Raw genomic sequence first — 72,089 nt, forward strand, 5'->3', positions numbered from 1 at the left:
AGTCCATTAATAAGACAACCTCATAGGTACATGCGTGTGAACTGGGGAAGATAAAAATGGGCTGGGACCAAGAGACACGAAGGGAAGGGAGGGAATCCCCTTCGTGAGGAGCCTCAAAAAGTCGAAGGGAAGAGAAAGAGGAGCTGAAACAGCTCATAGAACTGTCCCTGGAGAAGAGAAAAACCTCGGCTCAGGATGGAGAGTGATCTTATTTCTAGCTGTGGCGCTGACTTTGGGCTGGGTTCCCGGGTCCCAGGCGGCGCCAGAAGAAACTGCTCCGCTGCTCTCCCAGCTCCATCCCCAGCTGGGAAGTGACCCAGCCTGAGGGATTACATTTCGGGCAGTATCAATAAAGCCAGCGGACTAAGACCTGGAAATGAGGCGAGGGTTGAGACATAGAACACTGCCCACCTTCACTATGTCCGCAGCACAGGGAGATCAGAACCAAAAGAATGATTGGCAACTCTTGGTTCTGAAGGGACTGGGGTGCCGCCATTTTTCTCCCCACAACCAACAAGGTGGGACCTCAGGCCCGCAGGACCACAGTGGAGGCTAAGACCTGCTTACACCAAACCATGCCCATCCCTGCTAAAGAGCTGCTTTTTATTTTTTACCTGAGCCCGGGGCAAGACCGAGATGGATGCACTGTCGTGATTAATTCTAGATCAATTCTTTCCATTCAGATATATTTTCCCTTGTCTCATNGATGTATATTCTACACCTCCACCGCTACCTTTGTATCTCTCTGGAGTAATCAGACTAGATAGTTTCTCTGAGTAATATTATCTTTGTTTCTTTCTCCCTGCCTCCTACCATATTCTCCTCTTTCTCTCTCTGAATTAACCTTCTTAGTCTCTCTGCCTGGTCATTGTCCAATTTCGCTTTCTCCCCACCCCTGTCATTTCTCTCTTTGTATATGCTCTTCCATCAGCACTGCCACCCTGCTCTTTATTTGTAGCTGGGAATTCTGGTTTTATACTTTTAGACTGTCTTTTGTCTTTTTAGACTGTCTTTTGTCTTTTTTTTTTTTCTTTTTCTTTTTCCCTTTTGGTTTTGCTTGCAGTCATAAAGCAGCTCTTAACAAACATAAAATAATTGAGATCATACCATGCATACACTCAGATCACAATGCTATGAAAGTTGAAATCAGTCACAGATAGAAGTCTGGGAAAACCCCAAAAACATGGAGGTTGAAGAACACCCTACTAAAGAATGAATGGCCAATCAGGCAATTAGAGATGAAATTTAAAAATATACGGAAACAAATGAAAATGAAAATACAACAATCCAAACTCTTGGAATGTGGCAAAGGCAGTCCTAAGAGGAAAGTACATTGCACTCAAAAAATTAGAAAAAAGCACAAATACAAAATCTAACAGCACACCTAAAGGAACCAGAAGCAGAACAACAAGAGCACCTCAAACCCAGTAGAAGAAGAGAAATAATAAAAATCAGGGCAGAAATAAACAATATAGAATAAAAAAAACAGTTGAATAGATCAATGAAACCAAGAATTCATTTTTTGAAAAAATAAACAAAATTGATAAACCCCTAACCAGGCTTCTCGAAAAGATAGAGCACCCAAATAGACAAAACCATGAATGAAAATGGATTTATTACAACCAATTCCTCAGAAATACAAGCAATTATCATGGAATACTATGAAAAATTATATGCCAACAAACTGGACAACTTAGAGGAAATGGGCAAATTCCTAAACACACACTCTCTACCAAAATTCACATGGGAAGAGATAGAAAATCTGAACAGACCCATAACAAGTGAAGAAATTGAATCAGTTATCAAAAATCTCCCAACAAGTAAGAGCCCTAGGCCAGATGGCTTCCCTGGGGAATTCTACCAGACATTTAAATCAGAGTTAATACCCATTCTTCTCAAGCTATTCCAAAAAAATAGAAATGGAAGTAAACTTCTGGACTCATTCTACGAAGCCAGCATCACTTTGATTCCCAAGCCAGACAGAGACTCAGCAAAAAAAAAAAAGAGAGAACTACAGTCCAATATTTTTGATGAATACAGATACAAAAATCCTCAACAAGATACTTACAAATCGAATGCAACAGCACGTAAAAAGAATTACCCGCCATGATCAAGTGAGATTCATTCCTGGGTTACAGGGCTGGTTCAATATTTGCAAATCAATCAATGCGATACATCATATTAACAAAAGAAAAGATAAAAACCATATGATCCTGTCGATAGATGCAGAAAAAGCATGTGACAAAATATAGCATCCCTTCTTAATAAAGACCCTCGAGAAAGTCAGGATAGAAGGAATTTATTTAAACATCATAAAAGCCATTTATGAGAAGCTCTCAGCTAATATCATCCTCAATGGGGAAAACTGAGAACGTTCTCCCTGAGATCAGGAGCACGACAGGGATGTCCACTCTCACCACTGTTGTTTAACATAGTGCTGGAAGTCCTAGCATCAGCCATCAGACAACAAGAGAAAATCAAAGGCATCAGAATTGGCAAACAATAAGTAAAACTTTCACTTTTTGCAGACAACATGATGTTCTACAAGGAAAACCCGACAGACTCTACCAGAAGCCTACTCGAACTGATCCACGAATTCAGCAGTCACAGGGTACAAAAATCAATGTACAGAAATCGGCTGCAATTTTATAGACCAATAATGAAACAACAGAAAAAGAAATCAAGAAACTGATCCCATTCACAATTGCACAANAATCACTCTCTCACACAATACACAAAAATAAATTCAAAATGGATAAAGGACTTGAATGTGAGACAGGAAACCATCAACANACTAGGTGTTGTGAGGAAACCAACTTGACAGTAAGCTATATTTTAAGAAAGTGTGTGTGGGGAGGGGGAAAAGAATTCAAAAGTCTGCTTAAGATAATCCATTTCAGATTGGTTATATGGAAACCAACTTGACAATAAACTATTTGTAAAAATAAATAAAAATTAAAAAAATTTAAAAAAGTGAACAAATCAGGAGGCTATAGATGCTGGGGAGGATCTGCAGAAATGGGCACCCTCCTATACTGTTGGTGAGAATGTAATCAGGGGTGCTGATGCATAAGGGCACATGTACCCCAATGTTCATAGCAGCACTTGCAACAATAGCCAAATCATGAAGAGCCTAAATGTCCATCAACTGATGAATGGATCAAGAAGATGTGGTTTATCTATACAATGGAACACTACATGGCAATGAGAAAGAATGGAATCTGGCCATTTGTAGCAACGTGGATGGAACTTGAGGGTGTTATGCTGAGCGAAATAATTCAGGCAAAGAAAGACAGATGCTATATGTTTTCACTTGTAGGTGGATCAGGAGAAACTTATCTGAGGACCATAGAGGAGGAGAAGGGGAAAAATAGTTGGGGAGAGGGAGGGAGGCAAACCATGAGAGACTCTTGAATACTGAGAACAAACCTAGGGCTGGTGGGAGTGGGGAGAGGATAAGGGGGGTGATGGGCATGGAGGGGGGCACTTGTGGGGATGAGCACTGGGTGTTATATGAAACCAACTTGACAATAAACTATGAAAGAAAAATATAAAATTCCATACAGAAATTTTAGTTAGGGAGTGTATATAATGAAGGAGTTGTAAAAATGATGCTCAGTGCTTTATTTCATTTCCAAAATAAACTTTAAAAAAGTTGTATATAGGTGAGCTCAATGAAAATGTTTCTTTTTTCAAGGTGGTTAATGTTTAAAGGATTGAGGTAGTTAAAAAGTTGTATCCAATACCACTGACTTTCTTGTGTAAATCCTAGACTGATCTGCATATCCTAGGACCACAGTAAGCTGAAACACAGATTCCCTGAACTCACCCAAGGCCAGATATCTCCGGAGCCTGGAGAGCCAACTCAGGAACAATAGCACAGTAAATCAAACATGGTCATCATACAGTTCTCCTCTCTGTCCTGTTTTATTTCCATCATGGTATAAATTACTGTTAAATTTTTTAATGTTTATTTAGTTTTGAGAGAATGAGAGACATAGTGTGAGCAGGGATGGGGCAGAGAGAGATGGAGACATAGAATCTGAGGCAGGCTCCAGGCTCTGAGCTGTCAGCACTGAGCCCAACCTGGGGCTTGAACCCATGAACCACAAGATCACTCCCGAGCTGAAGTTACATGCTTAACTGACTGAGCCACGCAGGCACCCTATAAATCACTATTTTAATTGATCTTGTTTGTTTGCGTGTTTCTTGTCTGTTTTCCTCCATCAGAATGTAAGCCCCTTGAGAACTGAGACTTATCTACCACACCTTTTCCTACAAGTGTGCTGGGCATAAAATAGATTCTCAATAAATACTTGCTTACTGAATACATTATCAAATGATTGAAAATTTGCTCTCCTATTTCCTTCTATTCTTAAACTATTTGAAAAATTATGAAATATTCTAAACACTCAGAAAAAGCCCACTACTCAGATTTAACACATTCTAAGATTTTTATTATATTGCTTCAAAGTTTCTTCTATTTCTTCAAAAAAAGGAAAAAGATAAAAATATACAGGTGATGGAGAAATAGCTAATTTGGGGAGTTTGTAAAAATGGACAGTCTTTGTCAATGTATAAAAGGAACGGTTCAAGTGCATTACTTACATAAACTGAAACTACAGATCCCAGGCTTCACTGCAGCGGTTAGGCACGTGGTCTATTCTTTTCTCTTCTGCCAACAGCCAATGAAAGGTAGAGTTTACAAAGGTCTAGGATGACATCTGTTGTATGGACTGTGGCCAGCCTTAAATCTAGTTATTGCTGTTTGGAACGTGCTCCTGAAAGCCAGATTTAAAAAGGCTTTTCCTGTTAATTCACAGCTTATTTTGTCTCTTGTTTCACAGGGAAGAAAAGCTGATTTAGTCATTGAAATGGATGCAATACTAAATTACAAGTCAGAAGATACTGAAGATTACTACATGTTACTGGGATGTGATGAACTGTCTTCGGTAAGACAGTAGATAATGCTGTTCTTTTTCACAACAGGTTTTCAAGTTTTTATTTAAGGTTTTAACTTTGAACTTTTAGTCACATTGCCTAAAAACCTAATCTTACATTGTTTTAAAGCATGTTTGGCTTAGGGAAAGAAAGTTAAGGATATAAATCCTGGGTCTTTACTGGAGTAGTGTTCTTTGTGATTTTATAGATGTTTCTGATTCAATATGTGTATTCTGACACATGGCCATAGACTCTATTTCAAATATACCAAAAATATATATTTGAAATTTTATTGTAATGCTGTTGGCAGTGTTTCACAGAACACATAAGCTATATCTTTATTATGGCAGTTTATACTATAATTGAGATTAAATATATTTAATGTTAATTAAGATTAAATGTATTTTCTAGTAATTAGTGATTTTAAAATGTTTTACTAAAATATGTACTTTTATATAAGCAGTTAAATTATATAAACCAAAAAACACCCTTTTATGTTAACATTTTAACTTAAAAATTACTTAAAAGGGTGGCTTTGAAACAAAACGTGTGATAACTCTATACTTGTTCACTTGATCTACAATGAAATAATGTTTTTAAAGCGCCACATAGACAATGATGAAGGTTGTAAACATTTTCAAAATTATGGAAAACTCATTTGTAATTCTACCTCCCAAGGATAACACTATTAATGTTTGGTATATTAAACTTCAGTCTTTTTCCTATATATATTTTTAGAGAGATATTTGGGAAGATTTTATATATTTACTCGTTGATTCCTGCTTTTTACCCACTAACATTATAACAAGGATTTATCCATACCATAAAACACTCTTCATACATATTTTAATATTGTATATTTCATTTTATTGTTGTATCACAATTGATTATTCTCTTATTGTTAAATACTTCATTCATTCCTAGTTTTCCAATATTTTAAATACTATGGAGATGAATATGAAGTATATTTCAATTATTGAATATATTATCTTATATTTTATATAATAGTTACTAAAATGTTTTATTTTATTACTAAAACATGGCTATTAATATTAAAATATTTTAAAGCAAAATATTTTTCTAATTATCTTTGTTTCATAAAGCTGGAGTTTAGTAATAAAATGTGCTTAATTTTGTTTGCAAAATAGAATGTGACCTTGGACACAAAGGATTAAAATCTCTATCATCAGACTGAGAAAGTCAGCTTAAGTATCTTGTAGTTAAACACACACACACACACACACACACACACACACCCTGGGTTATAAAACTCTTTTAGTTGCATATTTCCCTTTAGGATATGCTATTCTTATTTTGGTGGTGATTTACTTACAGCAATTGAGAAAGCTTATTACCATTTTTAACATCTGTATTATGAATTATGCTATTGCCAAATAATTTTTGAAGGAAAATTTTATTTTATTTTATTTTTAATGTTTCATTTATTTCTAGGAGAGAGAGAGACAGCGTGAGCAGGGGAGGGTCAGAGAGAGAGGAGTCACAGACTCTGAAACAGGCTCCAGGCTCTGAGCTGGCAGTCAGCACACAGCCCGACGCGGGGCTCGAACCCACGAACCGCGAGATCATGACCTAAGCAAAAGTCGGACGCCCAACCGACTAAGCCACCCAGGTGCCCCTGAAGGAAAATTTTAAAATCAAAGGAACATCATTTAGCTCAATAAGCTTCATGATTTGGATTTTACAAGACTATTGTCATGCTAAGTTATAAGGTAAAAGTTGTTCTATCCCCATAATAAATCTCCAGACCCAATTAGTCAGTCTTTTATAGTTATGTGATTATTTCCTCAGTCTATGAAGAAAGAGAAGGAGCATTAGTTTTGAATAGAGTAAAAAAAATCTTATTATTTATAATGTTTATAACAGTCTCCTTTCATTATAGTCAGCATTTTCATTACCAGTTATAGTCATACTTCTCTGTAGGTACTGTGGACAGGAGAATAAAAGCATTATCTTGCCATTCCTTCTGTCCATGCCATAGCATGTTTAAATTACAATCATTTATTTAAAATGAAATGATCTGTCACAATTTTGTCAATTTTTGTATGTATCTTTCCCATCTTTTCATATATATCTTTCCCATTTGAAACTATTTTAATTCCATTTTTTTGTGTATTTAGTGTGACATTTCATTTACTTGATTTGTATTGGATGGATTTATTTTACTTCAAATATTCCTTGACTTGATGCTTTAAAAGATTGACCAGAAATATTCATACTCAAAAGCATTTAGAGGTACCTAGCTGGCTTAGTTGGTAGAGCAGAAGACTTGTGGTTTCAGGACCATGAGTTCAAGCCCCACATTGGGCATTGACCCTACTTTAAAAAAAAAAAAAAGCAATTTAGCAGTTATAATTTCAAAGCAACTCAATGTGTTGATTCTATTGATAACAACTGAGTTGGGCCTCACACAAAATTCTTTTGCTTTAGTATATAGTTCTTACAATTCATTCATTCATTCATTCATTTTGAGAGAGAGAGAGAGAGCAGGGTAAAGCAGAGAGAGAGGGAGAGAATCTCAAACAGGCTCTGAAGTGTCAGCGCAAAGCCCAACCCGGGGCTTCATCTCACCTCAAGAATATGACCTGAACTGAAATTGAGAGAAGGCTGCTTAATCAACTGAGACACCCAGGTGCCCTAGTTCTTACAATTTAAAGCTTGTGTTGAAAATTAATTAAATGACACATATAAATGTCATTTAATTAAGGGAGAATTTCTGCTCTGTTGAGTAGAAAACAACATACCCTAATTTCAAGAATATATTTTTTAATTTTTTAATGTTTTATTTATTTCAGAGAGAGAGAGAGGGAGAGAGAGAGAGAGACAGCATGAGCAGGGGAGGGTCATAGAGAGAGGGAGACACAGAACCTGAAACAGGCTCCAGGCTCTGAGCTGGCTGTCTGCACAGAGCCCAATGCAGGGTTCGAACCCACGAACCGTGAGATCATGACCTAAGCCGAAGTCGGACGCTTAACCGACTGAGCCACCCAGGTGTCCCTCAAGAATATTTATTTAAAATTGATTCCAAGTTAATCAGCTTTTTCACCCTGCATCACATTTTACACAAAAGACGCATTATGAAATCTTCTAAAGTCCTTATGAATTCATCCTCCTTGATGTATACTTTACTTGATTTTTTGATATTTGGTCACCATTTCAGTAGTAATGATAAGAAGGTATCCTGATTTCAAGATTTCACAGTCTTGAAAATTGAGCATAAACTTGATAAATGGAGACATCTATTTTTTGTTTCTAGTTCTCTTTCTTATAGACTTCGGACCACCTGGGTTTAAATCTTACCATTTACTAGCTGTATGATCTTGGGGAAATAACTTAATTTTTTTCTATGCCTTTGTTTTCTAGAGGCCAACCCGGCGGTAATATGGGGGTAATAATTATAGTACCCACCTCATAGAGTTGTTGTGGGCATTACATGGGACATGCTAAATAAAGTGCCTAGAATAGTACCTGGCATGTAATAAGTTGCAGGTGTGGGTATGGGCATTGTTTTGGCCTCACAGTAATACTGGACACTTGGAACTTTGTAAATTTAGACAATTCTATAACTGACACTATTTTTTAAAGTATTAAAATTTTTTAATACTTATTTATTTTTCAAGGAGAGAGAGAAAGAGCGTGAACAGGAGAGGGGCAGAGAGAGAGAGGGAGACACAGAATCTGAAGCAAGCTCCAGGCTCTGAGCTATCAGCACAGAGCCCAATACAGGGTTCAAACTCATGAACTTCATGACCTGAGCCAAGGTCAGACGCTCAACTGACTGTGCCATCAGGCGCCCCTAACAATATTTTACTTTGAAGTGATTTTTTTTTTTCTTAAGTAAGTTCTATGCCCAATGTGGGGCTTGAGCTTATGACCCTGCGATCAAGAGTGGTATGTTCTACCGACTAAACCAGCCACTTGCCCCAAAATGATTTTTAATAGACTTTAAAAAATGTTTGTTTACTTTTGAGGTTGGGGGAAGGGTAAGAGAGAAGGGGGCACAGAGGATCTGAGGTGGGCTCTGCCTTAATAGCAGTGAGCCTGATGTGGGGCTAGAACTCAGGAACTGTGAGATCATGGTCTGAGCCAAAGTTGAACACTCAATCGACTGAGCCACTGAGGTGCCCCTTAACAGACTTTTAAAAAGCAGTTTTAGATACATAGCAGAATTGAGTGGAAGGTATAGAGCTTTTCCATATACTTCCTTCCCTTCACTAATGCATAGCTTCCCTGTTATCAACATCTCCACTAGAATGGTACATTTGTTACAACTGATGAACCTTTACTGATATATCATAATCACCCAAAGTCATAGTTTGTATTATAGTTCACTCTTGGGTTTGTACATTTTATAGATTTGGACAAATGTAAAATGACGTTTATCATACAGAGTAGTTTTACTGCTTTAAAAATCCTCTGTGCTCCACTTATTTGAATAATTTTTGACTTAAAGAAAAATTGCAAAAATAATACAGAGTTCCTGTATACACTTCATCCTGTTCCCCTTAATGTTAACATTGTATTTACAATTATTCGTAGTAAAATTTTACAAATCAGAAAATTAGCAGTGGCACAATAGTATTAACTCAACCAGGGGCCAGCAAACCACCGGATGGTGAACTGAGCTGAGATCAAGAGTCAGATGCTTAACCAACAGAGCCACCCAGGCATCCCTACAAGATGATTTTTTAAATGACTGAATAATATCTCAGCCTAAGCAATATTTCAGTTAACTTTAATATCTCATTACTGGACATATAAGGTTTTGTTTAAAATTTATAACATTTTATTTATTGAACCTTCTTATAACTAAATAATTTTCTCACCTCTGAATATCTCCTTAGACAAATTGCTATAATAGGAATTGTTACATCAAAGAGTAAAAAAAATTATATACTTTTCATATATATCTATATATACATATATATCTCCAATTCTATCACTCTTTCATATGTAGGTAGATAGATAGATAGATAGATAGATAGATAGATAGATAGATAGATAGATCTCTGTATATATCTCTTTCCAGGAAATTTGTATCCTCACCAAGAGAGTATGAGAATGTTCATTTCTTTGCACCCTCGGTGACACTGGTCATTATCATACCTTAGATGTTTTGATTTATTTGATTATGAGTAAAGTTGAACATTTGTTTGTATGTTTATTGGCTAGCAGAATAAGCAGTATTCCAGACCATTGAACACTGGCTCAGGAAAACAGGATTCAGTGGACCTTGACATGGAGGGCCTCATTTGTCCATGGACTACACTTGGCATGAACACATGGGGTGGGGATGCCAGGAGATAAATGGAATATTCCCAAGACAAACTAACCTGCTTTACCAGTTAGTTTACTCAGAACTAGCCTACCTAGGAGATTTGTGATAAATTTGTGACCCTAAAACTATAAAAAGTAATGAAAAACAGATACGGACTATTCTTAATTTAAAAACAATTTTTTAAATGTTTTATTTATTTCTGAGAGAGAGACAGCGTGAACAGGGGAGGGTTAGAGAGAGAGGGAGATACAGAATCTGAAACAGGCTCCAGGCTCTGAGCTGGCTGTCAGCACAGACTCCAACTTGGGGCTCAAACCCACGAACTGTGAGATCATGCCCTGAGTGAAGTCGGCTGCCCAACCGACTGAGCCACCCAGTCGCCTCTATTCTTAATTTTTTAAAATATGAAATTGGCAAAGTAAAGAAAGTGTAAAGAAGAAACTAACAATCACATATATTAGCATTATTGAGAATGAACCATTTTGGTACATTTGCTTCCATGGGCTTATGGCAGAATGTTTCTTAATGGGATAGGATTGAAAAAACAAAACAAAAAAAACCCTCTAAATTTTCTACCTTTGATAGATATGTATAATTCTACCCATTTATCTTATTAAAGTCCTCCAATACATACAAACATACATACATACATAAATATGTGTATAAGTGTGTAAAAAATGTATCTTGAAGGGTATAATCTGTTATCCTGGGAGGATGAGGGATAAAGGAACTTTTACTTTTTGTTCTGTATTGATAAAAATATTTTCAGAGAGATTATGAAATTCATATATAGCTTAATTAAAAAATGCTTACTACTACTACTACTACTAGAATCTTTAGAAATTTTAATATTTTAAAATTTAAAAACAAGTCTCAGTCTCAATTTTCTCTGTTAAATAAGTGGCTTTTGGTAACTGTGGTTAAAGGGAGCACCCAGGAAGAGGAAACACAATCACAATTCTGAACAGAAAGTCTATCTTTTCCTGTTATTCCACTGGATTCCCAGTAGATGATTAACAAAGAAAAGAATAGTTATCAGTCTGGGCATTTAATGCATATGCTTACCTAATACAGCCTGACTTTATTATTATTATTTTTTAAAGATTTTATTTTTAAGTAATCTCTGCAGCCAAGGTGGGACTTTAAACTCACAACTCTGAGATCAAGAGTTACATGTTCTTTCAACTGAACCAGCCAGGCTCCCCTATAGCATGGCTCTATAAAACGGAGGAAATTTTTTTCAAGAATTAAGGATGACATGGAGCTGATAAATTTATGTTTTTTCCATGAGTCTTATAACAATATTAAGCTGAGCTGCTTGAGAATTTGTTTCTCAAACAAGAGGTCATTTGCTTTTATTAATTAGTGGATAGTAAATATGCAACTTGGTAATAGTTCCCTAAGAATTCTGCCATTGGTTAAGATTATTGGATTTGAGGGGCACCTGGGTGGCTCAGTTGGCTGAGTGTCCAACTTTGGCTCGGGTCATGATCTCACAGCCTGTGAGTTCAAGCCCCACATCGGGTTGGCTGCTGTCAGTGCAGAGCCTGCTTCAGATCTTCTGTCCTCTTCTCTCTCTGTCCCTTCCTGACTCATCTTTTCTCTATCAAAAATAAATGAGTATTTTAAAAAAGATTATTGGATTCAAAGTCCAACTTCTTCATTAACAAAAATTTGACTGTTTTAGAAAGTAGCTAAATGATTTCAGACAATTTACCTAACCACTGACATTTAGTTTTAGCTTTTATTATTGAGTTCTTACTATAATTAGGCTTTGTGTTAAATGATCTATTTCTAACATTCATGTAATGCGAAGATAAGGAAACTAGGCACATGAAAGTTATATAACTTGCCTAAAGTCTCTGGCAGAACTAAGATTTAAAATGAAGCAAATGAGGGCACCTGGCTGGCTCAGTTAGTAGAGCATGTGACTTTTGATATCAGGGTCATGAGTTTGAGACCCACTTTGGGTGTGGAGCCTAGTTAAAATAAAAATTTAAAAAACAGTATAAAACAAACAAACAAAGTAAAACGAATGGTATTGCGGGCCACATAACCACTGTTGTCTCCTGCTGCCGTCATTGGAATTACAATTAACGAGGACAAGTCTTGATTATGCATGATAATAAGGTTTAGATGGCTGAGTGAAATCAAATCAAATCAAAATGCCTCTCAAACTTCCTGTTAGTTTGGGCTGAAGTTTCTCTTTTCCCAACCAAAGTCTCCAACCACACTGTTAATTGATAACAAAATTAACAGATTTGAATTATGTCCTTTTAATTGTGATATTCTTAATAAAAAAAGAGGGAAATTTATAATGGATTAATTTATAAACTAAACAGTCATCCTTGAATAATGAATGATGGCTAAGTATCTTTAGAAGAACTCAGATTAGTGAACACATCTTCTATGTATTCTTAAAATAAACCCATCTGACCATTTGTGACATTTAAACATATTGAGCTCACAGGTGTCTTGGACCATTATCTAAATGCAGTAGCAAGTTAAATTGTTACCGCTATTTGGACAACAGTTTTTATTGGACGCTTTCTGAATTTCATAATTCAGGCAATTATTTCTTAGAGTAAAACATTGAAATACAAATACAAGGATCACAATTAAAAGTTGGGTTGGTCATGGCTGTTTTGAAAAGGAATGATGCCCAACTTCTTCTTATATGCCATTTAAGTTGGAATCCTTATTTTTAACACCAGTGTTTGTTTTAGGTTGAACAAATCCTGGCAGAATTTAAAGCCAGAGCCTTGGAATGTCACCCCGACAAACATCCTGAAAACTCCAAAGCTGGTAAATATTTAATAATGCCTGTTTCCCATGAAAATGAATAGCATCTAAATCTAAAAAGCTATTGAATAGTAACCCAATTTTCTTTTGTATGTCAGGCTCAAACTTATTCTTTCATTCAATGACAAGGAATGTTTTTGCACTATTAGATGGTAGAAGGGGAAGGAATGGTGTAGGATCTTTTCTATAATAGTAGTCATTTCTCATCCATTTTTCTTTTGCTGTAACATGCTGCTTCCTGGTTTAAAATTTGTTCACTTTATGCTTTATGTCACCAGCATTTGAGTGTTAACATGACCTAAGTATGTTTGTAACCAGGTGATTGTCTTGATGAGAACTTGATGTTATTTTCTTCATTTTGGAGAACTGAATATGTCTCTATATAATATATGGTAATATATGCATACTTATTTTTTTTTCTTTACCATAAGTTAAATTCTTTTATCAAATGGAATTTGACATACATGCTTATGTGTATGTCAGTTTAAAATAATACAGACATGGGCACCTGGGTGGTTCAGTCAGTTAAGCACCCAACTCTTGGTTTAGACTCAGGTCAAGATCTTGCAGTTAGTGGGTTTGAGCCCTGCATCAGGCTCACTGCAGTCAGCCTGTCAGTGCAGAGCCTGCTTCAGATCCTCTGTCCCCTACTCTCTGCCCCTCCTCTGCTTGCGCTTTCCCAATAAATATTTAAAAAATACAAACTTATCATTTATCCTTCTTTAACCTGTCTCCCTCCTGCTCCTCTTTTATCTCTGTCCTTCCGTTTAAAGCCAAACTTCCTGAAAAAGAAGTCCACAATTGATATCTCTACTTTCCATCACCAGTTTTCAATTTATCCCAGGCTAACTTCCCTCTCACCTTTCCTAGAAATGGCTCTTGTAATAGTCATCAAAGACCTCTTGGCTGCCAAATCCAACACTTACTTTTTAGTTCTCATCTTCCCCTGAATTTGCATCAGAAATTGGCACTGTTGACCAGGCCTCCTTGAAACATTCTTTCTCTTAGGTACCAAGATACACACTCATGCTTTTCCTCCAACCTCTTGGGCTTCTTTTTCCTTCTTTTCTTTTCTTTCTTTCTTTCTTTCTTTCTTTCTTTCTTTCTTTCTTTCTTTCTTTCTTTCTTTCTTTCTTTCTTTCTTTCTTTCATGTTTATTTTTTTCTTAGAGAGAAAGGCAGAGTGTGAGCAGGAGAGGGCAGAGAGAGGGACAGAATCCGAAGCAGTTTCCAGGCTTTGAGGTGTCAGAACAGAGCTTGACATGGGGCTTGAACTCATGAGCTGTGAGATCATGACCTGAGAAGAAGTCCATTGCTTAGCCAACTGAGCCATCTAGGCACCCCTTGGGTGCCTTTTTATCTCTGTTGTGACTCCTTTTCTGCCCTAAATCTCCCTCCTAAACTCTCATTTTTGGGCTTACTCCTCACTTTCTCTCTGGAGTCTTTTTTTTTTTTTAAAGAATGTTATTTGTTTTTGAGAGAGAGAGAGAGAGAGAGAACTCAAGCAGGGGAGGGGCAGAGAGAGAGGGAGGCAGAATCTGAAGTAGACTCCAGGCTCTGAGCTGTCAGACAGAGCCCAAAGTGAAGCTTGAACTTGTGAACCATGAGACCACGACCTGAGCCAAAGTCACACACTTAACTGACTGAGCCACCCAGGCACCCCAATTTCTCTCTGGAGTCTTGTGCAAGTCTGTGGCTTCAGTCATCTGCTCTTTGTTGATGACTCCCAAATCTATCCTTAACTCAGTTCTCATTCCTATCTTTGGACTCTAGTTTTGACTGCTTCTTAGAAATCTCCATTTGGAGACATTTCAAAGTCACCCTGTCAGAAATTGCTTAACTGAGTGAGCCACCCAGGTGTCCCCACCCTGTCAGAAATTGAACTCATTGTTTTCCTCTTACCGTCTCTCAAATCTTGCTCATATCTCTATGTTTCCCCATCTTAATAAATGGCAGCATCATCCATTTAGTTGGTCAAGCAGAAAACTGTCTCCTTGCTCTCCCTTAAGTCTACATCTGGTCAATTACCAAATGTTGGTGATTTACTTTCCACATGTCTCTTCTGGAGGTCTTTTTCCCTACATCTTCAAAGCCCCTAGAGAAGATGAGTCACCATCATTTCATGCCTGGATCCCTACAGCACTCCTTTAATTGCTTCATACTGCAGAGAGTGGATTTCTTTTTAATTATGGAAAAAATAAAATATTTAATACGTACAAAAAGAGATGAGAATTCTATGTATGTACACCTAGCTTAAAACTTCAGCAATATAGGTGTGCCTGGGTGGTTCAGTCAGTGTAGCACCTGACTTTGTCTCAGGTCATGATCTCATAGTTTGTGGGTTCGAGCCCCAGGTTGGGTTCTGTGCTGACAGCTCAGAGCCTGGAGCCTGCTTCAGATTCTGTCTCCCTCTCTCTCTGCCCCTCCCCTGTTCATGCTCTGTCTCTCTCAAAAATGAAAATAAACATAAAAAAATGAAATAGAACTTAAGCAAAGTAGTTGAAGTCATTTGTGTATTTCTACCTTGGTTTTATCCTCAGGGTAGGTAGTATTATATTAAATTAGATGATTATGTTTACTATAGGTGAATACTATAGGTTTGTGTATAGTATGTATATGTATATGATTTTTCTATAAGGAAAATATTATGATTAAGACCTGTCTTAATCCACATTGCACAAATGGTAAAACCCAAACTCTTCATTAAAATTTTTTTCCTTTATCTTTTAAAAAAGTTTTTATTTATTTACTTTGAGAGAGAGAAAGTGTGAGAAGGGGAGGGGCAGAGAGAGATAGGAGAGAGTGAGAATCTAAAGCAGGGTCCGCACTGCTAGCGTGGAGCCTGATGTAGGGGCGTGAACTCACAGACCATGAGATCATGACCTGAGCCAAAGTTGGTCGCTTAACTGACTGGCTTCACTGACTGAGACATCCTGGAGCCCTGATTTTCTCCTTTCTTAAAGTTCTTTATTAATTTTCTCTAGAAATCATTGATCCTTTTGATTTGTATAAACAGGTCATTTTCTAATATATCAAGTCATTTTTTGTTATACTTTTTAAAAATTAAAAAAATATTTTATATTTATTAATTTTGAGAGAAAGAGAGCACACAAGAATGGGAGGGGGGCAGAGGGAGAGAGGCAATCCCAAATGGGCTCTACACTCAGCATGGAGCCCGATGCGACCCTGAGATCATGACCTGAGTCAAAATCCAGAGTCAGGTGTTCAACCAACTGAGCCGCCCAGGTGCCCCATTTTTTGTTATATGATTTTTACCCTTTTTATTAAGGCATGATCTGTTTAAGGCAATGTGAACAAACCATAAATATAAACTTGATAAATTTTTGTCTACATATTACCAGTTTAACCACTGCTCAGATGGATGTAGAATATTTCTGGCACCCCAGGATTCCCTTTTTACATCTTATTCAAAGTTAGTATCCTCTCCCATATTTGGATCTCTATTTCATTGATTAGTTTTGCCTAGTTTTGAATTTCATATAAATGGAATCATACTATATACTCTTTTGCTTTACATTATGTCTGTGATAGTTGCCCATTCTGTACACGCAGCAATAGTTCACTCTTTGTCGTTGCTAAGCCTTTAGCTACAAGCCCCTTCATGTTGTGCTTCTTGACTCCTTTGCTTCTCTCCATTTTCATTTTCTCCCCACCATTTTGCCAACAGCCCCATGTTTCAGCCACAGAGAACTACCTTGATTTCTCAATATGCCCTGTTTTCTACTCTTCAGGATTTTATGCCTGCTTCTTCCTCTGTCTGGCTCCCTCTGAGGTCTGCACACCTCTGTGCCTTGCTTTAATTGGCTAGGTCATGCTCCTATGTCAGGTTTTGGCTTAGTCATGATTTCCTCTGGGAAGTCATGTGTGCCCCAGCTACCCAGAGCATACTTTACGTCAGGCAGCAGACTGTATATCACACCATCTTCTTGTTGCCTATTTGCTTATTAGTCATACTGAAAGCTCAGTGAGGCAGGCCTCCTGCTATCTTGTTCACAGTAATATGCCCCACACCTCCTATAGCAACTACCTTGAAGGATACTTACTTTGTGCAAATCATTTATTGAATGACTGAATGAATAAATTTCATGAACATTTCTTTAGGAGATACATTAATTACCTCTTTGAACTGGAGTTACTATTAAGACAGATGTCCTAACCTAAAAGTATAAAAATCTGACAAACATTTAAAAACAACTACCACCCCAGGTTATTCTTTAACTGGGCTCTTTTCCAGTAAAGCATGGCTTTGAGTTGTTTCTCTGTCCCCAGCAAACAAATTCTATTTGGGATACATGATGAATCACTGTGTAATTATTGCCATTTCTGGTTACCATAGTGATGGGAATTTTCACGTATGGGCTACCTCAAGGCTTCTTTTTCAGAGAAACACTGAGCTGTAAATATTGTTTAAAATGAAAGGTACACAGACATCAATATCTTCCCCTGTCAGGCTTGTAGTTGATAGATGATTCAATCTTTGGGTAGAAATTGTTTTCAAATCTGTTTAAGCATTCATTTATTCAATTTAGATTAATATGACTTTCTGAAAATTTAAGTGGTTCTTTATACACTTGAAGAAAGATTAAGAGTACTGATAAAAGTATTGTAAAATGTTAAACAAAAATTCACCTAGATGTTGAATTTTAATTTGACAGAAATTCAGAATACATTAGGTGGATTTTGAAACGTTTCATTAAGGTGAAAGCTTATAGAGCAACTGCCTATAGAAGACATTATACTTGTATATACACCTTTTTGGTTCATTAAGTGTAGTCTCAATCGTTTCCATTACTAATTATTGATTTGTTAGCATGATGGAGTAGTAGATAGGGAGCATAATCTTGTCTGTCTGGATTGCTCCTAGTTCCTACTTATGAGCCAGTAGACCTTGGGCCATCTTTTTGAGCTACAGTGTTCTAGTAGGAAAAATGGGTACACTAATAACATATTGCTTCATGCATCGGATGCAGAGACTAACATTCCTGGGCATGCAGGAATAGCTCAGTGAATGTTGGCAATTATGACTCATTGGAGTTTCTTTTTTCTTTTCTTTTCTTTAATGCAGGATACCAAGATAAAAATTTAATAAAATGAGATAATTTTCTTTTTTTGTAAGTAAACATTACATCTTTCTCCTTTTCATTTTTTTTTAAATTCTAAATCGAAGGCTTTTGGGGTGCCTGGCTGGCTCAGTTGGTTGGCCATCCGACTTCGGCTGGGATCATCATCTCGCAGTCTGTGAGTTCAAGCCTCGTGTCTGAGCCACATGGGGCTCTGCACTGACAGCTCAGAGCCTGGAGACTGCTTCAGAATCTGAGTCTTCCTCTCTCTCTGACCCTCCCTCGCTCACACCCTGTCTCTCTCTCAAAAAGAAAATAAAAACATAAAAAAAATTAAAACGAAGGCTTTTAGGTTTTCAGAAATCCCTTCTCCTCTTCAGGTGTGGGTGATGCAGATAGGACCAGTTGTGCTGTAGAGACTGTGTCACTGAGCTCAAAAGCTCCTGGCTGGTGCTCACGCCAGTCCTGTGTGTACACGTGACAGTAATTGTTCCAGGCCAATGCTTTATTAATTTCTCTCTGACCCTGAAGAAGGGGATTTCAGACTGAATTAAAGATCTGTGAAATGATATTTTTGTTATTGATTTGTAGGCTTCAAAAACATTGGGGCATTTGAAGGAGAGTTCTTTGTCCTTGCTAACTGATATCTTCCCAAATCTCCATGCTTTCCTACTTTAAAAACTCTTTATTGCTTTTTTCTCTTTGAATAAAAATAGCATACAGTAATAAATAATGTTGAAAGTGAAAGTCCGCTCTTATCTCTCCCTGGCAGAGAAACATTATTAACAGTGGTATATTTTCCTACACATTTTTTTCAAGGTGTGTTCAAATATCATATTTTTATTATTATTTTTCAAGTAATTTTAAGTGGCCTACATTTAAAATGTGGCTATAATAATACAAATTCTATTGGGAAATATTAATTTATAAGGACTTCTGTAGTTTCAGAGCAGACCTAGGAGTTAAATCAGAATGTCTTTCAAAGGTCCCAAGCATCATTTGCTCACGTAAGCTTATAAAATGAGATCTCTCTTCCCAGAACTGGTAAATGTTTATCTTGTGTGATTAATTTGATTAGCTATATATGAAAGGACAAATATAAACCGAATCTCATTTTTATTAAGTGTGGTGGAGAGGATGGAACAAGGAAAGGCCACCTATCAGGAAAGATAAGGTCTCTTTAGCTTTCTGCTTATCAATTGTTGTCAAGGCATTGACATCAGAATAATCCCAAGCAGGCTTCTTTCATTCTGGAGACTCTGTAAAACAGGTTAACAGTAATGTGCAAAGAAACAGTGACTCATAGATAAATACATAAGTCTTTACAACCACTGCTGTGGTGGTAACTGGCAGGTGCATCTGTGGTGATAATTTCATGTGCTTTTTATTCCTGTTGGAAAAAGTGATATCTTATTTGTACAGTGGGACATTTAAATTGTCATCAGCAGCAGGAAGGATTACTCACTGGAGTGAGTTGCTATGGCAAGATGCTTTTTATTAGTTTGTTTATTTCCCTGTAATTTTCAATAACCCCATCTTTAGGGTCTTCCCTTTAATCCACCAGTTGCTCCTGCCTCTAGCAGTGATATTAAGTAGCAAATGATCTGTGAGGTATTGGGCTGTCCAGCTTTGGAGTAGGGTCTTGGAGGGGCCCTGCTGTGCCAAGAAGTATGTCTGGTTACTGGGGGAAAATATAAAGTGGTGGTGTTTGGAGGATGGGGGCTCAGGAATACCAATTCTTTACCACCTAGGGTATAGAAATATTTCAGTATTTTCAGTATCGTAAGTGTGGATCGTACATTTGCTTCAACACCTGTTTGAGAGACTCTTGACTAATTCCAGTGAGGTATTTTAAGCACTATCAGGGCAATTTAAATTAGTTTTCCCACTGATACTATTAAAATATTCCTAATTCACAAAGTGTTTGAAGGATATGTGTCATTTCTTTTGGTGGTTGGAACTCAGGGAATAGCACTATATAACATCTTTATATTCACAGTCAAAATAGGAAGCATTCATTCATTGATTCATTGAACAAATACTTTTTGAGCACCTGCTATACTGTTTTAATGCAACGGATATAGCAGAGAACAAAACAGATCAAGTCTCTGTTTTCACAGAGTTTGTATTCTGGTAGAGGAGATAGTTCATAAACAAATAAATACATAATGGCCAAGAGCAAGTAATATAAATAAAAGTAAGGTAGGTCAAGGGAGATAAAAGCGTGGGGCTAATGGACAGACATTTTATATAGCACAGTCAGGGAAGACCACCTCTATAAGACAGCATCTGCGATGACATCTGAAGGAAGTAAGCCATATGAGTGCCTGGGGTAAAAGTATTCTTTCTGGATAGATTGTAAGTACCAAAGTCCTGTTTGGCATACTCAAGGGGCATCAGGGAAGCTCCTATGGCTGTAGCAAGGGAGATGGGGAAAGTAGAAGAAAATGAGGTAAGAGAAGGAAGAGAAGATAGGGGGCAGGCAGAGCATGTTAGACCTACTAGACATGCCATTTATGGTAAGAATTTTTAGTGTTACTCTAAGAGAAATGAAAAGTTATTAAAAGTCATTTTGAGCAGAGGAGTGATATTGTATTACTTATTTTTAAAAAGATCTCTCTGACTGCTATGTAGAACACAGATTGAGGCAAAAGCAGGGAGATCGGTTGAGAAGCTGGTATAATACTCCAAGCAAGAGAAGATGGCAGCTTGAACAAGACCTTTGGTACTGCAAATGGCAGCAAGGGGTCAGATCTTGCATATGTTTTAAAAGTAGAACCAGTAAGATTTGCTAAGGGATTAGAAGTGAGATGTGAGAGAAAGAGAAAAGTCAAGGATGACTCCAAGTACACAGAAAACTAATGAAATATTTTCTGAATCCCAAAGAAGAACCAGTTTTCCTCTATTTTTTTAAATGCTTATTTAGAGAGAGCGAGAGGCCCTTGCCTCTATATTTCTATTACATGATATTGAAATGGTTTGTTTACATGTCTGATTCCTTACTAGACTCAGCTTCTGAAGGGCACATCTTGGTTCCTATTGATGAATGATGACTTTTATTATCCCTGGCGGTGGAGAAGAAAGTGGAGATTGGAGGGTAGCATCCATTGCAGGAAAACGGAAGGTGCAGGAAGAAGGTAGTCAAGTGGAGAGACCAGCTGGGGAATCTGGCAGGCTAGGGTTTGATTTTGCGTCTCCGTCACTTGATGCTTTGGGACTTGGGCAAGTTACATCAACTCCTTCAGCCTTAGATTCTTTAAAATGGGAATAATAACAACAACAATAATAATAATATCCACCTCATAAGGCTGTGAAAAAGAAAGAAACTCCATACTAATTAGCAATTACTTCCCATTTTCCCCTGCCCAGCCCCTGGTAACTATGAATCTATTTACTCTCTCTACAGATTCGTCTATTCTGGATATTTTATATCAATGGAATCATACAATATGTGGGCTTTTGTGGCTGGTTTCTTTCATTTAGCATAGTGTTTTCAAGACTCATCCATTTTGTAGCATGTTTTAGTACATCTTTTGTTTTGTGGCCAAGTGATAATTCCATTAAATGTATATACCACAGGGGCACCTGGGTGGCTCAGTGGGTTGAGTGTCTGACTCTTGATTTCAGCTCAGGTCATGATCCCAGTGTCATGGGATCAAGCCCTGCATCTCTTTCTCTCTCTCTCTGTCTCTCCCTTTGCCCTTCTCCCCTACTTGCACTCTCTCTAAAATACAAAATATATATATATACATTTGTTTATCCAACTACCAACTAATGGAAATTTGAGTTGTTTATACTTTATGGTTAGTATAAATAGTGTAATTATGGACATTCATATAAAAGTTTTTGTTTGAGCATATGTTTTCATTTTTCCTGGATGTATATTTAGAGTTGTAGTTTTTGGATCATATGGAAACTCTGTGTTTAACATTTTGAGGAACTAGTAAAATGTTATATGTTAAAGTTTTATTTTATTTATTTATTTTAAGAGAGAGAGTGAGAAAGAGAGCACAAATGGGGAAGGGGAAGAAAGAGAGAATTCCAAGCAGGCTCCATATTATCAGTACAGAGCCTGACATGGGACTCAAACCCACGAACCATGAGATCATAACCTGAGCCAAAATCAAGAGTCAGATGTTTAACCAACTGAGCCACCCAGGCAACCCTGGTAAACTGTTTTTCAAAACAGTATACTGTTTTACAATCCCACCTGCAATGCATGAGGCTCCAAATTTCTCCACATCCTCACTAACACTTTGTTATTATCTATCTTTTTGTTTTAGCCATTCTAGTGATTATGAAGTGGTATCTCACTGTGGTTTTTATTTGTATTTTCCCAATACTAGTGTTGAACATTTCCTCGTGTGTTTATTGCTCATTTGTATATCTTCTTTGGAAAAACGTCTATTCATACTCCTTTTTTAATAGGCTATTAGTCTTTTTATTGAGTTCTAAGAATTCTTTATAAATTTTAAATATACATTCCTCATTACATCTATGATTTGCAAATATTTTCTTCCATTCCATGGCTTGTCTTTTCACTTTCTTGACGATCTCTGAAGCACAAAATTTTCAGTTTTGATGAAGTACAATTTTCTGTTTCATTTTGTTTGTTACTTGTACTTGTGCTTTTGGTGTCATACTAAAGAGGTGTTGCCTAATTCAAGGTCACAAAGACTTACTCCTATATATTTTCTTAGAGTTTTATAGTTTCAGCTTGTACATTTAGATCTATGATCCATTTTATTGCTTCTTGGCATTTCTGATAAGATCAAGTGTAGGTCTAGGATCCGTTTTGAGATATTTGTATATGGTGTGAGGTAAGGATCCAATTTAATTCTATTATATGTGGATATCCAGTTGTCTCAGCACCATTTGTTGAAAAGACAATTTTTTCCGCAGTTGAATGGTCTTGCTGCTTTTGTAGAAAGCCAATTGACTGTAAATTTGAGTGTTTATTTCTGGACTCTCAATATCCCATTTATTTATGTTTAGTCTAATGCCAGTACTACACTGTTTTCATTATTGTAGCTGTGTAGAAAATTTTTAATTTTGTGAGTTCTTCCAAATTTGTTTTTATTTTTCAAGATTATTTTGATTATTCTGGTCCTTTGTATGTACATATGGATTTGTTAGGTTTAGCTTGTCAATTTTTGCAGGAAAAGGCAGCTGTGATTTTGATAGAGATTGCATTTAATCTATAGAGTAGTTTGGGGAGTATCACCATCTTAGCAATGTTAGGTCCTCTGATCCATGAATATTGATGTCTTTCTATTTATTTAGGTATATAATTTCTTTCAACAGTGTTTTATAGTTTTCAATATATAAATTTTGCACTTATTTTGTTAACATTTTTTCTAAGTATTTTATTCTTTTTGATGCGATTGTAAATGCATTTTATTTCAATTAAATGCCTTAATTCTTTTTTTAGATTGCTCATTGCTACTGTGTAGAAGCACAATTGATTTTTGTGTGTTGATCTTATATACTGTTCTATAGAAAGTTTTAACTTCAGGGGTACCCAGATGGCTTAGTCAGTTAAGCATCTGACTCTTGATTTCAGTTTGGGTCATGATCTCATGGTTTGTGAGTTCAACCTTACATCTCGCTCTGCGCTGTCAGATGCACTGGCAAATCTCACTGCTTGGGATTCTCTCTTTCTCCCCTTCCCTGACCCTCTCCCACTCACACACTCTCTCTCTCTCTCTCTTTCTCTCTCTCTCACACACACACAAAAAAGGTACTGCAATGGAAATAAACCAGTGCCATTAAGAAGAGAGAGAGGGAGGGAGAGACAGAGAGGAAGAGAGAGAGAGAGATTTTTTAACTTCATTGAAGAGCAGAAGAGACATTGCAAGTGTTTCCAATATGGGCATGAATGGTTTCTACTGTATGTCATTTGGTCAAATAGATCAGTGACAAAGCTACCCTTTATCAACCACCTACCATGTTATGTCTTGTGCTTAAAACCTTCCAATAGCTTCTCATTGCTCTTACAACAACAACAAAAAAACCAGACCAGAATCCTTAGGCCTCTAAGATCCTAGATGATCGCACCCTTATCTGCTCTACAGCCCCATTCTTCATTGTTTTCTCCCAGCCCTGTGTCCTCCAGCCACATTGGCATCCTCTACTTTCTCTACATCACCACGCTCTTTCCTGCCATAGAGTCTTCATTTACACTGTTCCTCTAGCCTGATCACTACCCTTCCTCAAAACTACCATTAGAAAAGGTAGTTTTCTACCCAGTAAATAAAATTGTAATTTTAAAAATGTTTATGGAGCACCTGGGTGGCTCAGTCAGTTAAGAGTCCTACTTTGGCTCAGATCATGATCTCATGGTTCGTGGGTTTGAGCCCGACGTCAGGCTCTGTGCTGACAGATGACTCAGAGCCTGGAGCCTGTTTCAGATTCTGTATCTCCCTCTCTCTCTGACCCTCCTCTGATCATGCTCTCTCTCTCTCTTTTTCTCTCAGAAATAAGTAAAACATTAAAAAAAAATTTTTTTAATGTTTATAAATGTCAGTCCTACTAAATAGTTCATGTGTTCTGTTCACACCTGTGTCATCAGCACCTGGAAGAGCATCCAGCACATCACTGGTGCTCCGTAAAAGGAGAGGCTAAATTGTGAGCCAGGCACTTTACATACAGGATCTCACTTGTCCTTATGATTCACTTCACTAGAGGAAACTAAAGCTTGGAAAGGTGAATTGGCTCAAGGTCACACAGTGGGAAAAAATCAGAGACATATTCCAGTGAGATCAGTTTGCCTGGGAGTTTAAAATAACTCTTCCAAGGAAGAAGTGCTCATCTTTTGATTTGTTTTCCAGTGGAGACTTTTCAGAAACTTCAGAAGGCAAAGGAAATTCTGACTAATACAGAGAGTCGTGCACGTTATGACCACTGGCGAAGGAGCCAGATGTCAATGCCATTCCACCAGTGGGAAGCTTTGAGCGATTCGGTGAAAACGGTAGGTTTCTCTCTGGGATGATGTGAATTTATGAAGCTCAGGCTTCCCATGGATTAGACTCACATAAGGACTTAAAAAGTCAATAAGCAATAGGAGGGAGACCAAGAAGCTGGTAGAAGCTGTATATAACTGAGTGTCCACAAAATCCTGTGAAGGGAAACTCAATGGATCAGTGCCAGAAGAGCTCATGACTACAACTCTCAGTCTCTTTGGCTGTTTGATTCAATATATATAGTACTCATTATCATTTACTGTTTTACACATTCTGATAACAGTGTGCAAGTTGCTCATATAATACTGCTGAATTTGAACCAATGTAAATTCATCTCCTTCATCTTTTTAGTTCATATCAGCCTGTTCTTTTCTCAAGGTTTATAAATTCCATAAAACACAGAGTTCGATTAATTAAAGAAAACTGTAAATTATTTTAAGTTTATTCTTGCTATAGATTCTTGGGAAAGAGTCATTGGATAGATGCAGAGAGACTTCTAAAGCCATAGTGTTATCTTTCTTCATGGTATTAAAAAAAAAAAACTAAATATAGGGGCCCCAGGGTACCTCAGTCAGTTTGGTGTCTGAGTCTTGATTTTGGGTCAGGTCATGATCCTGGGGTCGTGGGATCCAGCCCTGCATCAGGCTCTGAGTTGAGGGTAGAGCCTGCTTAAGGTTCTCTCTCTCTTTCTCTCTCTCCTTCTGCCCCTCCCCTGCTCATATAAGTGCACACTCATTCTCTCTCTCAAAAAAACAAAAAAACCTAAGCATAAAAAAACATAAATATAATTACTGTGTTATATACTTATTTTATTCTTACATTGGCCTTTATATATTATAGAGAAAATATGATTTAAAATTTTTTCTACATTCTCAAGTATGATATATTATCCAGCTGTTTTAAATAGGGACACTCTTTTATGACATGAAACTTAAAATATACAAGTTACTTTATTTTATATATAGATATTTTTATTTAGATTCAAGTTAGTTAACATATAGTATAGTATTGGTTTCAGAAGTAAGAACCAAGTGATTCATCACTTACATATAACATCCAGTGCTCATCCCAACAAGTGTCTTCCTTAATGCCCATCACTCATTTAGCACATCTCCCCACTCACTTTCCTTCCAGCAACCCTCAGTGTCTTCTCTGTATTTAAGAATCTCTTAGGCTTTGCCTCTTTCTCTGTTTTTATCTTATTTTTCCTTCCCTTCCCCCATGTTCTTCTGTTTTGTTTATTAAATTTCACATATGGGTAAAGTCATATGATATTTGTCTTTCTCTGAGTTATTTCATTTAGCATAATTTTCTCTAGTTTCATCCATGTTGTTGCAAATGGTAAGATTTCATTCTTTTTGACTGCCAAATAATATTCCGTGTGTGTGTGTGTGTGTGTGTGTGTATACACAAATTAATTAATAGGCATGTTTTTAGGGACACTTGCTTGAATGAGTCTATAAAGGTATTCACATCTCTTAAATTACACCCCTTCAGGTTTACATTTAGATTTCCTCCTTAACAGTTTTTATTTTAAGAAGACAAGCAAGTTGTTTTTTCACTGATAAAAGACCTGTAATAGTGAGGGAGAGTCTTTGAAAGAATGGGGAGAAAAATGCAAAACTCTCAAAGTGCANNNNAACAGTGAAGGAGAGTCTTTGACACAATGGGGAGAACAATGCAAAACTCTCAAAGTGCATATAGTTGAAAACTACGCTGCATAAAATGTAAGCCATTTTCTTCATTTCATATTGGAATAAGTTATATATTCATGTGATTTGTTTTAAGTGGGTTAGTTACTTATGAAGGATTAACATTATGATTATTTAATATATACACAAAATAACTAGATTCTTTAAAAAAATAGTAACTACTTCACATACTCAAAAATGAGATTTTTTCTTTTCCATTGTGTATATCCAAAATTCCTTCTTGACGCTGACTAAATAAACACAGTTCTACCATCTTCACATAACCATATTTCCATTCTCCTGAGTGTGACAGATTGTAAATGCAACTGAGTTAGTGACCCTTGCTTTGTTATCGATTATGATTTATAATTTGTTTTTTTGTTTTTTGATGATCTACTGAACTCTGTTACTTAATTTTAATCACTAATATCAAATTAGCTGTGGATTTTTCAAAAACTCTTCTCTAAATTTCTCCTCTAATTTATATTGCCTATGCCTTTCCTTTAAATGCTAATTTTCTGTCTCCAAAGGTCATTTCTGCCTTGAATTTAGGTTAACTATGGACTGTTTGAGGTCTTACAACATAATATGATATTTTATTATTTTTTAAAATTTTAAAATATTTATTACTTTTGAGAGACAGAGTATATGTGTACGTATGGTAGAGAGACAAGGAGGGAGAGAATCGTAAGCAGGATCCACACTGTCTACACAGAACCTGATGTAGGACTTGATTCCACGACTGTGAGATCATGACTTGAGCCAAAATCAAGAGTCAGATGGTTAACTGACTGAGACATCCAAAGGCCCCACAATAATAATATTTTAGATATTACTGGCTGCATCATTTGTCCTGTTAGCAAAATTGAAACAGTATGCTGGGCCAGCATTTAGCTTGAGATTTTTTTATTAATGGAACAAAAATGATAAGATATATATTTTTCTGCTTTAAGTCAACAGCAATATTTTTTCATGTACATTGTTCTTTGGGCTAAACCTTGTTGTTTTGACTTGCTTTTGTTTCTCTTCCTCAGTGAATCCTCTATATCAAGTTTCATGGGTTTTATAACTCATTTAATAGACTTTCTATTTCCTCTCATTCTTTTCTGTTCTAATCCTTACAGTCTTTACTGCATGTGAAAGCCCCATCTGTCTATAGCATTTTAGTTATTGCTTTCTACGTTTATGCATTTCATTTGCTCATCCTTTCATATGCACCACATAGAAGAATTAATAAAATTATCATGCTAATAGTTCACCTTCTAAATAGAGCAGTGTCTCTCCTTTTGCAGATAAACATCACCATTGGGGTATTTGGGTTAGGTATGTTACATATGCCATCAGACAATAAACTGATTATAACTAAGGACTTAAATTTTAGGTGACATTTATCTAAAACACATCTGCATGTTTGCTGGCCTATACATTTATAGATTGTTAAATCTCATAAAACCCCTACTTTTACATCACCAACTCTGTGTTTCTGCTTTTTATTTAAACGATATAATCCCTCTGGAAGGGAAATAATTGGTAGGAGTAATATTAGTCTCAATACCTTCAAGGGAGGACAATCCTAATGCACTCTGGCAGTATCACATACAGATTCATATCATGGAATCTCCTTTAGGAGAATTCTTCAAATGAGCCCTAACTTCAGAGGCGACACATTTCTATGATTCAAGACTTATAAAACTGTAACTGATATCCGCCCCCCCCCCAAAGACCTAGTCCCTGTCACCTTATAAGCTATTTATTTCCTTTTTCCTTTTTTTTTTAAATATTTTTATTTATTTCTANTTTATTCAGGTCAATAAATATATTGGAAATTTAAGTTTAGATATGTGATGTTGGTTTTATTATTTTATTATTTTTTTAAGTTTATTTTTGAGAGAGACAGAGACAGTGTAAGTGGGGGAGGAGTGGAGAGAAAGGGAGAGGGAGAATCCCAAGCAGGCTCTGCAGAGCCTGATGTTGGGCTTGAACCCACAAACTGTGATATCATGACCTGAGCCAAAACCAAGAGTCAGATGCTTAACCTACTGAGCCACCCAGGCACCAGAGGTGATATTGGTTTTAAATAAAGGGATATGGAGAGAGGTCTTCAGTTTCCCCAGACTTTGGGTCTTGGGGTAATCTGAAAACAGAGATCTTTCCAGCTCGAAAGATCTTAGGGAAATTCACTGCTTTCATGCTAAATGGTTTTACCCCAAGGAATCCAGAGTATGAATGGATCTCCCTCTATTTCTGAAATATATGTCATGTCAGAATGGCTTTCGAGTGGCTATGGGAAAATAGTTTCAGTAAAGCTACAATCAAAATAAAGTGTTGAGAAAAATTCTTATAAACTATTGTAACTGTCATGTTGTATCCATTGTTATATACGTCATAAAGAGGTAATAGAAACACATTTTTGGTGAATTGATTGTTTGACAAATTGATTACTTCTGGAAGGGCTTTTTGGGACTGCCAGTTACCCTTGCTTGGGTCTATTTGTCTACTGACTGTTTCTGGGTTCCTGGGCTCAGCAGAGTGTCCTTGGGGTGAGTCCAGTTGGCTGCAGACTACTAGGGAAGCTTCCTACTATGCCTGGATAGCTACACTGTCCTCCGTCAGATGGGAAACAGTGTGCAATTCAATACCTTCTGGGCCTGTTCAGAAGGCAGTCTGTCCTAATTGAATGTTGTCCAGAAGCAGGTCAGAGATCACCCAGGCAAGTAAAAAATTCACTCATGTTGACCCAGAATAAAAACAACTAGTTAATTTTGAATAGTTATTCAGCTGACTCACACGACTCCATTGATTTTTTTTTTCTATTTATCTTAATGTTTACTGGCTTGGGGGCACAGTTTTTTTTATTGCTAACCAAAGTCCAGAATTTTAAAAAATGGCTCTGGGCAGGGGAACTCATTAAGGAAAGCTGGTAAACAAATTAATTGAGAAGGCAGAATAAACAACATACCAATTTCATGGACTGTAGGACAGTGGCCTTTGTACCCAGGCTTGGTGTCTGTTTAACATTAGTTCACTCCATACACACAATGATATTCTTCTGGTGCATTCATTATTTTACTGTACAGATTCTTCTCTTCCTAGTCACCCTCTTAGTCTCTATCAGCTGCTTTCATTTGATATTTTTATTGATGATCTTTCTATTGAACTGAGTCACTCCACACTAGTTTGCTTGATGTTAAATATTGTTCTGCCCAACTAATACCTTAGAGGAGCTGAAAAATGCCCTTTGTGAACACAGATATGAGTGGCCTAATTGTGTCCCAGCAAACCAGGCTCCTTAGCATTGCTTTTACATTAGTCCTTTGATTGACATACAAAGCATGAGAAGTGCCTGTATTTAAGCAGATACCCTTGTGTATTTCTTTAATTGGGATCAGCAGATACAAGGGTCTGATGATAAAATATTTTATTCTGATTTGCTTATAAAAGGGATGGATGAGTGAGTAAAACTATTAGGCCAATGTATCTTTTATTTTTAAGTTTTATTTATTTTGAGAGAGAGAGAGAACGAGAAGTGGAAAGGCAGAGAAAGAGAGAGAGAAAGAATGCCAACCAGGCTTCATGTTTAGAATGGAGCCTGAGGTGGGGTTTGATCTCACGAACCATGAGATCATGACCTGAGCTGAAATTAGGAGTCAAGATGTATAACACACTGAGCCACCCGGGTGCCCCTCAGAATAGCTTTGACAGCTAATAAAGCATTTATTGTAGGTGAGTCATTAATCCTTGTCATCATCTAAGGAAAATGGTAGGTACTTTTATTCCAAGAAAGAAGTACAAAAGCACAGAATAAATATACTGTACAAGATGCCTAATGGACCTGTGATATTACAGATCACATTTTCAGCTCTCTGGGCCCTGAGTTCTTGAATTTCTTACTCTTTACTTTTCACTGATCTCCACAATATCCTTTCCCTCCACAGAGGAAGCCATTGGCCAGCTTCTTCTACTCTGTGCACATTCAGAAAAAGGAAGGAACTAAACCAAATAACAACAGACCTAAACCAACCAAACCAAAAGTAGATTATTTTTTATACCAGCTGAGGCCCCTGCTTTTTAAAAAAATTAACATTTAAAAAATATCTTTAAATAATCTCTGCACCCAGGATGGGGCTCAAACTCATAACCCTGAGATCAAGGGACACATGCTCTACCTTCTGAGCCAGCCAAGCACTCCATCTTTCTCTTTCTTTTATTTGTAAAGTAAACACTAGGCTCCATGCAGGGCTTGCACCCACCACCCCAAGATCGAGAGTCACTTTTTCCACTGACTGAGCCAACCAGGTGCCCCCAAATTAACATTTTTATTTTAAAATAAAACCTACAGAAAAATTCATAATACCTGCATTTACAATTTAGCAAATGATTGGTATACAGTATAACCACCACCCCCCTGCCCCAAGCACACATTTACTAGCATTCTGGATGCGAGTAAATCATTGATAATCATAACTGCATGTAATTTTTAAAATCTAATTTTCTCTAATTGTACATATATGTAATCTAGTCATAGAAAATTGAGTAAACACCAAAAAATAAAAATAAAAAAATAAAAGGAAAAATAATTTTATAATCTTGCCATGAAAAGATAACTCCATTAGCATTTTGGTACATTTCCCTTCACTGGTTTCCCCCTTTCATTTGCTAGTGTGAGAGCTGATTGTACCAAATGTTGGTAGTAATTGCTTTATGGGGCAGTTCTGTATTCTTGGGGTGAGTAGGTTGATTATATATGAAGAAGGGGATTCAGGAGGATGCTCCCTTGCAGTTGGGGAGAGATATGTTGAAGGTGGAAAGAAGTGACTTCTCTGGGTTTGAATGTATTTCTGGTTTTAGGTTATATGCAAATTTATGCTGCCCTCCAGTCTGTCTATATATCTATATCTAGAACTAGATTTTATGTATATGCATTTGAATATGCATATATTTATGTATCTATATTTGGATATATACTTCTTAAAAATTTTTTTAATGTTTTTAATTATTTTTTTGTGAGAGAGAGAGACAGCGTGAGCAGGGGACGGTCAGAGAGAGAGGGAGATACAGAATCTGAAGCAGGCTCCAGGCTCTGAGCTGGCTGTCAACACAGAGCCTGATGTGGGGCTTGAACCCATGAACTGTGAAATCATGACCTGAGCTGAAGTTGGACACTTAACTGACTGAGCCACCCAGGTGTCCTGTATACTTACCTTTTAGTATAGTTGAGATCATGTTATTAATGACCACTAATGACAATTTTGGCCTATTATTCATTAACACCATGTCATCAATACTCCCAATTTTCTTAAAAAGGTGTGATGAGCAGATTTATCTAAAAGATTCCAAGAAGGAGGGCACCTGGCTAGCTCAATCTGTAGAGCATTGACTCTTGATCTCAGAGCTGTGAGTTCAAGCCCAATGTTAGGCATAGAGTTTCTTTAAAAATTAAAAAATAAATAAATAAAAACGTCCCAAGAAGGCATTTTACCCCTTTGCACACTCTCCTCTTGTTGAGGTGCTTCTCCTGGCTCCTGCCTGTGAGGCCAATGTTAGTGCTCCTGAGAAAGGAGATAAGAAATTGTGGTATCTCCACACTCTTTTAAGAAGCTGTTGCTCTGATATACCCTGGTCCCTGCTTAGCAGCATTTTCTTGGGTGAACCAAGCTGGGCACATCCACATGCAATACTCAGTGCCTCCTTCCTATGTTTCTTTGTTTAAACTGTTAAATAAAATGGTGCCCACAGATAAAAGTTGGCAAACCCAGTATTTTAAGATAGTTCAGATGGGTGCCTGGGTGGCTCAGTTGATTGTCAGACTTGGGCTCAGGTCATGATCTCACAGTTCATGAGTTTGAGCCCCACACTGGGCAATCTGATGTCAGCACAGAGCCTGCTTCAGGTCCTCTGTCCCCCTCTCTCTGCCCCTCCCCTGCTTGTGCGTGCATGTGTGCTCTCTTTCTCTTTCAAAAATAAATAAACATTGCAAAAAAAAAAAAAAAGGATGGTTCAGACTTTCAGAAGTGTGCTGAAGATGAAAAGTAAGCCACCCCTTGAATCATGTGCACATGTGCAGCATGGCAGAGGCCCCTTCTGTGGTGCCTGGCATGGTTCTCATAGGCCTTGAACTTCAGGAAAGTTTGTTTCGTTTGGTTTCTGTGTTTTGCTTTTCTTTCTTTCTTCCTTGGGGGGTCATACAGGAAAACAATACCCTGGATATCAAGAATCAAGAAAAAACTTTATTCTGGGTTTTAAGCTTGCTTAAAAATGTGGCTTATGGGTTTTCCTTGGGTTTTTGAGTAAAACAAGTAGTAGGTAACTGTTCAGGAGTGCATCAGGAATAGGGTCCCATGATATCAAGAAGAGGCTTCAAGAAACAGTTACGGTTGTTATTTTGGTTAATGCCAGGGTTAGTTATTCTACTTGAAGTATTCTTGACACAGCAAACTCTCAATTTCTCTTCCTCACATTGAATTCATTTATTCATCCTTCCAATCATCCATCCATCTTAGCATTTTAAATGTTTTTAATAGGAAATATATGTAGAGGACACAGTGTTTTAAAAGATACTACAATAGAGTGAATGGGGACAATTCTGTTTCTTACCTTTGTTTTATTTATTTATTTGGTTTTAAAATTTGTTTTGAGAATGAGAGAAGCACAAGCAGTGGAAGGGCAGAGAGAGAGGGAGAGAATCCCAAGCAGGCTCCATACTGTCAGCATGGAACCCGACATGGGACTCAAACTCATGAGCCATGAGATCATGACCTGAGCTGAAACCAAGAGTTGGATGCTTAACTGATTGAGGAGAACCAGTGCCCCTATTTTAACCATTTTAAAGTGTACATCATTACGTACATTCACAATGTTGTTCATCCATCATCACAATCTAGTTCCAGAACTTTTACATCATCCAAAAAAGAAACTTTGTTAGCAAACATTTCCTATTCCCCTTCTCCCAGCTCCTGGTAAGTGTTAATTGGCTTTCTATCTATGGATTTATCTATTCTGGATATTTCTTAAAAGTGGAATCATACAATATATGGCTTTTTGTGGTTTGCTTTTTTTACTTAGTATAATGTTTTCAAGGTTTATCCACCCTGTAGTACTTTATTCCTTTTTCATGACTAAATACTATTCCATTGAATGACTATAACACATTTTTGTCTATCCACTCATGAACTGATGGATATTTGGGTTGTTTCTATCTTTTGCCTGTTGTGAATAGTGCTGCTATAAACGTTAGTGTATAAGCTTTTCTTTGAACACCTCTTTTCAATTCTTTTGAGTATATGCCTAGGAATGGAATTGCTGAGTCATATGATAATTCCATGTTTAACTTTCTGAAGAAACATCTCATATTTTGAATCTCTCTGATACAGGGCCCTTTGCTGTTTACCATGGTTTGGATATCTCCTTATATATTAGTTTTCTAAATTAGTGAGGACTAATTAATTAATACCTGGGTTAATTGATTAATATCTGGTTAATAGTCAAATCTAACACTGTTAATAAGCACCATAATAGTAGGTCAGGTTTTTACCATATGTTGAACTTTAAATATAGAATACTCTATAATATTGATTTTATATTATATGTTTGCTTTTAACCAATGTAGTCAATGCACTGGGCTGTCAGAGGTAAAAAAGATCTGATGCTGGAAGAATCTGACCAGATTCATACCAACAAGATTGAAAATGAGGAACAGAATGAGGAAAGAGAAATAAAGAAAGAGGAGTTGGATTCAACCACAGAGAAAATAGAGCAAAAAGAATCCGAGTCCTTGGAGAAGTCATTCTCCCCACAAAATCCAGATTCTCCAAGTAAGTCAAATCATGTAGCTTTGCAGAACGAAGGTCTGAAATTAAAGGGCTTGGTTTGTACTGTATTTATTCTCAATCTTTTCCAACTAAACAGTAGTGTCAGATTTAAGGATTGCTTTATCACCTTAAAAGTTAGTTACTTAGCATTGACACAAAAACTGGAAGGCACATTCCTCAATACATTCCTTTCAAGGGAAAATATGAGGCATTTCTGGGAGTGACTGAAATAACACTGCCATTTATTGAGTGTAGTATTGAGTGTAGTAAACTCTCATAGTAAATGTACAGGAATGTTCTTTACATACATTACTTTACATGTATTATCTTGTTTAATATTAATTTTCAGATAAGAAAACTGAAGTCTGGCCATGTGTAGCAACCTGGATGGATCTAGAGGGTGTTCTGCCGAGCGAAATAAGTCAGGCAGAGAAGGACAAATATCATATGTTTGCACGTATAGGAGGATTAGGAGGAACTTACTTGAGGACCATGGGGGAGAAGAAGGGGGGAAATGGTGGGGGAAAGGGAGAGAGGCAAACCATGAGAGACTCTTGAATGCTGAGAAACAAACTGAGGACTAATGGATGTGGGGGGGAGGCGGGAGATGGGCATGGAGGAGGGCACTTGTGGGGATGAGCACTGGGTGTTATATGGAAACCAATTTGACAATAAACTATTTGTAAAAAAAAAAAAAGAAAAGAAAAAAAAAGAAAGAAAACTGAAGTCCAGGGAGGTTGAGTAACTTTTTTCAAAGCTATACAGCAGGGAAGGGATCTGAACTAAGCCAGTTTGGCTTCAGTGTCTGTTTCTAAGGCATTGCACTATCTTGAGAAGATACCTTATCTGTACGTAGCTCTGAATCATATATAGATCCATTGAAGCAGGGTATTATAGAAATTAAACTCTCAAGCTATACTACCTAGTTCTCTGCTTATTATCTGTAATAAGTTCTTGGTAAAAGTTACTTAACTTCTCTAGATTTCAGTTTCCAAATCTATAAAATCAAGATCATGATGGTACCTTCTCATTGAGTTATCATGAGGATTATATAAGGAGATCTATGTAAAATACTTAGCACACTGATTCACCTACCAAGCAGATCTTGGGTTAATGTCAACTATTATTATCTTTTCTTTTTCTATCTGGCCACTGTGTTTATCTTGTATAGGTGTGTTATAAACATGCATTGTCACTGTCCTCCAAATTCTTACTTGATTCTCAGGGTTGTGATACAATACGTCATTAGAATTTAAACTCCTGAAAGTCCTTGAATCTTGAATCTTTACTTAAAAAAAGAAGTTAATTAGGTAGCTTGTGGTAAATTATAGTCTTTGTAGAAAACAGTCACTTGAAATCTCTCTTTGGGGAGACTTTTATATGCCAGCTAGAATAAAGATTCTCAAGGCGTGATTCAGATGTCTCTGCTGGTTACTCAAGATATCCTTTTGTGGACTCTGCAAATTGATTGCATTGACCTCATAAATGAAAATGGTTATACTGTAACAAACTCATCAAAGCAGAAAACCGAATTTCAGAAAAAACAGTGTTTTAAGCAAATACACGCAGCAAACACTTACCCACAGTCACATATAGGCAAATATGCACATGCTTCTCCATTCAGCCCTAGAATATTCAGATCTGTGCTTCCTGAATGTTCAGATTCAGCTTTCTGGGCTGCCCTGTGACTTCCTGTTTCAGATTCAGACCTAGTTTGAGTTCACTGGAACTTGGGGAGGTGGGGCACTTGACCACTTCAGACACCCAGGCAGGAGGCTGAGGCCCCACTTGAATCCCTCTCATAAGATTCAGTGACATTTTCCTTTAAAAAATTGTTACTTAGATATTTAAAACCCCCAAAGTAATACGAACTTGTCATTAGAAAATTCAAAGAATCATATGTAAATGATGACTTAGTATCTACCCCTGTCTCCCATCTTTCTGTGTTTCTGTTTCCTGAAATAACCAATGCAGATGTCCAGGTGTGTCTTCTTCCACATTGTTTTCAAGCGTATATAAATATACATTCACTTATGAGGGCTTTAAACATAAAGAGTGAGGGACACCTCGGTGACTCGGTTAAGTGTCAGACTCTTGACTTAGCCTCAGCTCACGATCTCATGGCATGTGAGTTCGAACCCTGCATCGGGCGCTGCACTGGCAGTGCAGAGCCTGCTTGGCTCCTTCTGCCCCTCCCCCACTTGCTCTCTATCTCTCTCTCAAAATAAACAAAAACAAACTTAAAAAAATGCATTACACTGTGCACATTTCTCTGTTTCACAGTCTAAGAGCACAAGGTCTGGAGCCATCGGATTCCAGCTTTAGCACTGATGAGTTTCGTGATCTTGGGCAAGCAAATGAACCTCTCTGTATCTGTGTTTTCTAATCTATATGGTCAAAACATTAGTGTTTACTCATAAGGTTTTTTTGAGTAGTAAAAAAGTCTACATAGAATATTTAGACCAGGTACACGGTATGTACACTTTTTGGTGTTAGCTTTTATTATTATGGAACTTCTCCTTAGACCTCAAATTTAGAATTAACTCATTCTTTTAAATAGTAGATAAACATTCCACAGTATAGATATATTATAATTTATTCAGGATAAATTGTGATGTCAGGGGTTTTTTTTTGGTACTTCTATTTTATTATTATTATTTTACAATTTCCAGTATGCTTAACATATAGTATTATAGTAGTTTCAGGTGCACAATACAGTGTGATGTAGTTTTGATGCCCTCACATAGTGAAGTATATTCTCTTATTGTGGCTGAGGAATGAAGATGGGGGCTGTGAGAGGATGATCATTATTCTGAGAAGCTGTTGTTGGGGAATAAGAATTACGAAATTTTACTAAAGCCTGCATTTTCCAGTGTTTTCTTAATGCTGTGTAAGAAGTTATTGGCTGTTCTGAGTAGCACCCTAAAGTTGGAGTTTGATATATCAAAGTGCAGTTGTATGATTATTTGTAATTTTGTTTTACCGTAGTGTAAATTTTTTATAACATCAGCATTTAAGAAATACTATTCCTGTCAGCTTTAGCAAGTCCTGAGTGGTTTCTCACATACCTCTTCAGCATATTTGTTAATTTCTTCAATCAGTGGTTGATATTTACTTTGGAGTGGTTGATATTTACTTTGGAGTTTGCCTTTTGATGCCTCTTCTGTGATCATCAGTCCTCAAATAGTCCCCATGCTATTCTGACTCTTCATTGCAGTAAAGTATGGAGCACAGCCTCTGAAAACTGGTGTGGGACACAACCTCACTTTTCCTTTCTTTCCATTTAAATATACAATAAAATATCTTCTGATAAATGCAAATCTAGAATCAAATAGTTTGTGTAACATTTTGGAATTTTAAAAAAAGATCACAAATAGCAGATGCTGTTGGTGTGCCGTCATATTTTCTGGGCATCAACTTTCCCATTGCCAATTCTATGGTTTCTATCAGAGGACTTTCTCTGGCAATTGAGCTGCCTTGGCAGTAAGTGCCAGGGAATAAACACCCTCTGGATGTAGCCATCAGACACTGATGAATGTGGGTGGGAGCCTCCTTTACTCAAACTGGATAACTCTGAGGGGTTTTTATATTGTCTTCCAGGGGGTCCCCACTGCAATCAAGCCCCAGTTGCACGGGGTGGCAACTTGCCTGATAATGTACCTTTTATAAACTTGATTCTTTTCTTTCCTACCAGGATCTCCTTGAATCATCTCTCAAATTATCCACTTGCATTCAAATTCTTGTCTGGGGGGTGTCTTTCTATTGAACACCAAACTAGAAAACACTTTTTTCAAACTATGAAATAAGAAGTATTTACAGTAAAAATGTGAGAAATATGGTTGAATAAAAGGTAGAAAATACAACTTCTAATATTAACACCTAGGGACATATCTATTATTGATCTTTTGGCATGTATTTATGTATGTTAGTATACCTAAAACTAAGGATCATACGGTACATATTGTGTGTGTGTGTCTCAATTACAGGTTGTCAGAAATTTTCTTTTGCTTTTTCCCTAAGAGGAGTTATTTTATTTAATGTTGATTTATTTTGTTGCTTCTTTATTTGAGAGAGAAAGAGTGTGAGCAGGCGGAGGAACAGAGAGAGAGAGAGAGAGAGAGAAATCCCAAGCAGGCCTCTCACTGTCAGTGCAGAGCCCAACGCAGAGCTCGAACCCATGAGCCATGAGATCATGACCTGAGCAGAAAGGGAGTGGGCCGCTTAAGTGACTGAGCCACCCAGGCATCCCCCCCATGGGAGAATTCTTAAATTTGTTTTGTCTGAGAATTCTAAACAAAGTGCAAACAGATAGTTTTCTTAAGACAACCACTGGCAACTGTTCTGTGTATATTTTTCCGACTAGATATTTAGATAATATTTAAAAATATCAGTGGAAATATTTTGTATATTATTTTGGAAACTTTTTTCATGAGCAATATCAAACATAAAAAATACATAAGGAATATGTATTCATTGCAGAATAATAAGAAAATACAGATTTTTTAAAAAGTGTTAAAAATGAAAATCACATGTATTCCAACTATCCAAGGATAACTATTAACATTGAGAGATAATTCCTTGTAGACTTTCAAAAAATTTTACATAAATATCCATGTAATAATGAATTTAGGAATAAAATCATACTGTATACATTGTTTTTAAAAAAAATACCTGTCAGCAGTATGTTATGAGCATTTTTCTATGACCATAAATATTAAAAAATTGTTAATGTCAGTATAAAAGGCTTTTACCCAACTTTCTATTGCTGGAGATTTAGATTGTTTCTTGATTTTAAAAAATGCATAAGGACTTTAAGATACAAAACAGATGAATATAAGAGAAGGCAAGCAAAAATAATATAAAAACAGGGAGGGGACAAAACATAAGAGTCTCTTAAATATGGAGAACAGCAGAGGGTTACTGGAGGGGTTGTGGGAGGGGGATGGGCTAAATGGGTGAGGGGAATTAAGGAATCTACTCCTGAAATCGTTGGTGCACTATATGCTAACTAACTTGGATGTAAATTTAAAAAATAAATTAAATTTTAAAAAGCCCAAAAAACAAAAAAAGTTATAAATGGTGTCATGATAAATATCCTTATAGTTAAACCCTTGAACACATCTGTGATTATTTCCTTAGGATAAATTTATAGAAGTAGAAATTTAGGGTTTACACATTTTAATGAGTTTGAGAAATTTTGCCAAATTGCCTGTCAGAAGATTTTTACCAAAAAAAAAAAAAATCAGAATATTTTTAGACTCTCATCAATAGAGAAGGAAAATGACCTTTTTCTAGTTTTCAACAAAGTTGCTTATTAGAATTAAAAAAATATTACTTTTATGGAATAAATTATTCATATTTCCAGAGATCCTTTACCATTGACCTTTTACTTTTGGGATCTGTTTGAAAGTTGTTTCCAATTTCTTTGCGAATGAATTCCCAAAACTCCCACCACTGGAGGTATCTATAAATATCCTTTTATTAATAAGCATTTAAGCACATGAGGTTCTTTCATCCATGTAAACTAATTCTTATTGATAAGAATTCAAAAGTCGACTCTACCAGATCAAGAAGAAAATGATCAATAATCCAAAAGGAAAAAAAGGAGGGAAACTATATAAATAGATATAATAGTAAAGAAAATATAATGGCTCTTAAACATATGAAAAGATGTTTAATCTCAACATTATTAGTGAAATGGTAACTTCTCTTAATGTACACTTTTATGAATCAGTGAGACATAACATCAACCATCCAGCAAAAAAAAAAAGTGGTGTGTGTGTATGTGCCTGGGTGGCTCAATTGTTAAGCATCTGACTTCGGCTCAGGTCACAGTCTCACGTGAGCTTGTGAGCTTGAGTCCTATTTCCGGTGAGCTTGAGCCCTGCTTCAGGTGAACACAAGCCCCACTTTGGGTGAGCCCCTCTTCTCTCTCTCTTTCTGTCTCTCTCTACCCCTCGTGGGATTCTCTCTCTCTACCTCTCACTCACTTGTGCCCTCTCTCTCTCTCTCTCTCTCAAATACAAATAGCTTTGGAACATATGAAAAGATGCCTAAACTCATTCATACTAAGAGAAAGGCAAATGAAAACTGCACTTTTTGTACTCATCAGCCTGGCAAAGGTTACTAAGTTTGTTCACGTGGTGTCAATGAGGTGTAGGAAATTCAGCTGCTGCTTGGTGAAACTTTATGGAGAACCGTTTGACAGTGTCTTTTAAAACTACAGATGCATGATAACTTCGACCCAGTAATCCCACTTCTACAAACTTTATTTTTACAGATCAGCCATCAGTGAATGACATGTGTACCAGGTTATTCGCTGCAGAATCACAAGTAAATGCTCCTCAATAAGGTTGCGTTTTTGTATATCATACAATAGAATACTCCTCCACTGTAAGAGAGAATGAGAAAGATCTCTATATACCAATAAAAAGCAATCATCAAGATATGTTAGAAACAAAAAGTCAAAATGCAGAATAGAAGACTATGTTAGCATTTAGGTTAAAGAAGGGGTAGGGCAGCAATGTTGGAGATTGTATGCATGTATTTGCTTGAATATACCTCGGCTATCTCTGGAAAGATATGTAGGCAACTGGTAACAAATTTGTCTATTGGAACATCAGACGAGTAGATGGGTAGAAGACTTTTGGGGGTTATGTAATCTTTGTGCTTTTTGAACTTTAGCCATGTGAATATACCACCAATTCAAAAATAAATAAACTTTTATTAAAAACATTTTTTAATGTTTTATTTACTTTTGAGAGAGAGAGAGAGAAAGAGACAAGTGTGTGTGGGGGAGGGGCAGAGAGAGAAGGAGACATAGAATCTGAAGCAGGCTCCAGGCTCTGAGCTGTCAGCATAGAGCCTGACAAGGGACTCGAACCCATGAACCGTGAGATCATGACCTGAGCTAAAGTCAGAGCTTAACTGTCTGAGCCACTGAGTTGCCCCATAAAAAAAATAAATAAAATTTTAAAATAAATAAAAATCAAAATAGAGAAATCAAGGAGAAAAAGAAATCTGGGATCTACTCTTCATTTTACCATTACTTTTTGTGACCCGCAGACAATTTCCTTTTTTNATATATATATTTATTTATTTATTTATTTATTTTGAGAGAAGGGGGAGGGGAAGAGAGAAAGGAGAGAGAGAATCCCAGTGAGAGATCCCAACCATGAGATCATGACCTAAGCTGAAATCAAGAGTCAGCTGCTTAACGGATTGAACCACTCAGGCACCCTTCCCTCCATATTTTTTGCCACATTAATAATTTTCTGGATTTTTCTATTATCCCTGCCAGGAGATATGTACTGGTGTCTCATAGTACCCAGCATAGAGCCTGACAATATGTAACAGGCACTAAACAAATATTTCTGTAATAAATGAATAAATGACTGGATGAACCAAGCCAAATAAAAGTGTGTGCAAATGACGTATCGGATAAAGGGCTAGTATCCAAAATCTATAAGGAACTCATNAGAGGGTGTTATGCTAAGTGAAATAAGTCAGGTGGAGAAAGACAGATACCGTATGTTTTCACTCATGTGGATCAGGAGAGACTATGGGGGAGGGGAAGGGGAAAAATCGTTATGGAGAGTGAGGGAGGCAAACCATGAGAGACTCTTGAATACTGAGAACAAACTCAGGGTTGATGGGGAGTGAGGGAGAGGGGGAAATGGATGATGGGCATGGAGGAGGGCACTTGTTGGGATGAGCACTAGGTGTTGTGTGGAAACCAACTTGGCAATAAGCTATATTTTAAGAAAGTGTGTGTGAGGAGGGGGAAAAGAATTCAAAAGTCTGCTTAAGATAATCCATTTCAGGTGCACCTGAATGGCTTAGTCGGTTAAGTGGCTGACTTTTTTTTTTTTAAATATTTTTATTTATTTCTAGAAGAGAGAGAGACAGCATGAGCAGGGAGGGTCAGAGAGAGAGGGAGATACAGACTCTGAAATAGGCTCCAGGCTCTGAGCTGGCAGTCAGCACAGAGCCTGACGCGGGGCTGGAACCCACGAACCATGAGATCATGACCTAAGCGAAAGTCAGACGCTTAACCGACTAAGCCACCCAGGTGCCCCAGTGGCTGACTCTTGATTTCAGCTCAGGTCATGATCTCATGATTCATGGGTTTGAGCCCCGCGTTGTGCTCATTACTATGAGCACAAGCTTGGATCCTGTCTCCCTGTCTCTGCCCCTCTCCCACTTGAGCTCTCTCTCTGTCTCTCTCTCAAAACAATAAATGTTAAAATAATTAAAAGAAACACAATCTGTTTCTGTAAGATATTAATAATTCATATTAAATACTTACCCTTGCATTTTATTTATTGCAGTGAAATCTTATCAGCAAGCTGTTTTACTATGACCCACAGGGTTTTCTATTCCTGTTTCTGATTTTAAAATCTCCTTTTCTGTGCTTTAAAGTCTTTTCAGATGTGAACTCTTGGCACCTTCGTTTCCGCTGGTCTGGAGACGCTCCCTCAGAACTCCTGAGGAAATTCAGAAACTATGAAATATGAAAAGTGTCTGCTCAGTAGGAGAGAGAGAGAGCAAGATCATCTCCTGTGCTGCCAACAAGTTGTTTAAATCTTAAAAATGTCATGTTTCTCTGTCATGTTGTGAATCCCTCAGTACCAATTGATTCCTCCATCCTTGAACCCATTCTATCAAAATGTGTGTTTTAAATGAGAAATTTTTCAGACTAATTTCTTTCAGTATTTGAATCGATTAAGACTCTTAGATCCAAAGTAGCTTGTATGGTGTGACTCTTCCTGTTAATGTTATAAAAAATCCATTAAAAAAAGCTATCTCTGTATTTAAATAATTCATTAATATAACATGATCCCTATTAGTGCTGGATGTACAAGAAATGTTTTCTGACTCTTGGGGCACCTTGGTGGCTCATTTGGTTAAGCAAACAACTCTTGATTTCAGCTCAGGTCATGATCTCAGGGTCATAGAGCCCGCATAAGATTCTCTCTCCCTCTGTCTCTGCCTCTCTCCTGCTCACTCTCTCTCTATCTCAAAAAATATATAAATAAAAATTATTTAAAAAAGAAATATTTTCTGACTCTTGACTTGAAATGTCTAAACCCCGTAGAGTGAAGTAAATAAATTTTCCAAAATTCATGATGAATTTATAATTCAACAGTATTTTAAAAATAATTTAATTAGATGTTTCTATTTTAATTTTAATAATCATAAATTTAAAAGGTTATTGTTTGAGGAAATATGTTTTTACAAGATTTCTTTTGTTATACAGAAAGTGATCCATTTAAAAATTATGTTCTAATAGTGAGAATGGGCCTATTAGGTAACATACCCTTTTTAGGTTGGAATTGTTGATGGTCATGTGTAGTTTATAGATAACTTTTTAGTTTGCATACAAGTGAATGAAAAATCAAGAAGAAAAACAATTTTAGAGTAGGGGCTCCTTAGTCAGCGACAGAGCTGTCACTGGTCTACAGCAAAATGAGAAGAAAAAGAATATAGGAAGTTAAAAAAATTTTTTAAATGTTTATTTATTTTGAGAGAGACAGAGACAGCGTGAGTGGGGGATGCAGAGAGAAAGGGAGACAGACTCCAAAGCAGGCTCTGCACTGTCAGTGCACATCCCAACTGGAGTCTTGAACTCACAAAATTGTGAGATCATGACCTGAGCGAAAACCAAGAGTTGGATGTTTAACTGACTGAGTCACCCAGGTGCCCCAGGAAGTTTTTGTTTTTTAAAGCCACATAATTCAGAAATTATGTCCTTTATGGTTTAAAATGTGCTTCCTTTTATGAAATAGTTTCACAGTAGATTATATTAGTTTACAAGGGCTACCATAATAAAATACCACCAACTGAGTGGCTTAAACATTTCTCACAGTTCTGGGGGCTAGATGCTCAACATAAGGTGTTTGGAGGTTTGATTTTTTCCCGAGGCCTTTCTCCTTGGCTGCTGCCTTCTCCAAGTTTCCTCACATGACCTCCCTCTGTGCACACACATCCCTGATATCTCTGCTTCCTCAATATGCCAGTCATATTGGATTAGGGCCCCACCCCAACAGCTTCCTTTTAACACATTTCAACTCTTTAAAGACCTCACCTCCAAATAAGGTTACATTCTAAGGTAGTGGGGATTAGGACTTCAACATACAGGTTTTGGGGGAATACAATTTAGTTCATAACACAGATGAAAACCTTTAAAAAAACAAACAAACAAATACAAGGGTGGCTGTGTGGTCCAGTTAGTTGAGTGTCCAACTCTTGATCTTGGATCAGGACATGACCTCACAAGTGATGAGATGGAGCCTCGAGTTAGGCTCTGTGCTGGATGTGAATCCTGCTTATGGTTCTCTCTATCCCTCTGCCCCTCCCCTGCTTATGCATACTCTCTCTGTCAAAACAAAACAAAATAAAACAAAGCAAAAGTATTTTTAATAAACGTTTATTTATTTTGAGAGAGAGAGAGAGAGCATGTGCGCATGGGGGAGGGGCAGAGAGAGAGGGAAAGAGAATCCCAGGCAGGTTCTATGGAGCCCAAACTTGGGGCTTGATCCATGAACTCTTGATAGGAGAAGATAGGATTCAGTAGAAAATCAGCAGAGAGGGAAAGATTGGGGCCTGAGGCCCCTGGGTAGGGAAAAACACCTATTTTGGAACAATGCTGGGAGTGTCCGACCACAGCAAACCTCCTCACATGTAAGGTTCCTCTTAAAGTAACAGACCTCACCTACTACCCCTCAGGTTTCCTCTTAGGAATTTGACAAAAGACCTAAGTATGGCCACAGATCACCCTTCATAAAATTGAAACAAGCCAATCAGGAATAGACAACCCAGCACCTAGAGCTACCAAGCCAATAAGGGTAGAAACTGAGAAGGAACACAGGGGAGGGAAGGAGAGGGCTGACCAGAACCTTATAAAAAAAACAAGGACCTTGCCTATAGTTGGGGGCATTCACTTTCGAATGTTCCCTCTCTGTAAAGAGAGCTTTCCTCCTATTCTTCCTTTCTAATCTTATATTCTAATAAACTTTTGCCTGCTGGTCACTTTGTGTCCACCTTTTCATTCTTTGAAATGGCAAGACAAGGAATCCTGAGTATTGTGGTAAAAAATCCTGCAACACAGTGAGATCATGACCTGAGCTGAAATCAAGAGTCGGACCCCCAACTGACTGAGGAATCCCCACAAAGTATTTTTTTAAGGCTTATTTTTAATTTTATTGGAAAATAAAGTGTTTATCCAAAGAACATTAAAAGAATAAGGACCCGTGTGGGAGTTCGTGGGAGGAGGAATGAATCTCAGGCTTAGCTAGACTGGGCATGGGGCTCTTCTCCACAGAGCGAGGGGGGGTCTCAGAGGAGGCCTGGTTGGGGGACAGCTGGGGTTAGCAGGAGCTGGGAAGCGGTCAGAGAGCACTGGGCCACAGAGCAGAGCTTGGGCCAGGGGTGCTGCAGAAGCCTTAGCAGCTCACCATTTACATCCCTGTGACAGAAAATAGAGCATGTTAAGTTAATAAAATGAGCTTTTGGACTACAATTGCTGGTCATAATGCCTGTGTGGCTCACATGGACACTCAAATAAATAACTAGATTGAATAAGAGAAGCTTTGAATCTAACATCAGGGTTTTAATTTTTTTTCCCTTTTTCTACCAGAAGAAAGACCCATTGACAGCACTGATAACTTCTAGTTAGTTGTCAAGAGGAAAACTACTCCCACTCCTATGGTCCACTTCGTTTTTGGTACAGATGCAGTTCCTCGTTGACAAGATTGAGATCAGTTCTTACTTTTCTCTCCCACGATGGCTTGAAACCTCCAATTAAGACATGAGAAATAGCTCCATTTGAATGTGGGTTTATGGTGGGTCAGGCTTGACATAAGCACTTTATATCTTCGATCCCACATAACTTAGTAGGAGACATTTTATTCTTTTTCTTTTATGATTTGTTTTTTTGTTTAGTTTAGTTTTGTTTTGAGACAGAGAGAGGGTGCAAGTGAGCAAGAGGCAGCGGGAGGAAAGAGAATCGCAGTAGGGGTAGAGAGAGAGAGAGATCTGAGAGAGAAGCAGGGCTCATCTGACACGGTACTCAGACTCACAAACGGAAGTCAGATGCTTAACCGACTGAGCCACACAGGCACCTAGGATATTCTTTTTTATTAACAAAAATTTTTAAAATATTTATTTATCTTGGAGAGGGAAAGAAAGAGAGAGAGGCAGAATGTGAGTAGGGGAGAGGCAGAGAGAGAGAGAGACACAGAATCTGAAGCAGGCTCCCAGTTCTAAGCTGTCAGCACAGAGCCCAATGTGGGGCTCCAACACACAAGCCATGAGATCATGATCTGAGCCGAAGTCAGATGCTTAGCTGACTGAGCCATCCAGGTGTCCCCAGAAGACTGCCTATTCTTAAATACTTAAATATTTCCTGAAGTCAAGGTTTAAAAAGGGACGGGACTATGTTTTGATAATATAGTTTTTCTCTTTGAATGTAAAAAAGGAAAACTGGATTAAGTGTTCTTCAATGATTTGAATTGTCCATTGTGTCCAGCATAACCACAGTTGCATGTATGTATAATAGCACATTTTCAGAGCCATTTATTTTTGGATATGGCTTAACTTATGACATAGCAAACTGAGTATGAAAGGATAATTTTACATAAAAGTTAGTAAGCTCTTAGGTCAGCTCTAAATGGTAAATAAAGTTTGTTTTTCTCATATTTGATATTGAACAAATGAATGAGACACATATTTCTTCAGAACATTATTATGTGATATTGTACTAGCATTCATGTAGGATATAAAAATGCTTAAGTCATATTTATGCTCTCAAGTAACTAATAATCTTGTGAAATAAGACAGTATATGAATATCTTATAGTTTAACAGAAGTATGTCAAATTAGTTTAAAGTATATAATGTATTTAGAATATGCCTGACACATAGTAAGCACTATGTGTGTTAGTTACTCTTCCTACTATATTATTATGTGTTAAATTTCTCCCTCTCTCTCTCTCTTTTTAGAAACTTCTACACCCAATGTGGGGCTTGACTTCACAACCCTGAGATCAAGAGTTGCATGCCTTACTGACTGAGCCAGGCAGGAGCCTTGTTATCATGTGTTAAAACTTGATAATCAGGAACAGAATTGTGGCCTCTTTCCCCCCACCACCCCTCAATCCCTTTTCCTCTATTATTGATCTCAGGGGCATCACTTATTGCATATCTTTCATTGGCTATCTTGTGAATTTATACACATATATGTATTTCTCTTCTTTACATAAATGGTAGCATACTATTTACAGTGTGGCACACCTTCCATTTATTCAGTTGGTATATCTTGGAGATTTTTCCATTTTAGTATGTTAGTGCCAACTTATTCTTTTTATGTGCTTTTTAATTTTTATTTTTTAAGTTTTTAAAATGTTATTTATTTATTTGTGTGTGTGTGTGTGAGAGAGAGAGTGTGAGCAGGAGAGGGTCAGAGAGAGAGGGAGACAGAATCTGAAACAGGCTCCAGGCTCTGACCTAGCTGTCAGCACAGAGCCTGACGCAGGGCTTGAACCCATGAACTGTGAGATCATGACCTGAGCCAAAGTCAGACGCTTAACCAACTGAGCCACCCAGGCACCCCATGTGCTTTTTTAAAAAAGATTTTATTTTTTAAGTAATCACTATACCCAACATGGGACTTGAGCTTACAACCCTGAAATCAAGAGTTCCATGCTCCACTGACAGAGCCAGCCAGCTGCCCTACTTTCTATGTGCTTTATAACATTCCATGGCGTGAATGAACCATACAATTTATTTAACTTGTCTCCAACTCGATTGATGCTTTTCAAGGTGATTTACATTTTTTCCATTTACAAATAATACTGTAATGAATAGCTTAGTATACAGTATTTCTTGAATGTGAAGTACACCCATAGGATAAAAAACTAGCACTGGAATAGGTCAAAGAGTATGTATGTACATTTAGAGTTGAATTATCATGTTCTTACACAAACAAATCAAGCAATTTAGCAAGTTTCAAAGATTTTAGGGCCACTGGATTGGAAAACCCAGAAAATAGTTTGTTCATTGGAACTGTTGCCTACAGTTTTGTTTTGTTCTGTTCTGTTTTATTTTATTTTATTTTTTTATTAAAATATTTTTAATGTTTATTTGTTTTTGAGAGAGAGAGAGAGAGAGAGAGAGTGAGAGAGAGAGGAGGTGAGGCAGAGAGAGAGGGAGACACAGAATCTGAAACAGGCTCCAGGCTCTGAACTGTCAGCACAGAGCCCGACGCAGGGCTCAAACTTAGGAATGGTGAGATCATGATCTAGGCCGAAGTTGGATGATTAACCAACTGAGACACCCAGGTGCCCCTGTTTTGTTTTTTTAAATCTAGGCCACATGTGTTGAGTGACTCAGTTTGAAGCACTGTGCTTATGGAACAATATATTCATCACCTCCCCAAATCTCTGATGTCAGGGGGTGACCAAGATATAAACAATAATAAAACCAGAGTATACTTTTCTTCTGGTGACTTCTCACAGAGATAGAAGGTGGACAGAGTGTTTTTCTCAGTGTTATGGCTTCCTGACTTCTGGATGTCTTGAAATGTTGGAAAAACCATTCTGAAATATTTTTGCTCTTTTAAATAGCAGAGCAACTGGCAACTCAACAGAGCAACTCTGGAAAATTTAGATAGAATTCACAATTTCCTGGGATCCCAAAGTTTCCAGTCCCAAATGGATATATCCCAGCCTGTCAAAAATATGCCTCTTGATGCACAAATTAGAAATGGAAAAAAGACTTGCAGATATTTCTTGTAAAGAGAGAGCTGGATAAGGGAAAGATAGATAACATTGTTTTCCTGCTTATGAATTTTCATATCCGTTCTGTGCCCAGATCTGATGGTGGTTACAGGATCAATCACAGCAGCAAGTGTCAATGACTAATGCAGTTATTGAGAGAGGTCTTTAATTTCCTGGAAGCAAACACCATTACCCGCCACCTCCACATCACAGATGAGGAGATGCCGGGACCACTGGGGAGTCAGTGATGGAAGAAATTATAAAACTGATGCAATTACTGAGAAAATGATGAAATGTCTCACAATGAAAGGCTTCAGTTCCCTTCAATTTCAGGTTCTGTGATATGCATCAGTGTGGCTGTGTCTTCAGTATTATTACTTCTCAGCGTTCTGTGTCATCTCACCCCACTGAGGAAGAGTATTTTGTATCAGGCAGCTCATTCTCCTCCTTTCTTCTCTCATCCGAGCTCTTTCATTTCTTCCCATGTTTTCACTTTGACAATTTCTTGTATTGAATAGCTGCCCAGCACGAATATTTCCATAGTGGAATCTAGGTTAGGTTATGGAGAACTATATCTTTCTCTTGTTCTAACCTGTGGGATTTAGGGAAAATCACTTGAACTCTCTGGTTCAGTTTTTTCTATGCATGGCTGGAAATTAGAATCTCCCCCTGTAGAACATAGGATCTCTGCCTAGAACCAGCTCCAGAATTGGCCTGTTTAGGGCCTCCAGAGAGACCAGGACAGTGTGGGACTGACAAGGACTATGTAGTTTAGAAGTCAAGGACTAGTGAGGACAGGAAATGCAGTAAAGAGTCTTCTCCATCTTTCTTTCTACCGATATACCTCATTTTTACTGCTCTTTTAAGCAAAAGGGCAGGGATAAAAAAGAGAGATTACAATTAAGTAGGTATATCTACATATAATAACAGCTCCATACACCTCAACCATCTTTTTACATTCAGTTAAATTTGATGCCATTCTTTTTTTCAGTCTTTAAAAAAATGTTTATTTATTTTTGAGAGAGGAGAGAGAGACAGAGAAAGAAAGAAGGGGAGAGGCAGAGAGAGAAATAGATACAGAATCCAAAGTAGGTTTCAGGCTCCATGCTGTCAGCATAGAGCCTGACGTGGGGCTTGAACCCATGTACCATGAGATCATGATCTGAGCCAAAGTTGGATGCTTAACCAACTAAGCCACCCAGGCACCTCAAATTTGATGTCATTCTTGACACCATTCCACCTCTGAAGACAATGCTGATTTGTCTTCAGAGAAAATACATTACATATACTTATATTTAATACATTAAACACTTCCCAGCTCATTAGACTATTAGCAGAGGCTCTAAAACAGGGTCTAATAATTAATAATAATAATAGAGATTACTACCTTTAACAGTTTTCAAAGCATCTTCTCATGTTTCCTGTTTGAACCTCACAACTAACCTCATTTTCCTGAGGAAATTGTAGCTTTTGCTATAGTCTAAAAACCACACTAGTGGGGTGCCTAGGTGGCTCAGTCAGTTTAGCATCTGACTCTTGATTTCAGCTTGGTTCATGATCTCACAGTTTGTGAAACAGAGCCCTGCACTGGGCTCTGCACTGATAGCACCAGGCCTGCTTGGGATTCTCTCTCTCTGCCACTCTCTGCCCTTCCCCTGCTTATGTGCACTGTTTCTCTCTCTCTCTCTTAAGACAAATAAATACACTTAAAAAAAGTAAAAATAAATAAAGATAAAAACCACAGTAGAATGGAAAACATTATTGTATTTTTTCTGAAATCATTATTTCTCAATTTGGAAATCATCTGGGGAACTTGAAACCCTAATGCTTGAGTCCCAGCCCAGAGATTTAATTGGTCTGGGTATGCATTTGGCATTGGGATTTGATAACTCCAGGTGATTTTAATGTGCAGCTAAGGTTGAGGGTCACAGTTGTTTATTTTTATTTATTTTTAATGTTTATTTATCCTTAAGAGAGACAGACACAGAATCCAAAACAGGCTCCAGCCTCTGACCTGTCCACACAGAGCCTGACCAAGGGCTCAAAGGGACTTGAACTCATGGACCAGGAGATCATGACCCGAGCCGAAGTCGGATGCTTAACTGTCTGAGTCCCCAGGCTCCTGGCCATGGGGGTTTAAACAAATACAGGTTAAAGGTGAATTGGTTAATGTCTTGATGGCTCTACCCATATATAGCACACCATAGCTTTCCTTCTATGCCATCAGTTATTTCTGGAGCTCCGCATAGCCCCATGGACGCTCTATTTGGGCTCCCAAACAGGTCTGTGAGTTGCAGTCATTGCTCTGCCTCCACCAGGCTCTCTCTTGTCTTCACATCCACCCACTAGGCCACTCGGAGTACCCTGATGCCACCAGGCCCTGAGCACCTGCTGGCAGAAGATAGGCCTCCTCTTAGCCTGTAGTTTCTCTCCTCAGTAGGCTTGTCTTGATCTGAGTTTCAGCAGTTGGGACTAGCCCCCTAACCGAGCTGTCATGGATTTTGACTGTCCTTCTCCTCTCTCATCTTGGCCTCATCCAGATGCCTTTCTTCCCCCATTTGTGCAAAAAGGATCACCTGGGCAGATGAGGTCAAGAGATTCCATTGAGGAGGGGGAAGTATAGGGGGACAGTGATATGTCTTCACCAGTAGCAGCTAGCTAAAAATGCTCAGTTTTAGAAATTCCATCAGTGTTTAAACAATAAAAATATGGCACCAAAAATTCAGAAATAAAAGATGATGTGAAAAACGAAAAAGCTGATGTGTGGGTTGTTCACCAGATATTACTTAAAGAGAAATGATTGGCTATGTGACCTTAGGCCCATCCTTTACTTCTTTTTCTTTGAGCCATTTGCTCTTGTAAAATGAGGAGATGTAAACCTCATTTTACCAGGAAAGAAAATGAACCCAGGAGAATTGTGAACCCAGACCAGACTGTTCTGGTTTTAACTTTTCTCTTCTGGTCTACATTCAAGGAATCAGGGAGTCTATGCATCAAGGCAAGGACACTATACTGGCTGACATCCATGGTGACATCATCTTTCGTGAAAATGTGGTTAAGAAGCTGGCTCTGGAGATAGCACTTAACCACTTGTGCAATCTTGGGCAAGTTCAATAACCTGTCTGTGCCCTCAGTTTCCTCATCAGCAAAATGGAATAGTAACTACCTTGATGTAGGACACAAATATTTAACTATTAGTAGTAGCAATTGGGACAGAAAATCAGAGAGTGACTAAAACTATTTTTTTTCCAACACCTTCCCATTCTCTAAAATGGTGCTCTAGCATCACCCAGGAGCTTGTTACAAAAGCAAATTATTAGACCTCACCCTAGATCTACTGAATCAGACACTATGATGGATAAAGCCCAGGAACCTGTTTAGAACTCAGGAATCTCCACAGGATCCTTATGCATGCTAAAGTTTGAGCAACACCATTTCTTTTTTTTATTTATTTTAAGAGAGAGAGAAAACATGAACAAGGTAGGAGTAGAGATAGAGGGACAGAGCAAATCCCAAGCAGGCTCCACACAATTAGTGCAGAGCCCGAGGTAGGGGTCGATCTCACAAATTGTGAGATTGTGGCCTGAGCTGGAATCAAGAGTCAGGTGCTTAACTGACTGAGCCACCCAGACAACCCTTTTTAAATTTTTATTTAAATTCTGGTAAGCTAACATATAGTACAATATGGTTAGCTAACATACAGTACAAAAATTCTAGGAGTAGAATTCTGTGATTCTCTCTTACATATAATACCCAGTGCTCAACATAACAAGTGCCTTTTTTAATACCCATCACCCATCTAGCCCACCCCCAACCTACCTACCTCTCTCAACCCTTAGTTTGTTGTCTATCTTTAAGAGTCATTAGTTTGCTTCCCCCTTTCTTTTTTCCCTCTTCCCATATGTTCCTTTTGTTTTCTTTCTTTCCTTTCCTTTTTAACATTTTATTTTATTTTTTTGGGAGACAGAGAGAGACAGAGCATGAGCAGGGGATGGGCAGAGAGAGAGACACACACACACAGACTCCAAAGCAGGCTCCAGACTCTGAGCTGTCAGCACAGAGCCTGAGGCGGAGCTCGAACCCATGACCTGAACTGAATTCAGACGCTCAACTGATTAAGCCACCCAGTCACCCCTCTTTTGTTTCTTAAAGTCCACAGATAAGTGAAATCATACAGTATTTGTATTTCTATGACTGACTTATTTCACTTAGCATAATACATTCTGGCTCCATCCATGTCATTGTAAGTGGCAAGATTTCATTCTTTTTGATGGGTGAATAATATTCCATTTTATCAATCAATCAATCTATCCATCCGTCTACCTACCTACCTACCTATATCATCTCTTCTTTATCTATTCATCAGTCAGTGGACATTCTGCTCTTTCCATAGTTTGGCTATTGTTGATAATGGTACTATAAACATTGAATCTTTATTTTTGTATCCTTTGGGTAAATACCTACTAGTGCAATTGCTGGACCAGAGGGTAGTTCTATTTTTAACTTTTTGAGAAACCTCCATACTGTCTTCCAGAGTGGTTGTACCAGTTTGCATTCCCATCAACAGTGTATGAGCATTCCCCTTTCTCTGCATCCTCGCCAACATCTGCTGTTTCTTGTGTTGTTAATCTTAGCCTTCTGCCGGTGTGAGGTGGTATTTCAGTGTGGTTTTGACTTGTATTTCCCTGATGATGAGTGATGTTGAGCATCCTTTCATGTGTCTGTTAGTCATCTGGATGTCTTCTTTGGAAAAATGTCTATTCATGTCTTCTTCCCATTTCTTTACTGGATTATTTGTTTTTTGGGTGTTGGGTTTGATAAGTTTTTTTTACAGATTTTGGATGTTAACCCTTTATCAGATAGTCATTTGCAAATATCTTCTCCCATTTCATAGGTTGCTTTTTAGGTTGTTTTCTTCACTGTGTGGAAGCTTTTATCTTGATGAGGTCCCAACAGTTCATTTTTGTTTTTGTTTCCCTTGCCTCTGGTAATGTGTCTAGTAAGAAGTTGCTCCAGCCAAGGTCAAAGAGGTCGCTGCCCGTGTTCTCCTCTAGGTGTTTTTTTTTTTTTTTTTTTATGATTTCATGTCTCATATGTGGGTCTTTTATTCATTTTGAATTTATTTTTGTATATGGTGTAAGAAAGTGGTCCAGTTCCATTCTTCTGCATGTTGCTGTCCACTTTTCCCAGCATCATTTATTGAAGAGACTGTCTTTTTTCCATTGTGGCTATTAACATTAAAATTAAATTCCAGAATCTATAAGGAACTCACCAAACTTCACACCCTAAAAACAAACAACCCAGTGAAGAAATGGGCAGAAGATATGAACAGACACTTCTCCAAAGAGGACATCCAGATGGCCAACAGACACATGAAACGATGCTCAGCATCCCTCCTCATCAGGGAAATACAAATAAAACCACACTGAGATACCACCTCACACCAGTCAGAGTGGCTAAAATGAGCAAATCAGAGAACTCTAGATGCTGGCGAGGATGTGGAGAAACGGGCACCCTCCTACACTGTTGGTGGGAATGTAAACTGGTACAGCCCCTCTGGAAAACAGTGTGGAGGTTCCTCAGGAAACTAACAATAGAACTCCCCTATGACCCAGCAATAGCACTGCTAGGAATTTACCCAAGGGATACAGAAATGCTGATGCATAGGAGCACATGTACCCCAATGTTCATAGCAGCACTCTCCACAATAGCTAAAACATGGAAAGAGCCTAAGTGTCCATCCACAGATGAATGGATCAAGAAGATGTGGTTTATCTATACCATGGAATACTACATGGCAATGAGAAACAATGAAATCTGGCCATGTGTAGCAACATGGATGGACCTTGAGGGTGTTATGCTGAGCGAAATAAGTCAGGCAGAGAAGGACAAATATCATATGTTTGCACGTATAGGAGGATTAGGAGGAACTTGACGGAGGACCAAGGGGGAGAAGAAGGGCGGAAATGGTGGGGGAAAGGGAGAGAGGCAAACCATGAGAGACTCTTGAATGCTGACAAAAACTGAGGACTGATGGATGTGGGGGGGAGGGGGGATGGGCATGGAGGAGGGCACTTGTGGGGATGAGCACTGGGTGTTATGTGGAAACTAATTTGACAATAAACTATTTGTAAAAAAAACATTAAAATTAAATTAATTCAAATGAAACTATATAAAAAATGCAGTTCATCAGTTACACTAGCCATAGTTCAAGTGCTCAAGTGCCACATGTGGCTAGTGGTTACTGTATTGGACAATACAGATTATAGAACATTTCTATCTCAGAAAGTTCTATTGGACAGCGAAGCTCTAGAATAATAATTACTATAATTTTTTTTTGTAGTCACAGAGCATCTAGATGAAACAAATTGTCTGGGACAAGGGTGACAAATTAATGTTCAAAGAACCAGGCAGTTGAAGTAAATGAATAAAGTAGGTCAGTTATAAGAGAATGAAGAGCACAAGCACAGTGGTAAGTGGCCAGTGATATGCGGCTTCCGTGCTGGGACTGCAGTAGGGATTACTGGGGACTGTGTAAACTGGGAAAGCATGTTCAGAGCCAGCAGTGCTTACCATGGAAGAGGTAGTTTTATATAACTAGGAGGTTTTATTTTTGTTTAAGGAACTAGAAATCTGGATTTTGATGTAATTCTTAAAATCTGATTACTAAATAACATTTTTAAAAAATGCTGTGCTGCCCATCAACAGATGAATGGATCAAGAAGATGTGGTTTATCTATACCATGGAATACTACATGGTAATGAGAAACAATGAAATCTGGCCATGTGTAGCAACATGGATGGACCTTGAGGGTGTTATGCTGAGCGAAATAAGTCAGGCAGAGAAGGACAAATATCATATGTTTGCACGTATAGGAGGATTAGGAGGAACTTGACGGAGGACCACAGGGGAGAAGAAGGGGGAAAACTGGGGGAGAGGGAGGGAGGCAAACCATGAGAGACTCTTGAATATTGAGAACAAACTGAGGACTGATGAGGTGGGGGGAGGGGAAAGAGGGTGATGGGCATGGAGGAGGGCACCTGTGGGGATGAGCACTGGGTGTTATGTGGAAACTAATTTGACAATAAACTATTTGCAAAAAAAAAAAAAAAAAAAAGGCGGGGGAGAGAAAAAAAAATGCTGTGCTGGTTCAGGAAACATTACCAAAGACTTGATTTGACCTTGGTGTTGTGGCTGGAAAATCAGGCTGTGTGGTTCTGCCTTGCCAGGATCAATTGTTTGCCTTATGTATATCTCCTTTCTTGTCTCTATTTCCTATTTCTCCTCTTCCTCTGATTTTTGTCTTGTTTTCCCTTCCCTTTTTTTTTTCTTTTCTTTCTCATCCCCTGATTTTTCTTTCATTCAGTAAGCATTTGTTGAATGTTCTCTGTGTACTGGCATTATGGCTGGGGACTGAGGGTACAAAGATGAACCAAACTGCCCCTCTGCCTCAGAGCGCCCACAGGTTAGTGGGAGACTCAGACATGGGTGCAGGTAATGACAGTATGATTTGCAGGGGGCTGTAGTAGAGGCATGTCCAAAGCCCTATGGAGTGGTAAATAAAGGAGTAAATCAGCTTTGAGTGGGGAGAGGTCAGAGAGGTCTTCACACATGTATGGACATTTAAGCTGGGTTTTGAAGGATGTGTGGGAGTTCTCTAGGCTGAAGAGCTGAGATAGGAGTAGGAGAAGGTATTTTTAGTGGGGGAGAACAGCTTGGAGACTTGACAGTGCTTGCTGTGTTTGGAAAGAGAAAAGTTCTGGGTAGCTGTTGTATAAGGTATAAAAAATTATTTATCAGACTTCCTTATTCTTATAGTCTGTCTGGTAGCCACTTCCCATCACTACTTGGGCTACTTCACCTTATGCCCAATTTCCCCTTACTGCAGCTTTTTGTCCTGGAATCTAAATCTTCCTCTTGTATCTCCCCCCCACCCCATCTTTTGTATTCCCTCTTCCCCCACCCCAGTTCTCCCTCCATCCACTTAAATTTCAGAGTTCCCTTTATATATTCAAAATCATCCAGTGCTCAATCTACCAGAGGGAGAATAAAGATGCTGAGATTGTTAATCCTCCTAGGAAGGTAGTTTAAATGTCAATGACTCTGACAACTTTATTTGGACTCTGATTCAAACTTAGTGTTAAAAAAAACCATACAATTCATGAGATGATTGAAATTTGATAAATGACTTTGATGATACTGTGGTCAGGTTAAAAGAAGTCCTTCTCTTTAGAGATGGATCGGTAATTTATGGATGAAATGATAACAAGTCTGAGATTTGCTTGAAAATAATATAGGAGGGGAGGGAAAAGATGAGGTGAGGTACAGATGAAACAAGATTGGCTGTGCATTTATAAATTTTTTAATGTTTATTTTTCATTTTTGAGATATAGAGCGCGAGTGGGGGAGGGGCAGAGAAAGAGCAAGACTCAGGATTTGAAGCAGGTTCCAGGCTCTGAGCTGTCAGCACAGAGCCCGACACGGGACTCGAACCCACAAACCGTGAGATCATGACCTGAGCAAGAGTTGGACACTTAACCAACTGAGCTGTCTTGGTGCCCCATCCTCAGAAATTTTAAAAATAAAACTACCAAAAAAATAAAAAATAAATAAAACTATCATATGATCCAGCAATCCCACGTCTGGTGTATATCTAAAGGAAATGGAAACAGGATCTCAAAGAGTTTTCTGCACTCTCGTGTTTATTGCAGCATTATTCACAACAGCCAAGATACAGAAATAACCTAAGTGTCTGTAAACAGATGAATGGATAAAGAAATTATGATAGGCACACACATACACACGCAGGAATATTATTCAGTCGTAAAAGTGAAGGAAATCCTGTCATCTGCAACAACATGGATGAAACTTGAGAGCATAATGCCAAGTGAAATAAGTCAGGCAAAAAAAGACAAATACTGTATGATATCTTTAATATGTGGAGTCTAAAAATTGTGAACTCATAGAAACAGAGTAGAATATTGTTTACCAGGGGCTAGGGGTGGGAGCGGGAGGAAACGATATGGTCAAAAGGTACAACTTCCAGTTATAAGACAAATACAGGTGGTAATTATAGTTAATAATACAGTATTGTATACTTGAGAGTTGTTAAGAGAGTAGATCTTAAAGGTTCTCACCACAAAAAAACAAGAAAAAAGAAACAGCAATTCTGTGACATGATGGAGGTGTTAGCTAACACCATGGTGGTAATCGTTTTGCAACATATAGGTATATCATATCAACACATTGTATACCTTAAGCTTATGCAATATTACATGTCAATTACATCTTATAAAGATGAGGAGAGAAATAGGGGGTTTGGACAGAGACACACGGGGGAATGCCATGTGACTGGCCGGGGCAGAGACCGGGGTGATACAAGTGTAAGCCAGGGAATAGATGGCCATCACCAGAGGCTAGGAAGAGGCAAGGAAGAATTCTCCTTTTTAGCCTTCATAGGGATCATGACTTTTGCTACACCCTGATTTCTAGCCTCCATGACTGTGTGAGAATAAATTTTTGTTGGGTCAAGTCACCCAGTTTGTGGTTCTTTTTCACGGCATTCCTAGGATACCCCATAATAAAAATAATAATTATCAACTACTTCCCTCTCTTGAACTTTTTCTTCCCCCTCTGCTTCCTCTTCTATCACATCATAATCTAAACACCTTCACTATGTGACCACCTTGGGCATGATTCTCTGTTACTTTGAATAAGGAGAGTGACTCAGAACTAAAAATCTTAAGTGGGAGGCTGAGGTAGAAGTAAGGAAGGAGAGATTTTCAGAAAACTAGATAAATGCATAAACCAACTCACAAATATGTGTAGCTTCCCTAGGCCCTTTGCATGCCCCAAATAAGCCATGTTCCTCTGGGGGGATGCTTAGCACCTTCTTCAGATCATTAAGACCTGTCTTTTGGTCTTGGCCATACCATTTTCTAACTTAGAGATGTTGGGCAAGCTGTTAAATGCAAAAGACTTATTTTCTCCTCAGTAAAGTGAGCGGGTTGGGTCATACCAGGAAGCCTTCCTTGTTCCCCTTACACTTGCTCAGGTGCTCTTTCAGCACCTGAGCCAGCCTGCTCCTACTGTAGTGTGCATTATACCACTTGTCAGTGGTTACTATTTATCACTTCCACAGGAGGACTGTGAACTCCTTGAGGCCAGGGCTGTCTTGTTCACCACTGGGTCCTCTCACTGAGTCCCTGGCTCTCAGTAGATGCTCAACAGAAGTAGTGTGTCACAACACTGTATTTATGGTAAATCTATACAAATGTATGATAGAATCTCTCAGAGAGCTACAGAAGAAGCCATTTGTCTGTAACGGTTCTAACTCTTCTCTGGACTCTGTCAGGTACCTCTCTTCCATTTCCTATTTGGAGATCAGTGTCTGAAAGCCTCCCTCGCCTCTCCTTCCAGGGGCTCTACCTCACTGTGCCTGACATTAGTTATGCATTTGGTACAATGCCCAAAACTGTCCTGAGGATAACTAAAGTACTTGCCTGGGGTAGATTTTTTTTTGAGTGTGCCAAAAGTTTTGTGCTTTTTAGTGATGAGAGTTAAGCCTTACAATTGGTTTCAGAGAGGAAACTAGAAAGTGACAGAGTACTATCAGTGTTTAACAAGGACTTGGAAGAAAGATTTTTCTTTGCTCAAGGGAAGACATCAGAAGTGCAGATATGCATGTACAGTTGAAGCCCTGCAGAAAAATGAGCCAGTGAAAGCACTTCAAACACATGCAGGTTGGTTTCTGCAGTGAGCATGGAATGAGATTTTCCTTAGGAGTGATGCCATTTCAGGAACAAGGAGGATTTCACGATACAAAGTTTTGTGAAAAATGTATAATCTGATGTATAGTGATTTTAACAGCGTGATACATTAAGACTTTGGCATTTTGGTGGACTAGTCTTACAAACTTCCTGGCTATTTCTTTATAAGGTAGTTTTAAAGATCATTTCTATTCTAAACTTTGATGCTTCTTTGTGTAGAATTCTTTCTTATTTTTTAAATGTTTATTTATTTTTGAGAGAGAGACGGAGTGTGAGCGAGGGAAAGGCAGAGAGACAGGGAGACACAGAATCCGAAGCAGGTTCCAGGCTCCAAGATGTTGGCACAGAGCCGGATGCAGGGCTTGAACCCATAAACCATGATATCATGACCTGAGCTGAAGTCGGAAGCTTAACCGGCTGAACCACCCAGGTGCCCCATGTGTAGAATTTTTTCTATTCTACTATAAAAATTATTCAAAGTAGGTTCTATCCAGACTAAAAATTGAGGGAAGATAAGATAATGAAATGTAAAGATTGTTTTCTCCCAGCAAGATATTTGTATGGCCCCTAAAAAACTTTTCTTCAAACCTACAAGGTGGCCATTCCTCAGATGGCCACAAGATGGCAGCTTTGAGCTAACAGCACGGGGAAAAAAATCCACCCAAAAGGCATTTGCTAGTTCCTGTGATGGTGCAAAAGACTCCAGATCTGGCTGTGTCTTTGCCTCTGCATCTTCACAGTGTGTTTCCCAGGTTTTACGTGAGGCAGAGTCTTGGCCATCTCCTCTTGTCCCTCAGATCACACTCTGCTGTCCTCAGCTGCAGAGGCTGACCAGTTGCATTTGGCCAATGGGGAGGTCCAGCCAGTGGGCAGAGGGAGGGAGAATGAGGAGGTGCAGCTGCCCCCTTGCAGGATCACCTGGCACCACTTGTGTCCCCTAAAGAGCGATCACTGCTCTTCAGGGGCAGCCCTCTTCAGAACCTTGTTCTGTGCTCCACTCTCTCCCCTCTTAGGAATGGTGACAGCTATTCTGTCTCTTGTGGTTTCTCTACACCCTCTCCATAGCTTTGTAAGTTGTCATACTTGTATAGAAAACAAACATGTTAAATTGTCCTAAATTGAGGTGCCTTCTGTTTCCTGAGGAGATACTGATACTATATTAATCATGTCTTTTTATTTTCTGTATTTCTTATGCTTTGACCTATAAGACCTTACTAAACCTGGAGATGATGCCTCTCTCATAGCTCGCCGATTCCTAGAGACAGGAAACAACTCACCTGCTCTTGTGCCTGTTGTATGCACATACACCAAGCCTGAGTCCACATCCTACCACTTCCTTTATCAAGCTCTTACACTCAAGGCCACTATTCCCCTGCCCTAATCACCAGAGGACAGCCCCTGGGCTTCCGAGCCTGCTGAAATGCCTGCTGAAATCATTCATATGAGCCAATCTGAAACCTACTCACCGTCCTCCCCTGCTCCTTTCTGCAGAAACCAAAATAATGATTCTGGCCCACATTTCCCCCTTGCTCGAAGTGCCTCAGACAGACCCAGTTCTCATCTGTGTTGCCTCTGTGGTGTGGCAGGCCCCTTCCTCTTGGCAACTGTAACAGACTTTCTTTTCAGTGGTGATCTTCTGTTTGTTGGCCTCTCCATACCTGAAAAATAATAAAGCCTACGTTTTAAAGCATATACAAGTGTTTTGATACTTTTATCATTTTTTCCAAAGTTTGTTTGCATTCGGGGGTGGGGAAGGGCAGAGAACTCCAAGCAGTCTCTGCACTTTCAGCCCTGAGCCCAATGCAGGGCTCAATCTTGAGGTACAGTGAGATCATGACCTGAGGTAAAATCAAGAGACAGACTCCTAACTGACAAAGCCACTGAGGTGCCCTGATATTTTTATCATTTTAAAAAAATGGACAGCACTAGCCTGAATCTGTGACATCGCAAGAGAGTTGTAACTGGGAAATGTTACAGCTGTGTGGTGGGTTTTAGCAGGAAAGATGAAAATCTCAGTTTTTCCAACGGCCAAACATTCCCCCCAGTGAGAAATTCCCAAATACTATAGTAATAATAATAGATAATAAAAAGGAGCAACTAAAAGATTGAAATATGAAGATACAGCCTAGTCAGCAGCTTGCTGTATGTGTTATGGAGACAATCTTGAGAAAAATGGTTAGAGGGCATTTGTTTTTGTTTTTGTTTTAAATGAAGCTTAAAAAGCATTGGAAGGAAAACAAAGAATAATTCAGAAAGACATACTACTGGAAGGTGGTATTGATATATTAATATACGATAGAAATGAGTGGCTCAGGAAGCATCAATCTGCCTGAGCAGTGGTCATTTTTCATGCCTGGATGAATGTAAAGGAAAATCAAATTGTCACAAGTAGATCGGAACGATAAATTGGCTAATTTTCATGGCAAAAAGAACAAGAAAAGCAATAGATAAGTGCGTCTGTGAGCCTCTTTGCCTGCATTTTAGAAATAAATTCATTTCTAACAAGAATCCACCCGGGGCGCCTGGGTGGCTTAGTCGGTTAAGAGTCCGACTTTCGCTTAGGTCATGATCTCGCGGTTTGTGGGTTCGAGCCCCGCGTCGGGCTCTGTGCTGACTGCCAGCTCAGAGCCTGGAGGCTGTTTCAGTCTGTGACTCCCTCTCTCTCTGACCCTTCCCTGCTCACGCTGTCTCTCTCTCTCCTAGAAATAAAAAAAAAAAACAAAACACTTAACAAGAATCCACCCTCAAGTCAATCTTGCAAAAGAGCTGGGACTGTGATACACTGAAGAAATTCAAGTCATCCATCTCACCCCTGAAAGGTTCTGCTGGGAGAAGCAGTAGCAGAGAGTGGGTCTCATGGACCTCCCATCACTCTCTTGCCTTATAAACAACCTTTGTCATTCTGTGGGGAGGTTTCCAGACCTACATTCTTTGTTATCCAGTCTTCCCTGTCTTTTATGAGCCAAAGGCAGTGAGTCCTACTCCCAAAGAGCATCTGCAATAGCATCTGCCTACTGGTCACAGGAATTATTACTGAAGGAAGCATCTTGAATTGCTACTAAAAATTCGAGGAAGGTCAGTAGTTTCTGGTAGAATATGGGGATAAGGACCGAGAAAGGAAACAGAAGGAGGAAGAAAAGAGGTAGTTTCCAAGAGCTAACTCATCTGGGATAATAAATGGTCAATGAGTACTTTCACTTTTGGCCCTCCCCTTTCCCTGGACATGGAATAGGTTGGCAGAGAGGAGAGCTTCTTCTTTCCTTCTAGGGCATTTGTTTATGCATTGCTTTTATTTATTATCCTTTTCATCTTTATTGAGGTTACACTATGCTTTTAGAACTTTGATTTCTTGTGCCCAATTCCTGCGGTCTGCACAAAGAACTGACCACTTTCTCCTAATCCTGTATGAAAACAGATGACTGGAACTAAGATCCCTGCTTTAGAAAATGTCATGGATATAAGATTTTCTTTGAAGTTATTTTTTTTGTACAATCAAAAGATTGGAAACACTTTTAATCATCACAAATAGGGATTTGGTTATATAAGTTATGGTCCTTTTATTCTGAGGCAGTGAGCCTGAAACCGCTGAGGGCATTTGAGTTAACAGAGGCCATTTTTAATGAGAAAGCTCTTTATACAGAAAGATGTTCAGGATATATTTTAAAATAACAAAATAAAGTTCAGAACATTTTGTATAGTGTGCTAATATTTGTATAAAAGCTATCTATATTCTTGCATGTGCATAAAGAAGGCGTAAAAATGGATAATCGGTGGTCCCAGAAGGGGATGTTGGGGGCAGGAAGTCAGGGGTAGGAGGGAGTCATTATGATTTTGGACCATGAGACTATATTACCTGTTCAATAAGCCAATTAATATAATTTAATTAAAAATTGGGATGAACTGCAATTAGAAGAAGGAATGTCACACAGGCTTGGAAATTATTCATTGTAAAAGCAGTAATGAACAGTAAAAACATCCCCTGTACCTCTCAAAAAAAGCCTAGATAAAAGAGAATGTCAAAGGAGCAGGAAGCCTCTGGGAGAAGGCCTCATAAAGTTCCAAGCACATCCTCAGCCAGTGCCAACTCTGGGCAGCTTTGTACGTCAGCTCCTAGGGAACTTGCTCAGTTCAGTTCAGAGAGACAACTGGGCTCAGACAGACAATAAAGCAGAGAAAACTCCACTCCAGTAACATGAATTAAACATCCTCCTTTATTCCTGTCAAATGGCTTCCTCAGGATGATCCCAGACACCTTTAGGAGGGACCTGCTCTGGGTGAAGAGGAAGGGAAGTAGCAGCCTAAGATCTCATCCTATGTTCTTCAACAGTGAACTAGCTGTGGCCTCTTTTGAGGGTTAAATGAGACAATGTATGCAAAGCACTTATCACAGTGCCTGGCCTAGGTTTGGTGCTCAGAAATGGCAATTATTGCTGACCGTGTCATGAAGTAGAAGTAATAATTATTACCACTTAGTAGATAAGGAAACTAAGTCTCAGAGAGGTGAAGTAAGCACCCCAAGTTACACAACAAGAAAGGGAAGAAGCCTGGTTTTGAAGCCCGGTGGCTCTGGCACTCACTTGGGCAGCATGTACACTAAACTTGAAATGATACAGAGAAGACTAGCATGGCCACTGTGCAAGGATGACACGCACATTCATGAAATCTGGTGGCTCTGACTTCAGTGCCTCTGTTCTGCCCAGTCCCTCAAGGCACTTCACAAATACACCTTCCAATGTGCATTCATCACACCTTTAGATACTCAAATCATACCCTAAGGTGAAGAGTTTTGTTTATATCAGCAGATACAGATATAATACTTCTTATTTTCAGAGCAGTAGCAGCCTGTGTTGCTAACTATAGAAAGAGGAGAAAATGAGCAAGCATTACCAGGGTCTGCACCTTATCAGTCTCACTCGTGAGTGAAATAGACAAGCACAATGTACAGGAGGGAATTCTGGAAGATTCTGGGCTGTTCTGATGGATTGAGATAAAATGATCTTAGAAAACATTCACTCCCAGCTTTGCCTCCTGCATATATTACTGATGTCTTTTCTTGGTATCTTAAGATTTCATAGATCTGTTAACTATCCTCTTAGCAGTATCCCAATTAACCATATCTTAACATTTATAGCTTGGGGAGATCTTTTTTTTTTTTTTTATTATACTAGGATGGGTTCTCTGGCCTGTGGGCCAAATCCAGCCTGCTACCTGTTCTTGAAAATAAAGTTCTATTGGAACATGACCACACTCATTTGTTTATGGCTTATTTCATGCTAGAAACCCAGAGTTGAGTAGTTGCAACAGAAACTACATGGCCTATGAAGCCTAAAATATTTACTAGCTGACATTTTATAGAAAGTTCGCTGATCTCTGCACTGGAGAAACAGGTACAAAAAGTAAGTGTGGCATTTCTGTGCTCCAACATCCTAACACACATTATTTTAAAGCATTAATAGTCTGTCTCCACTGATGCATGTGGCTTAACATCTGGAAGAGAAGTACCTTTTATATGGACACTATATGTACTTACCTCTTGGAATGACTTGTGTTTTCAGGTAAAATGTTTCTAAAGTTCCCTCACTGGATAAATACTCTGAAAATCTTGTCTCACGTGAATATGTTTGGGAGAGAAACATATTCGCTAAATGTGTTTGGGGACAAAAGTGGTATGAAGGAAAAAAAGGCTTTGAGATCCTTTGGGTGGGACTAGGGGATTTATGAGTTAACTAGTTTGGGGCTGTGCCCTACCTCAGTACCTGAGTAAGAAGCTTACCTATCCCTGACTCTTCTCTGTCTCTGACCTCAAGCACCAGAGAGTATAAAGAGCATAAAGCTCATGGGCCATGTTTTCTGTTACTAGAGTCTTCAGAATGGCCTAGAGATGTCAAAGGAGACCTGGCCTTGCTCTCTTGTGCCTCTGGAGGCAGTCCAGTGTCAGTCAAAGCAGTGAAGGTAAATCTATCACATCCTGTCTTTAGGCCTCAGAGTCTAGTACCTGAAAGTGTCCCCAGACCTAAGACTGATGAGTAGATGTCAGGGAGAGTGGGAAGGAAATTGAAATAACATGACATCCAGTCTATTAGCTTGGGTGAACTTGACTGATCAACTTCATGTAGGTTGGGAAGGAAACTAGTTGTTAGAACAAGAGCTGAAAGCTCTAAGTTTTTTCTATCAGTTCCTCAAATGTCATCTGAAAATTCTAGTATCAGAGCTTCTGTTTCTCTAATTCTGTAGGGGCTGAGACTCAGCTATCTTGATTAGTCATTTGTATTCTAGTACGTAGAGAGGGCCTAAGACCAGGTGGTCTTGGGGGTGTAAGGCCTCCAAAAGTGGGCATTGAGGGGCTTGTCAAAACCAGATGGAACTTGGGATACAAGCTTTACAGATGTCCTAGGTCACTCCTATCTCTCAATCCCTTTTGCACTGCCTCACTACACAACAATGCCTCTATTAATGAAACTGCTGGGATGAAATTGCTTTACAATGAACATGATGTGTTAAAACAAAATAACAGATTCATAAATCACACTAAACAGAACTGCAAGATATCAGGGGGTTTAGCTGCAATATTCCTGCTGATCTATGTAGTCAGGGCACAAATCTTTTCAGGTACAGTTTTGATTCATCTCCCAAAACTGAAGGAAAACAGAGTCTACCTACCCTCATTGGAGACTCTATATCCCATTCTTTTAGGTATTCTGAGACCTCTTGTTCTCTGACTTTCCCAACCACAAAATTCATTGAACAAAATTATTTGTTGAGGGCCCACTAAGTACAAGATAAGGAGATCTAGTGGCTAAATGCACGCACACACACACACACACACACACACCTCACACACAGAGACAGAAGGGGAAATCAGGCAACTATTCATAGTAGTGTATTACAGAGTATGATAAATGTTGTGAAGAAAAAGAATAAAATGGTGTGAAATCATGTAAAAAGGGGACTGACCAGTTTCAAAGAGAGATGACACTGGAATATGTGTAAAATTCCTAAGCTGGGGGAGAGTTTGGTCCCTTCAAGAACTAAAAGAAAGGATGATACACCTGGCTAGAGAACGGATGGGAGCAGCCCAATAGGTATGCTGGCTGGATCATTGGGAGACATGGATTCATGCTAAGGATTTTAGTCTTATTTTTTTAAATGTTTATTTATTTATTTTGAGGGAGAGAGAGAGAGAAGAAAGGAGAGATGATCCCAAGCAGGTTCTGTGCTGTCAATGCAGAGCCTGAGGCAGGGCTTGATCCTACAAACCACTAGATCATGACCTGAGCTGAAATCAAGATTCGGATGCTCAACTGACTGAGCCATCCAGGAGCCCCAAGTCTGTATTGTTAAGAGCACATGGGAATCCCCAGAAGGGTTTATAGGAGGAGGTTTATAAGATTGAATGTACATTTTAAAGAAAATTTTATTTTATGGACAACAGATTGAAAGGAAGGAAGAGTGGATGTGGGAAGACAGGAGGCTTAGACATAGTGGAGGTGGAAGGTCATATTGATTTAGACTGGGTGGTACTGGTAGATTTGGAACAAAGTGGATTCTGAGCATATTTAGGGGTAAACTCAGTTGTATTTGGGTTGTATAGGAAATGTGATAAAAGATAGGAAGTATCAGGGTGAATCCAGTGGGTGTGCCATGCTACATGGCTGGAGATGCCACAAACTGGGTGAAGAACATAAACATAGAGAAGGACATGGATTTGGAAGGGGAGGGAAGATTATGAGTTCCTCATTTGCTGACAGATCACAATTTGCTAAAAGTTCACTTTGGTCTATTTACATTTTTTTTAAATGTTTTATTTATTTCTAGGAGAGAGAGAGAGAGAGAGAGCGTGAGCAGGGGAGGGTCAGAGAGAGAGGGAATCACAGACTCTGAAACAGGCTCCAGGCTCTGAGCTGGCAATCAGCACAGAGCCCGACGTGGGGCTCGAACCCACGAACCGTGAGATCATGACCAAAGCGAAAGTCGGACGCTTAACCGACTAAGCCACCCAGGTGCCCCTGGTCTATTTACATTTAAAACCTTTGAATTCTGAGAAGTTGAAGGATTTATCTTTTACTCATAGAAGTGAATAAAGAAATATTTGGGTAAAAAGGAGACTTCAGTGTCATACTTATAACCTCTTCTGCCTTCTGAGGGGAGCCTCTTTGATTGCTGGGCACACTGATGCCAATGCACAGGGAAATGCTCTGTACCATAAAAGAGTGAAAAAGTAGGGATCTTGAGGAGCAGTCTTTCAAGATCATGCACCTTGTGAGGTTGGACTGGAAAATGCAGGCTCTAGGATATGCACAGGAAGGTGAGGGGGTAGGAGGAGTCTGGAGAAGAAAAGCATGGAAAGAGGAGTTGACGTAGTATTCTTCTGGGGAGTGCACTGCAGAACCTCATTCACATCTCCCCTCTAAAATCTTCCATAGATTTTCTTTTGCTCACTATGGAGAGAACTGACATTGGGTTATAGGAAAGCCAGGATGGAAGTGAACCACTCTCAGGGAGATGGGCATGGAAGCTAACCCACAGAGATGAAGGTGTACAGGTGCTTGCCTTCTGGCTCAATCTGCCCTTTCAGTGCTAGAAGACAAGGGACTAGAAGAAAAAGAAAAATAAGGTGAGGAAAAAATAAGAAAAGGGAAGGCAATACATTGTTGGGGTACTATTCTCTGTCTTCTTTTTTTTTTTTAATGTTTTATTTATTTATTTATTTTAGGAGAGAGAGAGAGAGGCAGCGTGAGCAGGGGAGGGTCAGAGAGAGAGGGAGTCACAGACTGAAACAGGCTCCAGGCTCTGAGCTGGCAGTCAGCACAGAGCCCGACGCGGGGCTTGAACCCACTATCCGTGAGATCATGACCTAAGCGAAAGTCGGACGCTTAACCGACTAAGCCACCCAGGCGCCCCTATTCTCTGTCTTCTTAAATCAAAAATATATTGTGAGGAGGATACTCTATATTAAATTAGCTCATACTAAGGCAAAGGTTAGTGCCTTTCAAAAGGAAAATGGCTGTTGACCCTTCATCTCCTTTTTTGGGGCATTCTTGGGGTGGAGGTGGTTTTGCATGCTTAGTTGTATATTTATTCAATCCTTCATCAAAAATTTGTTGAGTTCCTTCTTTATTTTTTTTTTTGGTAAATTTTATTTTACATTTAATTTTTTAAAAAAGTCTTCCTTCCTTCCTCCCTTCCTTCCTTCCTCCCTCCCTCCCTCCCTTCCTTCCTTCCTTCCTTCCTTCCTTCCAAGAACAAGCAGGGAAGGAGCAGAGAGAGAGAGAGAGAGAGAGAGAGAGAGAGACTCCCAAGCAGGCCCCGCACTGTCAGCACAGAGCCCAGTGTAGGGCTTCAACCCAAGCACCAAGAGATCATGACCTGAGCTGAAACCAAGAGTCAGGCACCTAACCAACTGAGCCACCCAGGCATCCCTATTGAGTACCTTTATTGAGCTAGGCAGGGGTATAAAGATGAGAGTCACGGTCCCTTATATATTTGCAGGGAATTTACCACTTAATGGGAATAGAGGCAAACAGAAACATTTTAATATGATCCCTACTATATTAGGGAATAGAAGAATGTAAAAGGGGCTTATGAGTCAGTCTGGGGGATTGCAGGAATGCTTTATCTACAAAGTGATTCTTGAAGAGAAAACATGAGTTTCCATAAGGTGATGTTGCAGTGAGGAGGGAAGCTATATTTGGTATTTGGAAGAAGAAAAAAAGGACTGGGGTTGAGTTAAGCAGAAAACTTACTGACTTACTGTAAGAATATTGAATAGTTCAGAGAATTACCAGGAAGCCTGCAAAGCCACTTTTGGAAAATGAGAGAAGGGTAAGTTGGCTAGGCAAAATCCAAGATCATTTCAGGATGACACCACAAAGGCGGCCTGGTATAGACAATACTGTCACTGATGTGGAGCAACTGTAAACCCCAATTGCAGCCATGGTGCTGCTGCTGTTAGCAATGCCTGGGTTGCCATTATGGCCTCTCTCCTTACCAGCAGGATGCATCCTTGCCTTCCCTGCTTCTTTGTATTAATAGCTCTGATTGAAAGTTGCAGGTGGGCATATCTGATTGTCTGGGCCTAGGTAACATGCTGCCTCTGTGGCTGTAAGGGAGTCTTGGAAAGCAAATACGTGGCCTTTTCAGCATCTATGATGGAAATGGGGCAGGAGGGTAGATTACAGCCTTGTACCTGGATTCAAAAAGAGAGCAAGTCCTCTAAATAGGAAGGGAGTTCAAATGATGGGCAGACCTCTTTTACTAATGAGGGGAGAAGGATAGAAGCAAGAGAAAGATATTTCAGGTAATGTGAATATATGAAATGGTTCAAAGGCATGACGAGCCAGCATGCCGTGCTGGGAAGCATGTTAATAACTCAAAAGGAGATGGAAGAGAAGGAAGGCTGGGAAGACAGACAAGGGACTTGTTTTGAAGGCTTTATGCCTGCAAGTTTTGCCTTTCCTGTAAGAGGGGTGTGGTAGATGCAGTTGGCTGCCCATTTAGTATCCATTCATCTTTCTCCCTTACCAATGAAATTCCAGTTTTGATTTGGATAATTATATACCCAGCGAGAATTCCTTGTAGCTAGTGATAGCCTTGTTACACAGTTCAAGTAAATGAGACATAAACTGAGGGTTCTTGTCTCTCTCCTTCATAGCTGAATACAGATGTGAGCTCTGGAGGTATAGCAATCATTTTAGGATGATGAGACACAAGTAGGGGATGAAGCCAATGCATTAAATGGCAGGACAGAAAGATGGAAAGAGTGTTGGTCTCTGTTTCATCTGAGAACTGCCTACTCCCAGATTTCTTGAGACAAGTCCCTATGTCACTAGAGTTGGATTTTCTGTTTGTTTGTTTGTTTGTTTGTTTGTTTTCAGCCAAATTTGATCCTGAATGAAACAGGGAAGGAGACCAGTTAGGAAACCAATACAGACATTTATAAGTGACTTCAATGGGGTCAGAAGAGGTGGGATTAGGAAGAGAGGATGGACTGAAGATGTGAATATGGTGAATGTATATGATGAACTAAGTCACAAATGGGATGGGGGCTATGTGGGTGGAATCTTTGTCAGGTACCCCAGGAAACTATCCCCAGCACTGAGGTGTTAGAGAATGCCATAAGAACACTTGGAAAGCATGGGGTGGGGAGGAGATTGTGAAAGTGGGTGAAAGGGAGAGGGAGAAAGAAGATGTGTATGGTTTTAAAGACTAACTTCACAATTTTCTTTCATTATTTAAAAAGTGCTGGGTCAGCATACATATTTTAGAAAACTCTGTTAAGCAAAAAGATGTTAAAAATATTAAAATCCTTCCAAATTCCACTACCCAGAGATAATAATTAGTGCTAACATTTTGATTATTTCTTTCCAGCCCCCATTCTCACCCCAAAAGGATCATATAAATAAATTGCTTTAGCTAAAACATGGAAAGAGCCTAAGTGTCCATCAACGAACGAATGGATCAAAAAGACGTGGTTTATCTATACAATGGAATGCTACATGGCAATGAGAAAGAATGAAATCTGGCCATGTGTAGCAACATGGATGGACCTTGAGGGTGTTATGCTGAGCGAAATAAGTCAGGCAGAAAAGGACAAATATCATATGTTGGCACGTATAGGAGGATTGGGAGGAACTTAATGGAGGACCATGGGGGAGAAGAAGGGGAGAAATGGTGGGGGAAAGGGAGAGAGGCAAACCTTGAGAGACTCTTGAATGCTGAGAACAAACTGAGGACTCATGGGTGTGGGGGAGGAGGGGGGAGATGGGCATGGAGGAGGGCACGTGTGGGGATGAGCCCTGTGTGTTATATGGAAACCAACTTGACAATAAACTATTTGTAAAAAAAAAAAAAATTATGACATAAAAAAAAGATTTCTTTCTTATCATGAAAATAAATAAATAAATGAATAAATAAATAAATTGCTTAACTAAATAAATGTGATCATTACATATATTGTTTTCTAG

At 38.6% G+C, this 72,089-nt stretch overlaps 1 protein-coding gene and 1 non-coding gene across 3 annotated transcripts; both read left to right on the plus strand.

The window, feature by feature from the left end:
* The first annotated feature begins 4,760 nt into the window (after positions 1–4,760).
* Positions 4,761–43,592, plus strand: DNAJC12 (DnaJ heat shock protein family (Hsp40) member C12). 2 transcript variants are annotated; one of them, XM_077778627.1, is made up of 5 exons: positions 4,761–4,952; positions 12,964–13,042; positions 24,950–25,089; positions 34,379–34,583; positions 43,002–43,592. In XM_077778627.1, exons 1-5 carry the CDS (start codon positions 4,875–4,877, stop codon positions 43,094–43,096), a joined length of 597 nt encoding a protein of 198 aa, XP_077634753.1. In that variant the 5' UTR covers positions 4,761–4,874; the 3' UTR covers positions 43,097–43,592. The 2 variants fall into 2 exon arrangements, with proteins under 2 accessions (XP_077634753.1, XP_077634754.1); XM_077778628.1 differs by lacking the exon at positions 43,002–43,592 and adding an exon at positions 40,861–41,263.
* Positions 43,593–64,695: 21,103 nt separating this feature from the next.
* Positions 64,696–64,802, plus strand: LOC144243611 (U6 spliceosomal RNA). The gene has a single exon (XR_013338699.1). It is a non-coding gene; the product is annotated as a U6 spliceosomal RNA (small nuclear RNA).
* Positions 64,803–72,089: the final 7,287 nt, after the last annotated feature.

Source organism: Crocuta crocuta, unplaced genomic scaffold (assembly GCF_008692635.1).
Source record: "Crocuta crocuta isolate KB4526 unplaced genomic scaffold, BGI_CrCroc_1.0 scaffold167, whole genome shotgun sequence".
Taxonomy (NCBI): domain Eukaryota; kingdom Metazoa; phylum Chordata; class Mammalia; order Carnivora; family Hyaenidae; genus Crocuta; species Crocuta crocuta.

Coding starts and splice junctions, on each gene's coding strand:
- DNAJC12 (XM_077778627.1), top strand. CDS start 4,875: ATGGATGCAATACTAAATTACAAGTCAGAAGATACTGAAGATTACTAC. Junction 4,953..12,963: donor GATGTGATGAACTGTCTTCG/GTAAGACAGTAG, acceptor TGTTTGTTTTAG/GTTGAACAAATCCTGGCAGA. Junction 13,043..24,949: donor TCCTGAAAACTCCAAAGCTG/GTAAATATTTAA, acceptor TTTGTTTTCCAG/TGGAGACTTTTCAGAAACTT.